Below are 72,089 nucleotides of genomic sequence, written 5' to 3'. Positions count from 1 at the left end.
AAGCAGCTATATGTATACATATAGGTCATCACAAAGCACTGTGCTATACAGCAGCTTCCCACTAGCTATCTATTTTACATTTTGTACTGTATATGTGTCAATGCTACTCTCTCACTACGTCCCAGCTTCCCATTCCCCCCCATGTCCTCAGGTCCATTCTCTATGTCTGCATCTTTATTCCTGCCCTGCCACTAGGTCCATCAGTACCATTTTTCTAGATTCCATATATATACATTAGCATACGGTATTTGTTTTTCTCTTTCTGACTTACTTCACTCTGTATGACAGACTCTAGGTCCACTCACCTCACTACAAGTAACTCAATTTCATTCTTTTTTATGGCTGAGTAATATTCCATTGTATATATGTGCCACATCTTTAACCATTCATCTGTTGATGGACATTTAGGTTGCTTCCATGTCCTGGCTATTGTAAACAGTGCTGCAATGAACATTGTGGTACATGTATCTTTTTGAATTATAGTTTTCTCAGGGTATATGTACAGTAGTGGTATTGCTGGGTCATATGGTAGTTCTATTTTTAGATTTTTAAGTAATCTCCATACTGTTCTCCATAGCAGCTCTATCAATTTGCATTCCCACCAACAATGCAGGAGAGTCCCCTTTTCTCCACGCCCACTCCAGTGTTTATTGTTTCTAGATTTTTTGATGATGGCCATTCTGACTGGTGTAAGGTGATACCTCACTGTGGTTTTGATTTGCATCTCTCTAATGATTAGCGATGTTGAGCATCTTTTCATGTGTTTGTTGGCAATCTGCATGTCTACTTTGGAGAAATGTCTATTTAGGTCTTCTAACGATTTTTGGATTAGGTTGTTTGGTTTTTTGATATTGAGCTGCATGAGCTGCTTGTATATTTTGGAGATTAATCCTTTGTCTATTGATTCATTTGCAAATATTTTCTCCCATTCTAAGGGCTGTCTTTTTGTCTTTTCTATGGTTTCCTTTGCTGTACAAAAGCTTTTAAGTTTCATTATGTCACATTTGTTTATTTTTGTTTTTATTTCCATTACGCTAGGAGGTGTGTCAAAAAGTATCTTTCCTATCTTTTTAGTTTAAAATCTTTCACTATTCATGACATGTGATGAGGAATTTTCCACTTTTTATCATTAACTCTCATTTTCAAAGCAACTCTTTATATTGATTTGTAATAGTTTCATGTCTCCATACCTTGCTTCCTCTAAAATTCCAAGTTCCATGAGTTCAGGGTGTATATCAGTTTTTTCCCTCCACAGCACATATTATGGTATATGTGAGGTATGTGAGACTGCAGTGTGAAGCCTGGGATGAAACAGGAGTATGTAATTAAGACTGAGAGATGATAGACTATCTAGTGGTGTAAGAGTTAGTAAACATTGATGGAAATCAAGGACAAGTTGGATGTGGGAAAAGATTCAGGAGGAGGTAACTGTGGATCCAAATTTGATAGAACTCAAATTGTCAACAAAACTTGTTCTCTTGGGCAACACAAATTTCTATCATATTAAAAAAATAATAATTCTTCCCTTTATTTGACATTAGTTCAGTAGATTGGAAATAGTGGAGTCCTCTTGTGGGATCTTAGTTAGGGGAGATGATTAAGCATAAAGACCGGTCTTGTAAAAAAAACCCTAACAACTGAACTTAATAAATGCCCAGGGAAGATTAGAAGACTGAGGACTCAGGTGGTAGCTTTATTTAAATGGCTACTTCTGAACTTAGCAGACAAAAGTAACCATAATTATTGTGCTTCCTCTAGGGTGGTCCCTAAAGGTGCATAAATCCCCAAGCCACACCTAGTACATCCCTACGGGTAATCAAAATCACAAGGTGTTTTCCTTCCCCCAAAAGATTCTCAAATAATTTTGTGAATGTCATACTAAGTTAAAAGGCAGAAGGGCCTACATCTGAACCTCCTATTATATGAGGTAATAAATTTCCTCATGATGATGAAAAAAAGGAAAGGGAGGGAGGGAGGGAGGAAGGAAGGGAAGAGAAAAGGAAAGAATCAAAGAAAGAAGGAAGAGAAAAGGGAAGGAAAGAAAAGAGACACAAAGAGGAAAAAGCAAATAGCTTAGAAATGAAAAGTCACATTCAATTACTTGACAGATGTGAAGGAGAGAAGCCTAGGGTCTGGGTTTCCTTGAGAAAAGTGCTCTGCCAGTTATAGGCTAATTGTAAAATGCTGTGGTTTTGACATGCAAAGATATCTGGAAGCCACCTAGTTCAACTCCTTGAATTTTTTTTTTAATGTTTTGTTTGTTTGTTTTCAATTTATTTATTTATTTATTTATTTTTGGTTGTGTTGGGTCTTCGTTTCTGTGTGAGGGCTTTCTCTAGTTGCGGCAAGCGGGGGCCACTCTTCATCGCGGTGTGCGGGCCTCTCACTATTGCGGCCTCTCATTGTGGAGCACAGGCTCCAGACGCGCAGGCTCAGTAGCTGTGGCTCATGGGCCTCGTTGCTCCGCGGCATGTGGGATCTTCCCAGACCAGGGCTCAAACCCGTGTCCCCTGCATTGGCAGGTAGATTCCCAACCACTGCACCACCAGGGAAGCCCAACTCCTTGAATTTTTAAAGAAAAAAATCAAATGCTCAAAGGTTAAATCACTTACTAAAGTTAGTACCAGAGTTGGAACTATAATTGAGATCTTCTGATTCATAAACTAATGGTATGTTCTTTACAATATGCTTCATTATACACTCCAACCTCAACAGCTAATGGGTAAGAGAGCACAAACTCAGATAAACAAAAATGTGTAGCTACATGTTAATGATTCTGCATGAGATGATCTCTCTGGATGAATTCCTGAGAATGTAATTAACATTTCCCAGGAGTACTAAAGTCATATTTTCAATTCCTTATGCACCTCACATGATCAAATTTTGCTAGGCCCTAGGAAGAAGATAAATCACTTATGGATGGCTCTGATAAATATATCCTTCTTTTTTATCCTTTTTTTTTTTTTTTTTTTTTTGGCCGTACCTCATGGCATGTGGGATCTTAGTTTCCCAACCAGGGATTGAACCTGTGCCCCAGCAGTGGAAGCATGGTGTCTTAACCACTGGACCGCCAGGGAAGTCTCAACAATTATTGAATCACTCATTATTTCTTAATTAAACTAGATCCCTCAAGTAATCAAATTCTCCATTGCCTTGACCTGGGCTTGATGAAAAGCTCTGAGTTACAAAATTAATTTATGGAATATATAACAGTTTGTTGTGAATGCTTTCATATTTTTAGTTATCAATGTTTTTGTAATTGAAGTTGTCTACCAAGAGCTCTCAGAATGGATAGACTTCAGTACTGTAGCCAGGAATAACATAAATACTGTATAGAAAAAACTCAGGATAGTGGTGATAGTTGTACATCGTTGTGGATGTACTTAATGACACTAAATTTTACACTTAAAATGGTATGTTTTTGTTATATATATTTTACCACATATATTTTTCTTTTACGTGTATAGAAAAAAGAAGAAATCAGAAAACATAATGGAAAAATCTTCTTTATAACAGTAAGAGAAACTAGACTATCTAAGAAGAAAATCATAAAACTGTTTAAAGAGGCATAAAAGAACACGAGGATAAATGGAGAGATTTACTATGTTCCTGGATTGGAGGACTCAATGTCAAAAAAACCAAGGAAGTTCTCCAGTTTACCTATGCATTCTATGTAATGCAAAGGAACACTTAATAGAATTTATATACACATATACTATAGATAGACAGACACACATACACATGTACAAACATTGATTCTATATTATCAATTATCTGGAATGAATAATTCAATGAGTAAGTATTGTGAAAAGTGACTAGCTGTCTGGAAAGTGATAGTTGAACTCCTACAACTTACCTTACACCAAAATTAATTCCAGGTGGATCAATAAAAACAAAGAAAATCTAGACCTTCCTTCTACAAATGTACTAAAATCTTAAACAGGCATCACATTGATGATGCTGAAATTTGGCCTCTGTACACAGGTATCAAATTGAATCTTGGAGACAGAGCTCTGGGTGAAGTAGAAAAGAATAGCTTTATTGCTTTGCCAGGCAAAGGGGGCCACAGCGGGCTAATGCCCTCAAGACTGTGTGTCCCATCTCAGGGAGTGGGGGTTGTGAGGAGTTTTATAGTCAGGGGGCAGGGTTGCTGATAAGGATCAGGGTGCATCCACGGCCTGCATTCTTTCATTCTAGAGATCTTCTGGCATCAGGTGGTCTGTGATCTGTGGTTCTTGAGGCTATTGAACTGTGACCTTCTCTCTGGAACATCTTCTATTTGGTGATGGTTTCAGTTCTGCAGAAAAACTCAAAGATATTCTTATGCATATACCTTGAGGAGAAACCAGGACCCTGCCCCAAGGCTGCACTATTGTTTCTTTTTTTTTTTTTTTTTTTTTTTTAAGGATTTTCTTATTTATTTATTTATTTATTATTTTTGTCTGTATTGGGTCTTCGGTTCGTGCGAGGGCTTTCTCCAGTTGCGGCAAGCGGGGGCCACTCTTCACCGCGGTGCGGGGACCGCTCTTCATCGCGGTGCGCGGGCCTTTCTCTATCGCGGCCCCTCCCATTGCGGGGCACAGGCTCCAGACGCGCAGGCTCAGCAACTGTGGCTCACGGGCCCAGCTGCTCCGTGGCATGTGGGATCTTCCCAGACCAGGGCTCGAACCCGTGTCCCCTGCATTAGCAGGCAGATTCTCAACCACTGCGCCACCAGGGAAGCCCTGCACTATTGTTTCTTGACTGCTCCTCCCTGTCTCTGCATCCCCTCCCTTCCCTGATTAGCAACTGTTTGAACCTACCCTTTGGAATTCAGAGAAGGGAACACAGAAGGACTTTTGTGCCCAGGAGCCCCACGGGTCCTGCCCAGTTTCAACATCAAACAGAAATTTCAGGAGGAGGTATAGAGTGGGAATTTGGGGTTAGCAGATGTAAGGGTTTATATATAGAATGGATAAACAACAAGGTCCTACTGTATAGCACAGAGAACTATATTCAATACCCTATGATAAACCATAATGGAAAAGAATACAGAAAAAAAGTATATATATCTGAATCACTTTGCTGTATAGCAGTAATTAACACAACATTGTAAATCAACTATACTTCAATAATAAATAAATAAAATAAACAGAAATTCTAAATAGAAAATAGGTAAAAATGCTAACAGTTCCCATAATAATCAGTAAAACTACAGTAAGTTATGTCTATATACCCACCAGAATGACATGAGTTTTAAAAGGTTGATAAAACCACATATTGGTGAGAAAGTCGGCAACAGGAAGCTTTATGCCCTGCTGTTGGGAGTGTAAACTGATATAACTTCTTTGAAAAACAGTTTGGCATTGAACATACCCAATGACTCCAAACTTCTACTCCTATCAATTCAAAAGAATATAATTTATTAATAAAAAAGAACATCTGGAGGAGTAGATTCACATAAATAACGTACTTTGAATAGAAGAATAAACATAAGGGATATGCTCGCACAGATATCAAAATATAAAGCTATTAAACATTGTCATATTAAAGCAGTTATAGAGAAATGAGTCATTGAAAAAGAAGAAAGCTCAGAAATAGACTCAAGGAGATATATAGATAGATAGGTAGATAGATATTTATCTAATCTATGTTTCAAAAATAAATAAATAAATAAATGAAAATAAACAGAAATTATATATATATATATATATATATATATAATAACCTAAATTTTCATTTCAAATCAGTGGGAAAAGATGAGCTATTCAATAAGTGGTGTTTGTTTTGATGAAAAAGATGCTTACATTACATCAAATAATAAATACTTTGGGTGGGGAAGATTTAAAAATTTAAACAAAGTTGTAAGGTTACCAAAAAAATATTTTAGGGAAATACCTTTATAATTTTGAAGTGATAAGTATGTGTGTGTGTGTGTGTGTGTGTGTGTGTGTGTATGAATAAATATATACCTTAAATATACATTATATACATATACATTTATGTATAAATATATGTAATATATACATACATTACATATACATATACATATGTAATATATAAATATATACATTTAAAGAAAAATTTTGCCAAACTTAGAGTTTGAGTGATAATAGCTTGATTTTTTAATGCATGACAGAACATTTACTAAGTCTGTTTGCTCTAACGTGACACTCTTGGGAAATACCATATATTTGACAACCATAAACAACTGATGTAGATGCAGAAAGCCTACTGTTCTGTAAGATGAGAAGTTTACTTGTAAACTTGGTAAGTTGTTAGGATGCTTGCCACCTGGTAGAGATGTTATTACCAAATGTGACAGGTCTTTATTGCTCTGAAAAAGTTAACCACTCATAACGAATTTAGCAATCTTATTTGGTGTTTCTTTCCCCTCTGACTATATAAGAATCTGTTCTTCAAATGCTTCTCAAATCAACTCTTTTCTTACCTGTTGGTTACTTTACAATGAAGCCAAATCAAGTCTCTGTACCCCGGCACCAAATTAAATCTCTGAGACAGAGTTTTGGATGAAGTAGAAAAGAATAGCTTTATTGCTCTGCCAGGCAAAGTGGGCCACAGCATGCTAATGCCCTCAAAACTGTGTGTCCCCACCTGGGGGGGTAGTGAGAAGTTTTATAGTAATGGTTCAAAGAGGGCGTGATCAGCTCATGGACATTCTTCTGATTGGTTGGTGGTGAGGTAAGTGAGAGTCAGCATCAACCTTCTTGTTCCAACAGGTCTGGGTTCTACATGTTTGTGGGCAGCATGCAGATAACTTCTTTCACCTGGTAGGGGTTTCAATATCTGCAAAACAGCTCAAAGATATTGCTATGTATATACCTTGAGGGGAACCAGGACTCTGCCCCAAGGCTGCACTATTGTTTCTTGACTGTTCCTCCCTTGTCTCCCCTCCCTTCCCTAATTAGCAATTGTTTGAACCTTCCCCTTGGAACTCAGGGGAAATGGAGGCTGAATGAAACCCTATTTCCTTAATCAAGAAATGGGGGACACAGAGGTATAGCCAGCTGGGGGAGAATCTCATCTCGTTGCCTTAAAGAAATGGGGGACACAGAAAGGCCCAGGAGCCCCACGGGGGCTCAGTTTCAATGATTCAATAAAACTTAGATGTGTACTAACAAATCTATCAAAGAATTTTGTCCTTTGATATAATTGTGTGTTCACAGAAAAGGCCCTGGAACGATATGGACAGAAGAAATTGGACAGCAATTATTTCTGAGGATGGAAGTTGGAAATAGAATTTTTATAACATTTCTGCATTACTTTTGCATTTAAAAAAAATTCTGACTGGGCTTCCCTGGTGACGCAGTGGTTAAGAATCCACCTGCCAATGCAGGAGACACGGGTTCGAGCCCTGGTCCGGGAAGATCCCACATGCCATGGAGCAACTAAGCCCATGCGCCACAACTACTGAGCCTGCGCTCTACAGCCTGTGAGCCACAACTACTGAGCCCTCATGCCACAACTACTGAAGCCTGCGTGCCTAGAGCCCGTGCTCTGCAACAAGAGAAGCCACCGCAATGAGAAGCCCACTCACTGCAGTGAAGAGTAGCTCACTGCAACTAGAGAAAAGTCCGCATGCAGCAATGAAGACCTAGTGCAGCCAAAAATAAATAAAATAAAATTAATTAATTAATAAAAAAAAATTCTGACTTAAAAACATATTATGTCTAAGTGAAAGTAAAGAAAGCAGAATGATCCATGAACTCTCTGTTCACCACTAGAGAAATGATTTAGCAAACTATGGTACCTCTATTCCTTGGAAAAATATTCCATCATTAAAATTATGATTTTGAAGATTATAACATGTAAAACTATTTTTTTGTGTGTGGCCGTACCACGTGGCTTGTGGGATCTTAGTTCCCCAACCAGGGACTGAACCTGGGCTCTCAGCAGTGAACGTGCAGAGTCCTAACCACTGGGTGGCCAGGGAATTCCCTGAAACTATTTTTTTAAGAAAACAAAAACTATGCATAGAAAAGAAAGCGTATGAGGAAAAACATCACATTGAAGAAAAATTAATGAGTTTCTCTATGGGAGAAATAGAGAATTTTATTCAAGCCAACATGAAGATTATAACCCAGGAGACAGATGGTCTTTCAGAAAACTCTGAGGACGGTTCCACTTGCTAGAAGTAGAAGTCACAATTATATACATTTTGGACACAAAGAATTGGCCATCAAAATGACACGCTGACATTTTACATAAAGGTCACCAAGGATACATAGTCTAGATCTACAGGTACCAAGAGTGCAACAGGTCACCATGACTCCTCACAGCATTAGGAAAAGAATGTTATCTTCTAAGGAGTTATGTTTCTGGAGTCAGAAGAAGGAAAAAAAAAAAATTGATCTTTATGGTTGAGCAGACATTCCCACCTTTGAGGAGGTCTGGTTAATGTATAACGCAGATGCACGTTGCACATTAGTGGTGGTCCAAGGCAGGTAGGGAATATGTTCTGCTTAAATTTTCTTATCCTGTCTTAAAACATGAATTTTATTCCATCAACCAGTATATTAATGATTATATTTGAGTAATAGGTTATTAATAATATTTTATTTTATTTTTCAGGATTTTCCTCATTGTCTAATGAGCATTTATTATTTTTTATAATGAGGAAAATGTTGGTACAAACAAAACACAGCATATTTCAGCATGCCCTGACTCTTCTTTTAAGATGTGTGATGCAATAGGTTGGCCTCTTGTGACTTTTACAAAAACTTGTAGTTTGTGTTCCTCCCCATACCTAAGAATTTTACCTCACATAATGAGTATTTGATAGTTGTGTTTTGTAAAGGAGGGCAAGTTAACACTTTAAACTGTGATTGAATTACATGGACAGTAGGTCTCTTGCAAGTTTTAACTAGGAAGACAACATTTCTGTACTGTGTTGTTAAGCAAAGCAACTTCTTCAGATGGTCTATTTGGAAAACAATCCATTTTAACTTAGTGAGAGGAAAAACCCTACCCTCTTAGGTTTATTGCCTGGAGGTGTGCTAATTAAACTAACAAAAGACAGATTAACAGGGGAAAAGGCACTCTTTTTTTGTTTGTTTTTTTAATGTGCATAAGAGTTCACAGAAAAGAAATGCAACTCAAAGAAGAAAAGCTTATATGCCCTTTCAACAAAAGAAAGGGGGTTTGGGCTTCAAGGGACAAAAATGGTAAGGAAGTGAAACTAATGGAACATAAGGGCTATTTCAGCAAGAATTTGTTTATGCAAATTGACACTTCCCTACCTGTTGGAGTGGGGGTGTGTGTGGAAGTGATTCTTAATGTCTCAGCTCAAAATAATCCTTCTGTTAATGTGGCATATTTGGAGGTGGCATACTCTGATCCCTTTCAAACTGGTGTCCTACAAAATAAAACAACCAGTTATTTTACCGGTATAATGGGTTTATTCAGGAATAGCAGAGGGATTGCAATTAGAGAAAAGAAAGCTGTAACAAAAACTATAGACAAGCCCAATTAGCAAAGGAGGGGAAAGTTACTTTCTAGAGAAAGAAGAGGAAGTTGGGAGGCATTTTTTAAAAAGATTTATTTATTATTTATTTATTTAACTTATTTTTGGCTGTATCGGGTCTTAGTTGTGGTACACAGGATCTTCGCTGAGGCTTTGAGGGATCTTTCGTTGCGGTGCGTGGACTCTTCGTTGTGGTGTGCGGGCTTCTCTCTAGTTGTGGCACATGGGTTCCAGGGCGTGTGGGCTCTGTAGTTTGCGGCTAGCAGGCTCTAGCTGAGGCACAAGAGCTCAGTGGTTGTGGTGGGTGGCCTTAGTTGCCCCGCGGCATGTGGGATCTTAGTTCCCTGACCAGGGATTGAACCTGTGTCCCCTGCATTGTAAGGTGGATTCTTTACCACTGGACCACCAGGGAAGTCCCGGGAGACGTCGTTTTGAACAAAAGTCCATTGGAGGAAAGTGAGAGTCAGGGTGGCCCAGCTTTTCCCATTGGCCGGGCTTGTTGCTGCGCAAAAGAAATCTTCCTGTTGAGGTCTGTAATTGATACTTCCTGTTGGGTTGTAACTGATGACAAGTGGTAGTGCATGAGGCCTCCCCATTCTGGCCTCTTAATTACATTTTAAATGAGGTTTCCTTTATTCTGTTTCAGAAAACAAAAATGAATAGTCAAAATACTTATGGGGTAAAAAAAATCACCATTCTGCACACAGAATTTATTGCTGTGCAGAGTTTATGCTCTTCGGGGAGGTAGGATGACCCAGCAGTTATGAGTAGAAACTCTCAATTGCCCAGCTTTTCGTATTCTAGTAGCGTGCTTTGGGCAAATTTATTAATCTCTTTGAGCTCAATTTGTTCACCTGGAAAATAGTATTGTAGTAAAGATCAAAAGAGATAAGGCACACTTAGCGAAATGTCTGGCACATAGCAAACAATGAATGCAGCAAATATAATTTTACGTTCCTCCTTAGAAGATGCTTTTTTCATAAGTGTACTGACTTCTTGTATCAAGCAGCGTTTGATAGGAGAGGCAGAAACACCATGAATAATTGAATAAGAAATTTATTATAGGCATTAGACCTTAGACAATTATGGTAGCTGATTGAGAAGTCTGTGCAAGGCTATTGGCTCTCTACTGTGTAGGGCCTTAAGTCATCCAGGCTGGTAATCAGGGAGGCTGGATGTAAAGTAAGGACAAGCAAGAACTAGAATCCATAAGGATAAACGAGAAACCACAAGGATAAACCATGATGTTGAGTGAACTACAGGAGAAGTTGGTGCCCTTCACCATGGAACTACCCATGCATATGGCCCAGGACTAGGAAAAGCTGAATGAGGAGATATGGGGTGTGCTTGGGGAACTATGGATTGGTACCACTGTACCCCCAGAAGGTGTATTAGCAGATCAGTAACAATATATGCTCATTATGACAATGCCTGACACCCTATACTGACTTTCAGTGTGAAAAAAATGAGAGCTGCTTCACTTAGGCCTTCCAAAAAATGTTCATACTTCCCCTGTGGCCAACTGTAACTCAGAATCATGCAGGAAAAGAAATTCTGGGAAAGTTAGTTTGAATTTAGCTATGCTGACATACTACAAAGACATCATACTACTTGTATTGTTTATGATCCTGTCTACTTTAGTCTGAAACTGAAAACTTGGAGGAAAAAATATACCATAGCATTCAGAATTCTTTTATTTTGAAATTTGGGGTCTTCTAATAGCAAAAAACAGTTATCTTCTCTGTTCTATTTAATGAATTTGTGGTGAAGAAAACAAATATTATTTACTTCAAAAAATGTAAGTTTTCTTTTTCTTTCTTTCTTTTTTTTTTTTTTTTGGTCATGCTGAGTGGCTTATGTGATGTCCCCTGACCAGGGATTGAACATGGCCCTGCCAGTGCAAGCCCAGAGTCCTAACCACTAAGCCACCAGGGAACTCCCTAAACATGTAATTTTTAATGACTTATGTATCACATCACATAATTTGTTTAGCAAAGGACTGTCAAACTCTTGTGCAGATTTGGCCTCTGGAAGAGGGTTGGATCCAAGCAAATCTGAGTGGGTTGTGTCAGCATGTCTAGCTTGATTGCCTCCTTGTTTGGTACTCAACTAGTTCCCGTCCACAGATGGCTTTAATTATGGACATTTAAAGGAGTTTCTAAGAAGTCAGAGTGAGGCAGGTAAATTCCCAAATAAGCCTATGACAGTTATGAGGTTTGCCTTCCATTGAATGAGGCAGAAAAGTGGTGGGGTCTAGAGTATTCCTGCAATGGATGAAATATGTGCAGGGAGAGAGGAGATGAGTTTTTAGGAAGTCAATCGAGAGACAGAAAAATGCTACGTATTTTCATCAAAAATAAGGTCTGAACAGCACCATGGACCATGAGGTTAAGTGCAGCTACTAAGGCTAAGTAACCAGCTGCTGCCATTGCACCCGAACAATGTAGATGGGCTTTTGCTATGGGGTCAAAATGAGGGGATATAATCAATGAGTCTCTGATTCCATTATGCTGTTGTTAAGACCCCTAGAGTCTGTCCTGATTTTTTAATACAAATAGAAAGAAACATTTATGATAATTATGGAGTCCAAGAGCAGTGAATCTATTCAGGGCAAGGATTCAGGTGTGTCAACTAGTTAAGATCATACAAAGGAGCAGCCAGTATAGAAAGTCAGGAATCCAATGTCTACAATATCCCATGAGTCAAGAACTCTTCTAAATTATGCTTTGGTTATTAGCCAGGTAAAGTTATGAAGAACTTCCACTCTCAGAAGGGAAAGAGACTTTCCATTTTGTATGATGATGTCATGACCAGCATAATGCACTTTGGTCTGAAAATTGGAGTTTATCCTTTGAAAAGTTATGTCCCTCATTTGCTAATACTGTCAGCAGGTGGAGGGAATCAATTCTTCAAGACTTTCTATCTGGAGAGCATAACAAAAGAAGTACACAGTATATTGGGTAGGAAAAACCCGAACAAACTTTTTGGCCAACCCATTATTAGCGTTTCCCCATCTCTGTGTCTCATAAAGAGATGAACTAACTGGTAGAGATCGGAGATTCCATACTATAAATTTCTAAGATGACTGTAAGTTCTTCAGTAAATTTCCCTCTTTCCTTAGGAGGATTCATAAAGTTCTTAACTACGTTATGCAAACCTGATCTTGACCAAAGTCTATGTACTTATTTATCAAAAAAAAATTTTTTTTTGGCCACACCTTGTGGCCTGCGGAATCTTAGTTCCCTGGCAAGGGATCCAAACTGCGCCCCCTGCAATGCAAGCAGGGAGTCAACCACTGGAGTGCCAGGGAACTCCTTGACCAAAGTTTAAAGGTATAAGGCCAGCAAGCTTGGTCATCATTTTTACCTATGTTATAAGACATTATGAAGGTACATTGTTTAGTGAAAGGGGTATGTTTAAGAAGGAGCAATGGAGAACAGGGAAGAGGATCTAGGGAAGGTACAGGAAGAAGAGGATGAACAGAATAAGGAGGAGGAGGAAGGTAAGGTACAGGGGTCAAGAAGGAAAGTCAATCTAGGATTGGATCAGGAGAGGGAGAAGAGATTTTAAGGTTGGATTTTAGATCCTCCACATTGTTATTAGCCTTTCCCGAGGCATCATTAATGGCAGGAACTTTAGAGTTTTCTTTTAGGGGGCTCTTCATGCTGTTGCCGGACTCAATGGGTCCGTCGGTTGGGGTGCATAGTCAACGAACATGCCAAGTACTTTTGATCAAAGCAGAAGCATTTATTACTTGTGACAAGTAAGGAGGCAGGGAGATAGATAGCTCTCAAAGCACTGTCTCTCTGAACAGCAAGATCGGGAAGTTTTAAGCTAAGGGCACATGCACATTCAGGAAAGGACGAGTGCAATCTTCTATGTAGAGGTGGAGTTCTAGATGCGCTTGCCAGTGCGACCACAGGCTCAGACGTTGCTGTTCAAAACATGGTGTCAATCCCCACCCTTAGGGTGGAGGTTTTAGCATTAAAATGAGGCAGAGGTTACTCTAGGTTGACAAAATCCAGGCACCTAATTGAGTGAAGTCAAGAGGGTCAGCAAAGGTCAGCATCATCAATTCTTAGGCTCCACTTAGTCTGGTGGTTGAGTGCTCCAGGGGGTTTGGATCCTGAAAAACAGCTCAAGAATGTGCTTTAGGCTGATCTTTACCTTTGAAACAGAACTGGGAGTCTTTATGACTGATTTATTACCTTTGCTATGGTTGCTTCTCTTTCTTGATAATAGTCGTTTGTTCCTACATTCTTTGTTCCTTTTGAAATCATTAATTTCTGAGACATATTCTTTGTTTCCACAGGAAGACCTAGGAAACCATAGTTTACCTTTCCCCCAATCATCAGTAAACAGAACATAGAGGGGTTCTGAAATAAACTTGTCCAGTGCATGTTACCATTTCTCTTATTGCCTGGTATTCTACTTCTGCAAGATATGATATAATCTGGTTTAACCCCATTCCCTTCCTTACTACTGTCTTACTAACAATGCCCATTTGAAAATGCAGGTGATTGAATTTTTGGAATCTTCCAACCATTTGTGTCTAAGGTGGCAAGCAAATGAATTATCTTATTCATATCCCAAGTTCCCCAGAATAACCACTGAAGATCTAAAGTGTCCTTGGTAAGATCCTACCAGAGCTTCCAACATTTAGTGCTATTCACCCCCACAACTTTGATCCCATTTTCAAATGACAAGAGCAGACAAGAATAAGTGGGCCAGGAAAGCGTCTTGGAACTACGAGCCCAGTTCATCTGTGAGAACCCGGAATAATGAAAACAAATCAAGTGGCTTGCACCACAGACAATAAAAAGAATAAATGTTTAGGTGGCTCTTCAACACAGAGAGCAGGTCAGGAGCAGGGCTCACTGAAGCAACCAGTCCTTGCAATTTGAGGGGACATGAAAAGGGGTCTCGGGCATGTTCTGTTCTCCTTGATGTGGCTGGGGGCTGAGCAGCAGAGGGTCCAGTCCTGATTGGAATTTATTGGAGAAGGCTGGGTATGAGCAGTCTAACCTGTGAAACGATGGCATTTTAGCAGGAGGGGTCTGTTGAAGTGTGGCCAATTTGGGGAATAGATGGCCGAAGAGGGTTCCTTGGGAAATAGAGGAATAATTCTTGTGGATTGGTAGCCATTGTTTGGTCAAGAGGAATAGGTAAGGGCTATGGTCATGTGCAAGAAGGGGTGAGGAGGAACCTCTGTGGAGACAAGGACATCAGAGGACCACTCATGTCCTTCAGTCTCTCACAACCTTCAATATCACCTTGGATATCCCACTGAGAATGAACAGACCTGACACAACTGGGCAGTCTTTAAAAGCCAGTTGAATTCATCCCCCTTAACCATGAATCTGAAAAGAATAGTAGCTTCAACAAAGAATGATTGATTAGCAGCACCCCTCCCCAAAACTCAAAGCTTTTAGCACCTGAATTGCTGAGCTATTTTCCTTTTTGATTGCTGAACCCTGTGGCTACCTTCTCACTTTTTGTTCTTTGTTTTCCAAATTGACCTTGAATTTTGTTTTCCAGTTGGTAATTCAACGCACCAGATCTTTTTGACTGTTCAAATAATCACAACAATGAGATCACTTTACATAGACTGAGAAGTTAATACCCATTGTCAATGATAGAGAAAGAATAACTTTCTTGGCATTACTGAAAATAGTTATAGCCTTAAAAGGATGTAATCTGGCAATATCTGTTATGTTGAAATTACAGTTCAGCCTAGCAATTTTCCTCCTGGGAATCCTTCCAATACTTATGGATTGTTCACAAGTGGCAAAAATTGGAAATGAAGCGAGTTTCATTAGGTAATGATGAATTTTAGGTAATTATTAAAAATGACTTAGAGCTATTACTGTAACTTGGAGGGACTGCTATGGCTTGTTGAATAAAGTAAGAATCAGAGAAGTGTGAACAATATTCTATTTAATAAAATGGTGAGTAAGATCTCTCTATACGTATATTAATATATGGTTAAATGAGCATGGAGAAAAGTACTGAAGTACACATGGATTAGGGGGAATTAGTGGTTTATCCTTATACCAATATCACACTTCTTGATTATTATATAGTACATCTTTTTTTTTTTTAATTAATTTATTTATTTCTGGCTGTGTTGGGTCTTCGTTTCTGTGCGACGGCTTTCTCTAGTTGCGGCAAGCGGGGGCCACTCTTCATGGCGGTGCGCGGGCCTCTCACCATCGCGGCCTCTCTTGTTGCGGAGCACAGGCTCCAGACGCGCAGGCTCAGTAATTGTGGCTCACGGGGCCAGTTGCTCCGTGGCATGTGGGATCTTCCCAGACCAGGGCTCGAACCCATGTCCCCTGCATTAGCAGGCAGATTCTCAACCACTGCGCCACCAGGGAAGCCCCTATATAGTACATCTTTAAATCAGGTTGTGAAAGTCCTTTTTAATTTTTTATTTTTATTTTTATTTATTTATTTATGGCTGTGTTGGGTCTTCGTTTCTGTGCGAGGGCTTTCTCTAGCTGTGGCAAGTGGGGGCCACTCTTCATTGCGGTGCGCGGGCCTCTCACTATCGCGGCCTCTACTTCTTGTGGAGCACAGGCTCCAGACGCGCAGGCTCAGTAGTTGTGGCTCACGGGCCTAGTTGCTCCGCGGCATGTGGGATCTTCCCAGACCAGGGCTCGAACCCGTGTCCCCTGCATTAGCAGGCAGATTCTCAACCACTGCGCCACCAGGGAAGCCCGTGAAAGTCCTTTTTAACTGTTCTTCTTCAGGATTGTTTTCATTGTCCTCGGTCTGAACCTGCATTTCCAGGTTCCGGTCTCCAATTATTCCCCTTCTTGTCAAATCCAAAGGGTATTTTCCAGTTTATTCTTACCTGGTCTTTAACAGGACTGAAGGTTTTTTACTCACGTGAACTGCTCTCTTTCTCTGCCTCTGTGATATCATTCTCCTAGTTTTTCTTCTGTCTTTCTGGCTAATCCCATGTCTCTTTAAGGCGTATCTTCCTCCCTTGCCATTGAACATTGGAGATTTTCAAGACTTGGTCTGGATCTTTCCTCATTCTACACTTCACATAAATGAGTACTGTTTCATAACCAGAGCTTTAATCAACTTATAAAAGATAGAACTTTACTTCTCTCTCAGTAATAGTCTAGGTGGTCCCTGCTGGTGGAGAGCTCTTCTTTACAGAACTTTCAGGACCCGGTTTACTTCTGTTTTGTTCCTTAAACATTCCCTTGGGCAGAGGTTATAACCTGGAGTCCATTATATTGGTTTTCTGTTGCTGACACAACAAATTACTACAAACTGAGCTGCTTGAACAACACCTCCTTATTATCTCACAGAGTTTCGTTTTCAAGCTCATTCAGGTTGTTGGCATAATTTATTTCCTTCTCATGCTTTCCATGTGGCCGTCTCTATATTTAAGCCAGCGACAGTTGAGTCCTTCTCATGCTTTCATTCTCAGACTATCCCCTGTGCCACATCTCTCTGGCTTCCTCTCCTATCTTCATCTTCTGGGTTTTAAGGTTCATATGATTATGCTGGGCCCACCAAGACCCAGATAATTCAGGCTAAATTGCCTATTTTAAGGTCAGCTGATTAGTGATCTTAGTTATATCTGCAAAGTCCCTTTTGTATGTAAGTAACATAACCATGGAGTAACACCCGGAGGTGAAGGTCACAGGGGCCAAACTTATGCTTACCATATCCATGGATAGAATTCAGGAATATCATGAATTCGGATGGCAAAACAATTAACTCTATTTTCACTAACATTTTATTGAAATGTACCATTTCCTTCAATTATAAATGTTGGCAACAAAGACACAGAAATATAGCAGTATTAACAATAAATGTTTCACCATAAAAATCACAGGTAAGGTATTCTTTTTTTTTTTTTTTTTTTTTTAAAGGGATTTTTATTTATTTATTTTTTATTTTTTTTTTTTTAAAGGATTTTCTTATTTATTTATTTATTTATTTATTTATTTTTGGCTGTGTTGGGTCTTCGGTTCGTGCGAGGGCTTTCTCCAGTTGCGGCAAGCGGGGGCCACTCTTCATCGCGGTGCGGGGACCGCTCTTCATCGCGGTGCGCGGGCCCCTCCCCATCGCGGCCCCTCCCGTCACGGGGCACAGGCTCCAGACGCGCAGGCTCAGCAATTGTGGCTCACGGGCCCAGCCGCTCCGCGGCACGTGGGATCCTCCCAGACCAGGGCCCGAACCCGTGTCCCCTGCATTAGCAGGCAGACTCCCAACCACTGCGCCACCAGGGAAGCCCCAAGGTATTCTTATATTATGCAGATAATCTTGAAATGTCATTTAGGTCCATCACTTCCAAAATCACAGTTGTTATTAGATCTGCTACTAGATCTTATTTATTTTGTTAATAAAGAAACACATATTATCATACCACACATTTGTTTTTTTAAATATTTTTATAACTTTCATACTGAATTAATTTCCTTTGTAATCTTATATATTTTATTTTAAGCATTCCAAAGCATTATTCTAAGAAGGGGTCTATGGGCTCCACCAAACTGCCAAAGAGATTTAAAGCACCAGAAAAAAAAAAGAATTCCTGCCTTCAGGAATAGTTTTCCTTTCTAAGATTGAAATTAGGCTACTGCCATTTCTATATTCCAATATAAACAAATAGAGAAAGAGGAATTTCAGGGTAAGACATTCCTTTAGGCAGAAGTTGCATACAACATTTTTGCTCATATGTCATTGTAGGAATGTGGCAATACTTAGCTGCAAGGGAGACTTGGGGAATGCATTCTCCAGTTAAGTGACCTTGTACCTAGCAGGAAGGAGAAACAGAATATAGGGGACAACCAAGAAAAGAAAAAGAAAACCAATGACCTCATTTACCTCTTAAATGAATAATGGGCATCTTTTGTACAAATTTCTTACTATAGACATGCTAATGATGTCATGCACTTTTCTAAAACATGTTTTATAAGTTTAGGAGTTAACAAGCCTGAGGCTAAGCATTATGCTCTTGAAAGATTGAGATAGCATCTATAGTCAAAGTAATTTGACTAAAGAGAGACTTTCTTTTGAATATTGTGAAACAGAGGGAGAGGATTTGTAATTTATGATAGGGGACATAGCATAGAACAATCTAATCTTTTGGGGAATCTTTCCGCAGCCTGACCAGTCGGATAACAAGTTTCTTTGTTTAGCATACTGAATTATAAATACCTTAAAGAGAAGGCAACTTAAAGTCCAGCCCCTGATTAAACAACTTTCAGGTTCTAGAGATTGTGTCCTCCCCTTGCAAGTCTCCTTGCTGGTGACCCTTCAGGCCTGCTATATTGACAAATGTCAGTTGTACTTTAGGAGTGGTGGAAAGACCACACTTTTGGAAAATCAGACAAGCTTTATTCATCTAAAGGAGACAGGAGAAAGTCAGCACAAACAGGGGCAAGGATACACAGCAGAGAGATCAGCTGCTTCATTTCAGAATGAGTTGTAGCTTCCCAGGCATTAAATCTTGCTGGGCATTAAGCCTTCCTTAGGCTGTATAGGAGTGGGGTCCATGTCAGACTTTCTTGCAACAAAACTCCCTGTTTCTTGGGTTCACTTCTGTTTGCTGACCTGTGTGGCTTAGGCTCTGGAAAACCCCTTATCTGAGCCAAGGACACCACCCCATGTTCTGGGAGCTGCTTTTAGTTATGTATTAGTTCATGTAACTATCTCAACGATCCTATGAGGTAAGTGTTAGTGTTATTTTCAATTTACAGATGAGAAAACTGAGCAGAGACAGGTTAAGTGATTTCCCCAAAGTTGTATGTCTAGTGAGTGCAGAGCCATGATCTACACCTCAAGAGGGCAAAGGACTACGCTGCCCTACATATTACAAGAACTAACCAACTCTGCCCTTTCTCATTCTTATTCACTCAGATTGGATTCCTTTGTTTACTTTGTTGACTTTAAAAATAAAAGTTATTTTACCAGCAAAAATGGGTTTATTCCGGAATAGCAGAGGAATTGTAACAGAGAAGAACAAACCTGATACCTTTAGCTCTAACCTTTGTGCTTTGTTGCCCCGTAGCCTGTGCTTAGTCATGCTGGTTCTGCACCTTTGTCCAAAAAAATGTTGCCTAGAGCCTGAAATGTACTTTATAGCGCATTCTCAAGGCTCTGCCTTCCAGGCTTGACCTTTAAAGGTATAAGACTTTTCATTTACATAGAGATAAACAGTTGCAGAACAAAGAATAACATTTGTCTTGTTGGAGGTTTACAGGAACATGGTGACCAGACCTTTGTGGACAGCTACAAGAACAAAGGATTCTCACATCCCCTCCAGGGTCTGGCCTGCACCAAGAAGTCTGCAACAACCAACCACACCCCTTCCCCCTTTAGTATTAAAAGAAGCCTGAATTCTAGCTCCGGTAAGATGTTTCTTTGGGACACTGGTCTGCCATCTTCTCCGACTGCTGCCTTTCTGAATAAAGTCGCTATTCCTTGTCCCAACACCTGGTCTCTCGATTTATTGGCCTGTCATGGGGCAAGCGGTATCAGTTTGCACTTGGTGACCGAATTGCAATTTGGGTCAAGCAAGCTATAGCAAAAGCCATAGGCAAGTCCAACAAACAAAGGAAAGTTACTTTATAGAGAAAAAGGAGGAATTTGGGAGGGGTTCTTTTGAAGGAAAGTGCATGGTGAAAAGTGAGGGTGATGACAGTTTCTCATTGGCTGAGTTGCTGGGGTAGTCTATTTCTTGTATGAACTGCAATGTACATCTTTGCTCTTTGGGGCCTGTAATTGACAATTCTTTCTGTAATTGACTGGGAGTGGTACTGTACTGCATGAGAGCTCCCCCTTCTGGCCTCCCAACTCTATTTTGGTGAGGTTTCCCTTTATTAATTTTCACAACTTTCTCCTGTAGAAATCCCCCCAGCAAAAAGAGTCTATTTCCTTTTCTTTGAGAAGGTTTCTCTGCGTTAATGGATGGTCCCACTTGTTAGAAATTTTCAGCCTGGAGTTAGACTTACTGAATTGGCAGTTTTGCAGGTGGTGCTTTTCAGTCCCTTTTTAACAAATCCTTCGAAAGAATCTGATGCAAGTTAAAGGCGGAGAGCCACTGCTGGAGTTTTCTTCCTCAGATACGTAAACTAGCTTTGCAAGTTTGGGAGATGACTGGGGGGCGGGGCTGGCCCCGGACGCTACTTCATCTGATCGGCACTAGGACCCCGGCGCCGGAGACCGGGTCTCGCAGCGGCCGTTGCGCCCGGGGCGGGGTTGTGCCGTTCTGGGAGCGGGGCCTCCAACTCGACCCGCCCCTGGAGGCGGACCCGAGTTGACTTAAACTCTGGGGCAGCGAGGCGCTGCGTTTTCCCCGCTCACCTTGGCTGGGTTGCGTTCCCGTTGGTAAGTGGCGGGGGCGGGGGGCCTGGTTCCCGGCGGGCACTCGCACGTCTTCACTGGTCTTGGCGGGGCTGGGAGCACCGGGAGTCCAGGTGTCTGCGGGCGGGGGCTGGGCGTGTGGCTGCGAGCGCTTTTGTTCTGCGGAGGGGACAGAGTGGCGGCTGCGGGGGCTCCGGGGGCTCGGGCCTCGGGCCCCGGGCCCGCGGTGAGCGCGCCCCGCTGGCCGCCGCCCAGAGCTGGGCGGGCCCGCCGGGCTCGGCTCGCTGCCCTCCCGCGGCGCGGGGCTGGCCCGGAGGAGCCGCGGACTCAGAGCCTGACCCAGAGGGCGGCGCCTCGCCGGGTGTTTTCTGTGGATCGTCTTACTCTTCACGGTAGAGGTCGCGGGTGCCGACTACGAGGACGCATTTTGTTAAACTCCAAGGCGATTGGTTAGGCTGGATGTGAGAGTGGCTTATGTTTTTATTGATTTCCTGTCGCTGGCTTGAAAAAAAGATATTTGTTTTGCATTTATTTTTCTAGTGTTTTCTTCCTCCCCACCCCCATTATGCAGAACCTCCCGAAACAATTGCTTCGCTTGCATCTCCAAGTGGCCCGCGAACGAGCTTGTGCCGGAGACGCTTTCTGTTCCTCTGCAATAGTTAGTCCCTCGAGGCATTTTTAAATGCACAAATGCGTACCGATTTTAGATGTTCTCGAGGGACGCGAATTCCCTAAGCAGATGACCTTAGGATCCAAGCTTACGGAGAATCGTTTCACTGAAAACAATTTGTAATACTTCTAGTGCCTGTATTCAAAATAAAGAGAACAGCAAGGGATGGGGATGAGCTTGGGTGCATTTAAATAGGCGGGTCGCAGAGCTTGTTTGGGGATTTTTCTGATTAATGCGTTAGCTGTAAACCACATTTAAGTTTTATTTAGTGTTATTATGCATGAGTTAAGGTTTTACTTAATTTTTTTACTGTACAGTTGGCTTCTCGTTTACTAATCCAATAAAGAATTAAAGTGTTGCTTAGCGTGATAAAATAATAGTGGCCCAGGAGGAGCGCACGTGAATTATCACTTAAAAAGTGAATGGTATTTTAAGGCAGACCCAGTTTCTGTTTGTTACTTTGCCTTCTTAATAAGAATTCAGTAAACTTAGTTTGCTTTTGGTGCAACCTTAAGGAACAGTTTGCACAGCAATGTCATGTCAAGTAAACAGATTAGTGTGTATTTTTATTATAAATTTAATATGAACTTTATAAATTCAACTATAAATTTTGTATTAAATTATATATTATATATTTAAGTTTTATATTAAGTTATTATCAGTTATAAAATGTTTCTTGCTGTTCCTAGGACCAAAGAAGTAAACACACACTGTGGAGTGGTACTGACACGGGGAAATGGGAACATATACAGTAATGAATGAGTAATATCATATTTAAAGGTAAGCGTGTCATCTCTAAGTAGTCTACTCTAATTTATCTGTTGTGGAACAAAATTATTAAGTTGAATCAGCATTGGTTAAATATTAAATTATAGGATGCTGTGGATTTCACGTCAAAGCTTGAGAAATATGGTTGGCATAGCATGGAGAATTCAGTTGTTCATCTTTGCAAGAAAAGGAATAGGAGATGATGGTGAGGTGACTGTGGTCTAAGTTACTGAGGAAGAGGTCTACTTAACATTATTCTCTACATGGTCTGTCTCTTATTTTATTTTTTAAATTCATCATATGTGGCACATGGGGTTGGAGGAAGGCAGCACAGAGCAGAACTCTGGGAGAACCATTCCCTGAAATATCAACCTATAAAGCCAAAGAGGTCATTTCAGGGCTTCCATCCTGTAAACTCCAAGTAGTGTTAGGAAATCATCTGTAATGATTAAGACCATGGTCCCTGCAGTCAGACTGCTGAGCTTCAGATTTTGGCTCTACCACTTGCCATCTCTGCAACCTTGGGAGAATTATTTAACTTCTCTGCCTCAGTTTTCTCATCTTCTGTGAAATGGGGGTAACAGTAGTACCTAGCTCGCAGGATTGTTGTGATAAGTTAATGAGTTTGGTAGATAGAACACACTTGGAAGAGCTCCTGGTAAATGGTAAGTGCTTAATAAATCTTAGCTGTTGTCATGAGAAGAAATATATTTTATGGCCTAAGAAAATTAACACTGTCTTACAGGAGATTCAGTTTGCTCATCTGAGCTCTAAATCAGTTTATCAAGTTTGTGTTGATTAGACCCTTCACTGTAGATCATGTTGGAGGTTCTGTTTTTGTAGGGAAGTACCAGACAACTCTGGTTTTTACCTGCAGCCGTGTTTTTTTTTTAATTAATTAATTAATTAATTTTTGGCTGCGTTGGGTCTTCGTTGCTGCGCGCAGGCAGTCTCTAGTTGCGGCTACGGCTTCTCATTGCGCTGGCTTCTCTTGTTGTGGAGCACAGGCTCTAGGCTCGCGGACTTCAATAGTTATAGCACGCGGGCTCAGTAGTTGTGGCTCGTGGGCTCTAGAGCGCATGCTCAGTAGTTGTGGCGCACGGGCTTAGTTGCTCCGCGGCATGTGGGATCTTCTTGGACCAGGGCTCGAAGCCATGTCCCCTGCATTGGCAGGCGGACTCTTAACCACTGCACCACCAGGGAAGCCCTAAAGGCGTAATCTTAAAAAAAAAAAATGTAATCTTGTGGACCTTTGAAGAACTCTAAGTGCTTTGTTGACAGACAGCTATGTAGTGTGTCTATGCTTGCTATGCTAAGTGTGCTTGTAAATTGAAGGGCAGTGTTAGAGGCTAGCCTGTTGACGTAAATGTCTCAAGTGATTGCAGAGATTTAATGACAGTCACTAAGATTGTCTTGAGATGTGTTAAATTACAAGACTTCATTTGTAAATAAAATCTTAACTTGTGGTTAAAATTGTGGTTAAAGAAATTATATTGTCCACTTAGGTTTCAAGAAACAAAAAATCATAAGCAAATTTTTTTAAGCCCCCAAAGAGAATTTTTTGGATCATATAACTTAAGAGTTAATGTGAGAAGATATACAGATTGCCAACAAACACATGAAAGGATGCTCAACATCACTAATCATTAGAGAAATGCAAATGTAGGTGATACCTACAATGAGGTATCACCTCACACCAGTCAGAATGGCCATCAAAAAATGTACAAACAATGCTGGAGAGGGTGTGGAGAAAAGGGAACCCTCTTGCACTGTTGGTGGGAATGTAAATTGATACAGCCACTATGGAGAACAGTATGGAGGTTCCTTAATCCACCCAGCAATCCCACTACTGGGCATTTACCCTGAGAAAACCATAATTCAGAAAGAGTCATGTACCACAATGTTCATTGCAGCACTATTTACAATAGCCAGGACATGGAAGCAACCTAAGTGTCCATCAACAGATGAATGGATAAAGAAGATGTGGCACATATATACAATGGAATATTACTCAGCCATAAAAAGAAACGAAGTTGAGTTATTTGTAGTGAGGTGGATGGACCTAGAGTCTGTCATACAGAGCGAAATAAGTCAAAGAGAAAAACAAACACCATATGCTAACACATATATTGAATCTAAAAAAAAAAGAATGGTTCTGAAGAACCTAAGGGCAGGACAGGAATAAAGACACAGACGTAGAGAATGGAATTGACGACACAGGGAGGGGGAAGGGTAAGCTGGGACGAAGTGAGAGAGTGGCACTGACATATATACACTACCAAATGTAAAATAGATAGCAAGTGGGAAGCAGCCGCATAGCACAGGGAGACCAGCGAAGTGCTTTGTGACCACCTAGAGGGGTGGGATAGGGAGGATGGGAGGGAGACGCCAAGAGGGAAGAGATATGGGGATATATGTATATGTATAGCTGATTCACTTTGTTATAAAGCAGAAACTAACACACCATTGTAAAGCAATTATACTCCAATAAAGGTGTTAAAAAAAAAAGTTCATGTGGCTTGACTTTCAGGTTTGGCTGGATCCAACATTTGAATCTGAAAGAAAGTATTAAAGACTTGAGACACTGTCTTTGAGTTCTGCTGTCCTCTTTGGCATTGACTTCATTCTCAGGCACAGCTCCCCCTTCATTGGGTAGCCCTAACATCTCCAGGTATATAGCCAGTCAGCTTCAACTTGCACAGAGCATGTCTTTTGTCTGGTTGCTCTGCCAGGTCTATAATTACATTAGTGCTCATCGTGTCATGTGCCCATGTCTGTGCTAACAACTGGGAAATGTTTTGTTTTTTTAAACTGTAGTTTAGAGATATAATTCATATATCATATTCATATAATTCAGTTTATTCACTTACAGTGTACAGTGGTTTTGCATATATTCACATAGTGTGCAACCATTACCACAATCACTTTTAGAACATATTCTTGCCCCCAAAAAGAATCTCTACTCATTATACTCTCCATATATTCTCTATACTCTCCATTCTCCCCCAACCCATGCATCTCCAGGCAACCGTTAATCTAGTTTGTCTCTAGATTTGTGTATTCTGAACATTTCTTATAGATGATGTCATATGTGATCTTTTACGACTCTTTTCTCACCTAGCGTGATGTTTTCAAGATTGATTCATGATAAACATGTATGTATTTCATTCCTTTTTATTAGCAAGTAATAATTCCATTGTATGGTTATGCCACATTTTGTTTTCCTTTCATCAATTAACACACATTTGGATTGTTTCCACTTTTTGGCTATTCTGAATAATGTTGCTGTGACCATTCATGTACAAGTGTTTGTATGGACATACATTTTCAATTCGCATATTATGTATATATCTAGGAGTGGAATTGCTCTGTCATATCATATGGTAACTATATTTGACCTTTTGAGAAATTGCCAGACTGTTCTTGATGAACCATATACATTCTCAGTAGTAACAGCAATGCATAGGAGGAGTTCCAGTTTGTCCACATCCTTACCAACACTTGTCTTTTTGATTGTAGCTATCATAGTGAGCATTAAGTGGCATCCTGTGATTTTATTGCTTTCCTGTGGTAGTTAATGATGTTGAGCATCTTTTTGTGCATATTGCCTATTTGTATATCTTTGGAAAAAGTGTCTATTCAAAATCTCTGTTAAATTCAAGTTGTTTTTATGTTGTCGAGGTATAAAAGTTCTTTATATATTCTGGATTCTAGTTTCTTCCTAGTGATCATATATATGAGGGTTTGTTTTTGGATTCTATTCCATTGATCAATGTCTATCCTAGTTCAGTCCCACATGACTTTGTTTACTCTATTTTTTTTTCTTTTTTTTTTTAGCCTTTGGTATTAGTTATTATAATTAGTTGTTGCATAATTACCCCAAATATTAGTGGCTTAAAACAGCAAATAGTTATCTCATATAGTTACTATGGGTCAGGAATCAGGGAATGGCTTAGCTGAGTGGTTCTGGCTCAGGGCTTTTCATGAGGCTGCTGTCAAGATATTGGCAGGAGCTGCACACAGTTTTTGAAGGCTTGACTGAGGCTCAGGGATTTGCTTCCAAGATGGCTCACTCACATAGCTGTTGGAAGGAGGCTTTAGTTTTTTGCCATGTGAGTATCTCCATATTTTGCCTGAGTGTCCCGATGACGTGACTGCTGGCTCTTCCCCTTCTCATCAGGTCCTTTCAGATGGGCAGCAACATCACTGGAAACCACAGAGGTTCAAGGTACAGGGAAGGCTTGCAAGATCATCAGTACCATTAGAGTGCAAAACTAAAAAGGCTTCCAGTGTGATGTGCACCCTTGCTCAATGGTAGCTCTTCTTACTAATTTGCAGTTACTATTTTAAGATCTGCTGGTAGTGCAGGGTCTCCTGCAGAGGTGGGGGGGGGGTGCTGTGGCTCACGGGGACAAGGACACTGGCAGCAGCAGTTCTGGGAAATACCCATTGGCGTAAGGCCCCACCAAAGAGCCTGTAGCGGTTTACTCTAGTTTTGTAGTTTAAAGTTTTGAAATTGGGAAGTGTGAGTCCTTCAACTTTATACTCTTTTTCAAAATGAATTTTAGGGTCAGGTTCTCAATTTCTGCAAAGAAGACATCTGGGACTTTAGTAAGGGTTGTAATGACTCTGTAGACCAATTTGAGGAGTAGTGCCGCCTTGAGAGTATCAAATCTTCCAGTCCATGAATGTGGGATGTGTTTCCATTTATTTAAGTCTTTAATTTCTTTTGGCAATGTTTTGTAATATTCAGAGTGTACAATTTTTACTTTTCGTTAAATTTATTCCAAAGTATTTCATTCTTTTTGCTGTTACTGTAAATGGAATTGTTTTCTAGATTGTTGTATAGAAATAAATTTGGTTTTTGTATACTGAGCTTGTACTAGGCGACCTAGTCAAACTAGTTCTATTAGTTTTTAGTGGATTCCTTACAACTTCCTATGTACAAGATGATGCCATCTGTAAGTAGAGGTAGTTTTATTTCTTAATTTCCAATCTGGATGTCTTTTATTTCTTTTTTCTTTTTGCCAAGTGCCATGGCTAGAACCCCTCCTACAATGTTGAATAGAAGTGGCAAGAGCAGATATCCTTGTCTTGTTCCTGATCTTGTAAAGGGAAAAACATTCAGGCTTTAAAGCTGTGGCTTTTTTTGTAGATGCCTTTTATCCAGTTGAGGAAGTTCCCCTTTGTTTCTAGTTTTAGTGTTTTTATCTGAAAGGGTGTTGGATTTTAGGATGCATTTAATTTCAGTCGTAGTAGATGCTTTTTCTACATGTGCTTGAGATGATCATGTGGTTTGTGTCCTTTATTCTACTGATGTGTTATATGACATTGGTTCAACATAAAAAGTAAAAAAATCAATCTTGCATTTCTGGGAAAGTACCAGTTGGTCATGGTGTATACTTATTTTTATATGCTGTTATATTTGGTTCGCTAGTATTTTGTTGAAGATTTTTGCATCTATATTCATAACAGATTGGTCTGTAGTTTTATTGTGATTTTATGTATTTATTTATTTCCTGATTTTAGTATTGGCCTCAAAATTGATTTGGGAAGTATTCCCTCTTTTATGTTTTAGAAGAGTTTGTAGAGTGGGTTTTAAATGTTTAAATTTTTGGCATGAATCACCAGAAAGTCATCTGGGCCTAACCATTTCTTTTTGGGTTGTTTTTTGGTTATTAATTCAATTTCTTTATGGGTCTGTTCTGATTTCCTGTATCTTCTTGAGTCAGTTTTGGTCAGTGTGTCTTTTGGGATTCTGCACCCAATTCCAAAGTGTGTGTGGGGTGGGGGTTCCCCACCATACCACCAACAACCAATTCTCTGGGAATATCAGTTGGGTGTCCTACAATTCAACTTGTTACCAAGTCCAAGCTCCCTCTACTTGCTGCACGACAGGCCAGTAAATCAGGAGACAAGGTGTTGAGGCAAGGAATATGACTTTATTCTGAAAGCCGGCAGACAGAAAAGATGGCAGACTAGTGTCTCAAAAGAACCATCTTATTGGGGTTTGGATGCCAGTTTCTTTTATAGAACAGAGAGGGGGAGGAGGTGAGGAAGTGAAGTAAAAAGGCCATAAGTTTTGCAAATATCCCCTGGAATGGCCAGCCTCAGGGAGGAGGGGATGTGTTGATTTCTTCTTTCTTGCAGCCATCCACAGGTGGACAGGGTCCGGACACTTCCCTGAACAAAGGCACTTTGGTTTAACATTCAGGGACAGGGTTCCCTGAGTCAGGCCATTATGTATAGACAGTATCCTTTTAGTGAACAAAAGCAGCGGAAAGCAAAGGTTAAAGTAAAAGAACCAGATCCAACATGTAGTTAGATTTGGCTCTTCCCTGTTACAAACTCAATTCTGACACTATCTACCCGGAAATGCCATCAGATTCCACAGGTCGAAGCCTCAGTCCCACAAGCTGCCTCACCCCCCACTTCAGATGCACAAGCCCACATTGTCACCTGTGCTTCTGACTGGATACAGATTGGAGGTTTCCAGGACCGACCCTCTCCTTGAACTTCATACACCAGTCTCAAGTCCAGGTTGATACCTGTATTTCTGATCGATTGGTAAGAGGTTTCTAAGACCCCCCCTCCTCTGTTTCTGATCGATTGGTAAGAGGTTTCTAAGGCCCCCCCTCCTCTGTTTCTGATCGATTGGTAAGAGGTTTCTAAGACCCCCCTCCTCTGTTCAATTAATTTGCTAGAGAGACTCACAGAACTCAGAGAAACATTTTACTTACTAGATTACTGGTTTATTGCAAAGGATATTAAAGGATATTGTTACACAATACTCAACTGAGTAAATTTGAGGATCTAATTGGCTTTTTTCAACAATTCATGAATTGAGAGTAAATTGGAGCTCTGAGGAGCTGTACAGAATGGAAGCCTTTTATAGAAACCCGGGCCGAGAAGGAGGTTATTAGCAAAAGAAAAGAAAGTATTGTTTCAGGCAAGGTTACCTCACTAGTGCTGACCAGGAAATTCCAGAAATTTAAGTCCTGGGAGATTTTGAAACTGCAATTAAATCTTAGTTTGCTGTCCTGGGGGCAAGTGGCTCCAACCTAGGACCTGTTGTTTTTTGTTTTTTTTTTTAACAATAGGAGTCATCAACCAGATGGAAGAGTGGAAGAGATGTGTAGGGTGAAGTACATGGGAGGAAGGGATGTGGAGCTTCCATGCCACTTCTCCCCAGATCATGTGTTCATCAACCCCGAAGCTCCCCAACCCTGCCCGTTGGGGTTTTTATGGAGACCTCTTTACACAGTCATGATTGATTAAATCACTGGCCATTGGTGACTGATTCAACCTCCAGCTCCTCTCCCCTCCTGGAGCTGTGGGGTTGGGGAGGGAGGTGCGGGGCTGGGGGTGAGGGGTGGGACTGAAAGTTCAACCCTCTAATTGTTAACGCAAACACAGTGAGACCAAACAAACTGAAATGTCAGAGTTTGCAGCAGAGAAAGGTTTATTGCAAGGCCATGAAAGGAGATGAGGTGGCTCATGCCCTGAAAAGCCTTGAGCTCCCTGAAGGGTTTCAGCAAAGCATTTTCAAAGGCCAGGTGATTGGGGCGGGGCTCTCAGGGTACGTGATCAGCTTGCGCACAGTTCTCTGATTGGCTGATGGTGAGGCAGCAGGGTGGTGTCACAGGGGTTAACCTCATCATGTAGTTTGTCCAACAACTCAGGAAATTTGCATCAAATACTATTACCTAGGTACTTCAGAGAGGAGCTAAAGCAGAGGATATGGGGGAAGGCCTGTCCCAGGAAGGCCCCATAGGGTCCTGCTGTGTTACAAAATCATCTGGTTGGTTCTCCTGGCAACCAGCCTCCATCCTTAGGTGCAGTCAGAAAGTCACCTCAGTGACATAACAAAAGACACCTTTATCACTCTCACTAAGGAAAATCCGAGGGTTTTAGGAGCTTTGTGCCAGAAATGGGGATGAAGACCTAATAATGTACTTCTTATTATAAATTACAATATCACAGGGGTTTGTCCTTTTCACCCAAATGATCTGAATATATTGGCATACAGTTGTTCATAGTATCTCTTTTTAAATGTAAGGTTGGTAGTAATGTCCTTATTCCTGAGTTTAGTAATCTGAGTCTTTTTTCTTGCTCAGTCTGGCTAAAGGTTTATCAATTTTGTTGATCTTTTCAGAGACCCAACTTGTGGTTTTGTTAGTTTTCTTGCTTTTTGTATTCTTGTGGCTAAAGTTTATGACAGCAAAGGATACAATATAGGACCAATGGGAAAAAGATGTGCATAGGCAAAGTCCATAGAAGTCAGATGTGTGCTTCCAGATTCTCCCTCCATTGAGAGCTGCATGGACATGCTTTCTCTGCAGCTGGAGACTGCAGGAACACATGGTCTCAGGAAGCAATTATATACAGTAAAAATTCTTAAAGACCCTAAAGAACATTTGTTTATGTAGGTTACATCAATGTTTACTGCATTAAAAACTGAAACAGGAATTTTTAAAAACTATTTTATTTAAAAATAACAGTAGGACTTGCCTGGTGGTGCAGTGGTTAAGAATCCGCCTGCCAATGCAGGGGACCACGGGTTCGAGCCCTGGTCCGGGAGGATGCCACATGCTGCGGAGCAACTAAGCCCATGTGCCACAACTACTGAGTCTGCGCTCTAGAGCCCGTGAGCCACAACTACTGAGCCCATGTGCCACAACTACTGAAGCCCGCGCGCCTAGAGCCCGTGCTCCGCAACAAGAGAAGCCACCACAATGAGAAGCCCATGCACCACAACGAAGAGTAGCTCCCCACTTGCCACAACTAGAGAAAGCCCGCGCTCAGCAACAAAGACCTAACGCAGCCAAAAATAAATAAATGAATAATAATTTAAAAAACCACAGTTAATCCTTACATGTTAATATAAATGTTTTCCAAAACAACACAAAACACCAGTGAAAAGAGTGGCATTGTTTTGTATTTTTGCAAATCTCTTTAATGTCTGGCTAATAGTTGGATTCTTATATCTGCTTCTGCATTCAGTTTCTTGCTACATGTTACTTTAGTTGAAGTAGTTGAAGGATGTTTATTGGATGACAGAAATTCATCTTCAGTAGGTCACTGTTTCATTATGCCCCTAAAGATTCACTGCCACAATTTCTATCAGTTTTTACATTTTCCTTCTATATGATCATGTCATTGGGCAAAGTGTTGTGGCTAGGGTGGCTTAGAGCATGGGATTATTCACTTTACAACTGAGTGCCATTCCTTCTCATCCAGCAAAATTTGAATGGCTCCTCTATGCTGGTGGGGAAGGAAGACAGTACTGATCATGGGGGTAGGGGGCACTTAGAAACCATTAATCTAATTTACTCCAGACTGTTGCCACCATCTCCAGTATAACTACAGGCCAATGGAAGATCTTAATCTAAGGACACTTAGAAACTCAGCAGCTGCTGACTTTGGGAGTGGATGTCCTTGGAGCTGTGTCCTTGGGCAAAGGCCTGAATACCTCATCCTATTAGTCATGATTTCTCATGGTTTCCTGATTAGAACCCTCTTGTGTACATTTTCTAGACTGTAGTTATGGCTCTGAATTTAACTGCTTGCTGGATCTGTCATCCTTTACCTGACCCTGCTGACAAGAAGGTAGATTCTGTCCTGTATGTTTCTTCTGGTACTTGAGGTCTCTTTGCATCATTAATCTTAACCTCCAGTTTTATAGAATCTGAATCTTAACCCCATGACAACAAAATGCCTCTGTTGTAGTTCTTGGAATCCTGTCAACAACCTGGGACTACCAGAGCAAACACTAATGTGCCGATTATGACAGTGGTAACCAACAGGGAGGAAAAGATTTTTATCAGATTTCTCTTCAGAGGCATTTCGGCATACTTTATGGGAATTGTTCACTTCTACTCAGGGAGTTTGTCTACCTCAAGAGGCACAGAATCGCCTCATTCCTATTGTAATAAGTGATGCTTATCTCCTAATGCAGTTTGTACCCCAGTAGAATATTGTTAAGTAGCTTATACTTGCCTACCAAATATTAATCATCTATACTTGAGGCAGTTGTCAGGGATTTCCAGATACTTGAGGCCACTACCCCTCTAATGGGTCGTGTTTCCTTGAGGTGGGAACCTAGAGGGCCCAAATGAGTTGCTAGGCAGAACTCCAAGGAAGGATAACTGACTTCTTCCTGTGTGCTCTGTGATCTTTAGTTCCCACTTTAGGGAATAATACGCCTAGAAAAGGTGGTCCGAAATTTGTCTGACCTCTACTATAAAGATGCAACAAAAAAAAAAAGACGCAACAAACTAGTGTAAACTTTCTAGCCCCAGTGATCATCACATTGCTCTGAATTTCCTGCTGCCATCATGATGAGTGCCAACACCTCATGCTGTACTGAGATTAATCAGTCAGGGAAAGGAGAGCAATTTATTCCCGCTTCTCCTTTCTCCCAGGAGGAAGCCATGTGGCTCTGACTGGTGAACCTTGATGGCATCTGGGACATATGGGGAGCCTGGTTGTGGCCTGATCATCCTGCTGAGAGTCACTGTCTAGTCACTCTTACCCAGTGTTACCTAAGAGGAAGTATAATTAAGTAGGGTGTCTGATTGTGTTGGCCTGTGCTTCTGAATTGAATTTGGAGCTAGGTACCTGAAAGATTGGAGAGTAGACATGTAGGTGAACAGCTTCACCGTGGGGCTCTGATGACCCTTCTTTTCCTTTAAAAGCCTCACAGGCAAAGTTTAGCTTAATCTCAGTCTGACCCACACCTTGGCAGGACACCCCACAGGTCCTCCTGGCAGCCTCCTGAGAAATGCCACAATGTGGTTTCTCTTCCTCCCTAGTTCCACTTGCACTCAAGACTTGACAGCCTCCCTTCCCTTGGGGTATAACTGCAGGCTATGAGATGACTGCGGTTTACAGTTCTCATCTGCCTTGGTACTACCTTGTGGGACTAGGGATACTGAAGTTGGTTTTGCTGTTTGAGTGGGTAAAAAACTACATAAGAATCCATTCAGTCTTGCCTCCTTTCTGTCTGCAGCAGTGTAGAGAGCCGACCTAACAGCTGGGACAGTGGCCCTGCCAGCCGCGGTGCTCCTGCTTAGGACTGCTTGGCTTCATGCATTTGTTGTGACCATTAGATGTATTTAGTATTCAATACAGTTCTTTTTTTTTTTTTTTTATAAATTTATTTATTTATTTATTTATATTATTTTTGGCTGTGTTGGGTGTTTGTTGCTGTGTGTGGGGTTTCTCTAGTTGCAGCGAGCCGGGGCTACTCTTTGTTGCAGTGCGCGGGCTTCCCATTGTCGTGGCTTCTCTTGTTGCGGAGCACGGACTCTAGGCACGCAGGCTTCAGTAGCTGTGGCACGTGGGCTCAGTAGTTGTGGCTTGCGGGCTCTAGAGCGCAGGCTCAGTAGTTGTGGCACATGGGCTTAGCTGGTCCGCAGCATGTGGGATCTTCCCAGGCCACGGCTCGAACCCATGTCCCTTGCATTGGCAGGCGGATTCCTAACCACTGCACCACCAGGGAAGCCCCTCAATACAGTTCTTGACATAAATTTTCAAGTGTTAGCTGTTACTATTTATAAGTTGTGTTATAAAGGTAAAATTTAGGGTAGTCTATTCTTGAAAGCCTAATTCAAGGACTGATAAAAGCCTTATTTCTCTTAGGACTAAGGACACAAGAAGTCAAAGCTGGAATAGGTTGAGTAAATCTTGATACTTTTGGAATTCCTCAGAAGTGGGTTTTACCACTTATGTGTTGGTATTTCTGGTTTTGTTGATTTTAAAGAAGAATCTATAGCTTTTTCCATTGGAGATGAGTTTTGCAATGAAAAATACTGGTTTTTCCTCAATTTAATCACATCAGTGGACTCTCCAAATAAACACGTTAGAAGTGGAACTAAAGACATAAGGGAAGGTTCCAATTTAAAATACCAGAAGAGATATATGTTTTTTTCAGGTATGAGAAGAGTACTATATTTTCTAAGAAATCCTGTATTTTTGAGGTACTGAAATGCTTACAGATGAAATCATGTAATGTTTATGGTTGACACAGATGCGAAGGGAGGGGTGGAGATTTTTTCCCATTTGCAGATTTAAATAGGGACTTCTCTTTAACTTGGTGTTCAACAATTATAGATAACATTTATTCATTTGACCAACATTTATTGAAGCCTGCTAGACAACTGTCTAGATATGCATCTTTTTTTTTTTTTTTTAATTTCTGGGCCACGCCACACGGCATACTAGTTCCCTGACCAGGGATGGAACCCGTGCCCCCTGCAGTGGACATGCAGAGTCTTAACCACTGTTTTGCCAGGGAAGTCCCTAGATACGCATCTTTTGCTTTTCCCTGAGACAGTCTTTTTAAAAGCCCAGCACTCTTGGCTTTGAATAGCATTATCTTTCACTATAATAATGTTCCAGTTTCTTTGATAAATTAATGGTTACCCTTGCATATAAAAAATTCTTGATGTGGCTTAATTTGCCCTTTCATGTTCTGTTTCTTACTACTTTTTCTGGCCTAAAGTAAGCCTGGCCATGGTAAACCATAATATGATAGGTCCATTTCAGTAGAGTTTTTTCTGTTGGTGGTTGTAAATGCTTGTGCATTTGTGTTGAAGATAGATATTAATATGATTATTCTTCAAAGGTATGATTTTTAGGTTATTTTTTGGTTTGTAATTTTCTGTAATAAGTCTGACTTCAAATAAAGGAGGCTTTCCAGTTAAACCATATTTGCATTGTATAGATATAGAATATTTTAAAATAAAAAAAATTCACAAGCCTTTTCTTAACGTTAGTAAGGTCTTTATGAAGATTTTATGTGAAAATCCGCATGCATTGTTACATTTATAGCCTACTGCAGCCACTCACTTCCCTTTTTTTCCAGCTTCACTAATTCATCTTAATTTCGCAGTTTACAACTTGCTATTCACAACTTCCTATGCCATGGATTTTAGTGACTTGCTTTCGTCCCACTTTTCTCACAGGAAGTAATAGTAATAATATATATAAGATTTCAATCCAGAGACTGTCAGACCTAAAGATAGACTTTAGGGTTTTTTTTAATTAAAAATTTTAAAAGACTGTTTTTGTGATGACACACAGGAAGCCTCCATGGATTCTCTCTTTGGAATAGGAGTATATGAATTATGACTCTAAATCCCCCCAGTGTAGACCATAGCACTTTATCAATGTCAACACACCCGGGCTGCTTGCCTCCCTTCCCAGTGAGGGCCACCACAGTTTATCAGCATCAACATATTAGTATTGCTTGTTCTCCAAACCGTAAAACCTACAGCCAGATGGGTGGGTTAGTAGAGCCAAACTTTGTGCGGCTATATCAAGGATCATTATTTACGGTTTGCTAATTTACCTATACCTATTCATAGTTAGGAAGATTCCCCACAACAGAATATAAAAATCTAGTGCTTTCATAGCTTGCTGGCACATGCACCTGTCACTGGGCTGCTTGCTGACCCTTTTGCCACTTGACAAGAGTACATGAACTATTGGATCCAATCCATAGTAACTGCCAGAGAGGAGAGAACCTTAAAACTACAAAGCAACCAATGGACAATTGTGCACTAACCTGCAACCTAAAGTACTCTAGTTTTTTGAAATTTTTTTTTTTTTAATCTGCACTGGAAGCTAGAAATGTGGGTGTATACAATATGTTGAAAACTCCTATTTCCTTGTTGATTTTTTTTTTTCCCCCTGCCAATTCTGTTCACTATTGAAAGTGGGGAATTGAAGTCTTTGACTCTTGGTGAATTGGCTATTTTTCACTTTGTGTTTTGCTTCTTGTATTTTTTTTATATAAATTTATTCATTTTTTAAAAAAATTATTTTTGGCTGCATTGGGTCTTCGTTGCTACATGGGCTTTCTCTAGTTGCAGAGAGCGGGGGCTACTCTTCGTTATGGTGCGCGGCATTCTTATTGTGGTGGCTTCTCTTGTTGCAGAGCATGGGTTCTAGGTGTGTGGGCTTCAGTAGTTGTGGCTCGTGAGCTCTAGAGCGCAGGCTCAGTAGTTGTGGCGCATGGGCTTAGTTGCTCCGCAGCATTTGGGATCTTCCCGGATCAGGGCTGGAACCCGTGTTCCCTGCATTGGCAGGTGGATTCTTAACTGCTGCGCCACCAGGGAAGTCCCTACTTCTTGTATTTTAATGCTCTCTCTCTTTTTTAAAATTTAATTTTATTTATTTATTTTATTTTTGGCTGCATTGGGTCTTCACGGTTGCACGCGGGCTTTCTCTAGTTGTGGTGAGAGGGGGTTACTCTTCGTTGCAGTGCGCGGGCTTCTCATTGTAGTCGCCTCTCCTGTTATGGAGCACCGGCTTTAGGCGCGTGGGCTTCAGTAGTTGTAGCACACAGGCTCAGTAGTTGTGGCTCCCGGCCTCTAGAGTGCAGGCTCAGCAGTTGTGGTGCACGGGCCCAGTCGCTCTGAGGCATGTGGGATCTTCCCGGACCAGGACTTGAACCCGTGTCCCTTGCATTGGCAGGTGGATTCTTAACCACTGCGCCACCAGGGAAGCCCTTAATGCTCTCATAAGTGTGTATATGTTTATAGTTGTTATATGTTGCTTGGTGGACTGACCCTTTTATGGTTATAAAAAGTCTCTCTTTAGTAACATTTTTTGTTTTAGTGTATTTTTTCTGATAATTAGTATAGTCATTCTCCCTTTATTGTGGCTGTTATATGCCTAATATCTTTTTTTTATCCCTTTTTAAAAATTTTTATTTATTTATTTATTTGGCTGTGCCGGGTGTTAGTTGCAGCACGAGGGATCTTTGTTGTGGCATGTGGGATCTTTAGTTGCAACACACGGGATCTTTTAGTTGTGGCATGTGGGATCTAGTTCTCTGACCAGACCTGGGTCCCTTGCATTAGGAGTGCAGAGTCTTAACTGCTGGACCACCAGGGAAGTCCCTCTTTTTTTATCCTTTTATTTCCAGTCTGTTTTTATCTTTGACTCAAAGGTATGCCTATTGGAGACAGCATATAGTTAGCTAGCCATTTTTTAAAAATATAATCTGACATTCTGTCGTATGGATTGTTTAATCCACTCACTTTTAATGTTATTATGATATAGTTGGATTTACATCTCCTGTTTGTACTTTTTATTTTCTGTCTCATATCTTTTTGTCCCTCACTGTTTTTGCATTAAGTATTTTGTAATGTAGCATTTTAGCTTCTTTAACAATTTTTTCAGTATTTTTTTTGTTATTTTATGGAATCACAAATTACTTTTATTTTTTATTTATTTATTTAATTTATTTTTGGCTGCATTGGGTCTTTGTTGCTGCACACAGACTTTCTCTAGTTGTGGCGAGTGGGGGCTACTCTTTGTTGCGGTGCACGGGCTTCTCATTGCGGTGGCTTCTCTTGTTGCGGAGCATGGCTCTAGGCGTGCGGGCTTCAGTAGTGGTGGCTTATGGGCTCTAGAGCACAGGCTCAGTAGTTGTGGCGCGTGGGCTTAGTTGCTCCACGGCATGTGGGATCTTCCTGGACCAGGGATTGAACCCTTGTCCCCTGCATTGGCAGGTGGATTCTTAACCACTGAGCCACCAGGGAAGTCCCACCTTTATTTTTTTTTTAATATTTGTTTATTTAATTTTGGCTGTGCCGGGTCTTAGTTGTGGCATGCAGGATCTTTAGTTGTGGCATGTGGACTTCTTAGCTGTGGCATGCATGTGGGATCTAGTTCCCCAATCAGGGATTGAACCCCCGCCCCCTGCATTGAGAGCACGTTGGAGTCTTACCCACTGGACCACCAGGGAAGTCCCACAATTACTTTTAAAAAAATCATATTTGTTTCTACCTTTAAAGGTCTTAAGCATTTAAAATCTGATTTGTTATATTTGTGATTTTTAGCCAAGTTAAAAGACTGTCACTGGTGTGTGTGTGGGGGGGTGGGGAGTAGAGAGCTGAACAATGTAGGGCCCAGTGAGGTTATTTGTTGTGTTTTTTGAGTACCAGTAATCCTGGCGTATGTGCGTGTGTGTGTGTGCCTGTGTATGTGTAACTGACTTAATCCAGTAGAGACAGGTTGATACTGGGAATACAGGGAAAGGGAGTAGGATTTTATCTCTCTCTCTCTCTGTTTTTTTGTTTTTTGTTTTTTGTTTTTTGGCTGTGCTGCGTGGCTTGCAGGATCTTAGTTCACTGACCAGGCATCGAACCCGGGCCCATAGCAGTCAAAGCACTTAGTTGTAACCACTGGACCACCAGGGAATTCCTGGGAGCAGGATTTTAAATGTAGAGATTTGATACTGTAAGTACAGACTGCATTTACAAGGCTGTGTCTTATAGATTTGGTGACAGGAGAATGATGGATAGTGCTATTTTTTTCTCTCTGAAATATAAGCAGCGGAGTAGGGGGAGCATGTGTATGGGTTGGGGTGGCAGGGGACCAGGGAGGAGAGAAGAATGGAAAAATTAAATTACTTTAATATAAATAAAATTTCAACAAAATGAAGTAGAATTGTCAGGCACTGTTTATATGTGCAATGTGTGAACTCATTTTGTTGGCTTGTGTGTTTTTTCCCCAGAAAACTTTGGCTACTCCTGTGCAGAGAGGTTCTTAAGTTCAGCCGTAGCTGGAATTTGTTAGGTAAATGCCATGGCTGTCACAGGTGAGGGGAGATAAGAGGGCAGGGTGCCAATTTGGGGGCAAAAGAGTTTATTTTTCCAAGAAAAATTTAAATGATAGACATGGAAATCCTGTCTCTGGTTATCTCCATTAAAATATATCTTCAGGGGCTTCCCTGGTGGCGCAGTGGTTGAGAATCTGCCTGCCAATGCAGGGGACACGGGTTCGAGCCCTGGTCTGGGAAGATCCCACATGCCGCGGAGCGACTAGACCCGTGAGCCACAACTACTGAGCCTGCGTGTCTGGAACCTGTACTCCGCAACAAGAGAGGCCGCGATAGTGAGAGGCCCGCGCACCGCGATGAAGAGTGGCCCCCGTTCGCCGCAACTAGAGAAAGCCCTCGCACAGAAACGAAGACCCAACACAGCCATAAATAAATACATAAATAAAATTTAAAAAAAAAAATATATATATCTTCAGAAGGTCTAAGAATACACTGTATCCAAAAGTAGAGGCTGCAGTCAGGAAAAAAGTCTTTTTTGTTTTGTTCTGTTTTTGTTTTTGTCTGCGGCAAGTGGCATGTGGGATCTTCGTTCCCCAACCAGGGATGAAACCAGCGCCCCCTGCAGTGGAAGTGTGGAGTCTTAACCACTGGACTGCCACAGAGGTCCCTTAACTCTCTCCTTTTAATTTCGGTAGTTCAAGGTTGGTTTTCCAGGCTTCAGTTTTTTTCTATGCCAGCAAAGGAGAGAGAGGGGGTAAAAACCCAACAACCCCAAATTATTTGTAAGGAGCATTTCTCTTCCTACCCATAGGCTCTGTGTTAGTCTGCAGGGCTGCCCTAACAAAATAACCACAGCTTGGGTAGCTTAAACAATAAATTTCTGCAGGTCTAGAGTCTGGAAGTCTGAGATCAATGTGTTTGGTTTCTCCTGAGGTCTCTCTCATTGGCTTGCACACAGCTACCTTCTCTGTGTCTCCTCAGATGGTCTTTCCTGTGTGTGTATACACCTGGGTGTCTCTCTTATAAGGACACTAATCCTGTTGGGTTAAGGCCCCACCCTTAAGACCTCATTTAACCTTAATTGCCTCACTCAAGGCCCTATCTCCAAATATAGTGAACTGGACTTAAACATATAAACTTTGAGGGAACAGAATTCAGTCTGTAACAGCCTCCCACCCCCAAGCTCACATAAGAAATAGGGCAAATTATTGGGAATTTATCATTAACTCTTTTGTTAGTACTGCTACTTGGTAGTACTGCTTTTTACTTTGTATTATACTTCTCCCTAATCAGTTGTCTTATTAAGGAGCTTTCCTGGGAGAAAGCATGTGAGGAATATACAGATCTTTCTCCTTGGGACCTGTTTTTAAACCAAAATGTGCATGCTCTCATGTTGGACAAGGGTGATCTGGCTCCCCGACAAATTAAACTCTCAAGAGAGGGAGGTTTCTTTACTACCTTAATCAAATGACAGGTCAGGACAAACATAGAGTTCACCAATGACTTTGACTTTCACATAAGTGAGAAGAAGCAAGCAGAGAAATAGAAAGCAAAAATGTATGTAAAAATGCAGAATGAAAGTTAAAACCACTGGAGCACGAAGTGCTTGTAACAAACCAAGTCCATGCATCCATAATAGAAAAGTCCAGTTGGTCCAAGACACTAGTCTCCTCAACGAGGCACTCAAGCAGGTCTGGATTACTGCTGGGTCACAAGTGATGAGGTGAAAACTGTCCATTTGGGCAAAGCCTCTGGTGGCCAGTGCCTTGGTGAATGGATCCTCGACAAGAGATGAAGTTACAGCAACACTTGTCTCAAATGCAAACAGTCCCAGCTCACCTAAGTTTATAGTCCCAGGAGCACGTTATCTCCAAGATCAGATGTTCAGTTTGGGAGGGGGAGAGTTTCTAATGCCACCTGTGTCACCTTAGGTCACCTTGGCAGGAGATCCCCAAAATGTCTGCCTCTTCCTTCCAGCATGCACAGATCAATCTTGGCTCAGGTACAGCAATGACAAAAAATGAAACCTCTGAAGTCATGGAGTCAGTTTCTAGTCAACGGCTTTATTTCATGCTCGACACCAGGCCTCAAAAGGTTCCCTTCTATGTATTATTTATGAACAAATACATAAATAAACATACATATCAAGAAATTAAACACATGGTAACATGTGCCTTCTTCAATCTAGTTTGAGTACACTATGACCCATCATGTAATAGATCTAAAAGATCTACAGATTGTTTTGGATTTTCTACATAACGTCTATTAATAGCTTTATATTTTCCTTCACAATTCTTATACTTTCTAGGATCTCCAGTGCAACAATGAATAGAAGTGGGTGATAGTGGCATCTTTATTTAAGTTATCTATTATTATTAATAATAATATTACTGTTGTTGGTCTGAATTTTTGAAAACTTCTTTCTAGTCTTGGTTTTATACAATTGTTCTTTTAATGAATTTTAATTGAATTTTATCAAAAGTTCTTGCATCTGTTGAAATGATCATGTGATTTTAAAAATAATTATAATGTAATTACTTTGATTAATTTTCAATGACAAACTTTATATTCCTGAAATAAACTCAGTTTGATCATGATGTTATCCTTTTCATGTATCACCCCATTTGGTTTGCTAACATTTTGCTCAGGACTTTTGTGTTTGTTTCTGAGAGATTGGCTTCTTAATTGTCTTTCTTTTCAGCTTTGGTATGATAGGCTCAGTAAATAAGCTATGAAGTGTTCCCTCTTTTAACCTTTTAAAGAGGTTATATTGGATTATCTTTTCCGTAATTGGTAGAACACTCCAGTACAGCCACATGGCCCTGCTGTTTTCTTTGTGAAGATATTTAATTATAGATGTTAGGATATGTTTTTTCAAGGAATTTCTCCATTCCACCTAAATTTTAAATGTTTGGAAATACTCAAGATAAATACATTACCGTTTTAATGTCTGTAAGATCTAGTGATAGCCTCTTTTCCCAATACAGTGGATTTTTTTTTTATGATGATCAGTGTTGTCAGAGGCTTATTGATTTTTATTTGTTACCAACTTGTGACTTATTGAATCTCTGTTCTCATTTTATTTCACTCTGTCTTTTCCTTGGATTAACTTGTTATTTTTAACTTTGTATGATAAATACAGAGATTGCTTCCCAGTCTTCTTTTAAATAAGTCTATTTAATGTTATAAATTATCCTCAAGTCATATGTTAACATGGGGTTGGGAGCCCATTATGGACTGAACTGTGTGTCTTGTCCCCCACCCCCCCACCAAATGTGTATGTTGAAGCTCTGACCTCCAGTGTGACTATTTTTAGAGATGGGGCCTTTAGGGAGATAATTAAGGTAAATGAGGTCATAAGGGTGGGATCTGATTCAATAGGTCTGGTATCCTATTGGATAATTAGAGGAAGAGACACCAGAGCTCACTGCATTCTTTATTTCTTAATTATTTTGCAGTTTCCTAGGTCCTTTTTCTACAATTTCTAGATTAATTCCACTGTGAATTAATCTGAATTATTGTAATCCTTCAAAAATGAGATTTGCTTATGGCCTAGCCATATGGTCAGTACCGGTAAAAATTCCATGTGCATTGGAAAGAATGTGTGTTCTGCAGTTGTTTGGTATACTATTAATACGTTTAAGTCAACTTTGTTTGCCCTATCATTTGTTACAGATTTGTCCGTTTTTAGATATGTCCCATGTCCCTGTACTGTTGGTGAGAGTATAAATTATTTCAGTCTTTTTGGAAGGCAGTTTGTCACTGCTTATGAAAATGATTTTAGTGTCTTTTGACATATTGATTTCACTTGTAGGAATTGGCAGAAACAGCACAAATATAAAAGCATAAATACAAGAATTCTTAGTATAGGATAGTTTATAAGTGCAAAAACTTAAGAAAACCAAATGTCCATCAATAGAGAAATGGTTAAAAGGTGATATACACAGAAAGTGGAATGTTATGCAGACAGTGAGATAGATATGTGTGTAGTTGAAATGATAAGATATCCTAGGTATAGTAATGAAAATGAGGCTAACTGTAGACAGCATGTTTGGTAGGACTCCATTTGTCTTAAAAGATGAGGTTTTATCTATGTATTGGTGTTTTTTTATATATAGAAATTTTCTGAAAGAAAGGTAACAGTAGATACCGCTAGGGAGTTAGACATTGGAGATGGACAGTAGTAAGGGCTTCTTAGTATATGCTTGATTTTTTAAAAAATTTATTTTTTACAGTGATCATGCGTTACTTAGAATAAAGAGCTAGTTAAAATAAATAAATGCAGAAAGTAATTGTCTCTTAAGTGTAACAAACAAAATACTAACGATATTGGGTAGAATGAATTTCTGTTGAACACGCCAGAAAATTTTATTGACATTTGCCATATTTATTATTACATCTTCCTTTGCTGTTCCTCTTATCCAAATCAAAGATGAAGCTTTCTCTAGTCTGAGGTTTCAGGAATTTTGCTAGACATAGTCAGCATTGGTGATAAGGTAAACTAAGAAAATTAACTTAGAAATTCTGACCTGGCAAAACAGCTTTTTAATAAAAGATCTTTATTTCCTACAGATTCCTGACATTCAAAACAGCTGGCTTTTAATACACTGCTACTGCATCAAATCGACAATGAACTGGAATGCAAAATCAGAGAGTGTCACCTTACCACCACAGTATCCTAAAAAACAGGCATCTTTTTTGGAGCAAGCTTTAGTAAACACACTTACCACAGCATCTCAAAGTTCTTTAAACCATCCTGGAAGTAACCAAGAACCATGCCTATTTCTCAGTAATTTAAATCCAGTTTCACAGCCACTGCTCAACATCAGAAATTATAAAACTCCTCAACAAATCCCTATTTCTGATATGCATAGTGGGACCATTGTGACCTCACAAACTTCAGTAGAAAGAATAACATATGCAAATGTTAAAGGACCCAAACAACCAAATCACGATTTGCAAATGTCTTCAGGAGTTACACAGGATGTATGGTTGAACTCACCAATGAGGAATTCTATGCTTTCTCATACAGGGACAACTGTATCTCATCAGACTGGTTTTGGAACGAATACACCCAATGTACGTGCACTACAGAATCAATTTCTAACATCAGATACCTATTCTATGCAACTACAAATGATCCCTTCTAATTCCAGAAGAGTTCCTATAACTTATCAAGGAAACCCGAGACTTAACCTACCTTTATCAGAGCAACAGGTTGATTGGGCACAGCAGCGTGCATCCAGTGGATTGACTTACCCAGATTACAGACCACTTCCAAAGCAATATAGTTATTCATCACAAAGCTTTTTGCAGGATCCTACTCTTCAGAAACAAACCCCTATGTCATCTGTATCATTACAAGTTAAAAATAGTCAATCTCCAAATCCTGCCCTGACTTTACAGTCAAAGCAGATTGCAACTGTACCGTCATATCAATATGCAGTTACTCAAACTGACAAAAGACCTCCTCCTCCTCCTTATGACTGTAGGTATGCAAGCCAGCCTCTGCAAAGTACTCAGCATGTTGTTAAACACACTTCTATGGAAGTTCCTCAGAGTCAAGAAATGCACTTACCTGAAACGAGAAAAGACTTTTGTAGAGGCTTTCAGCAGCAGTGGCAAAACCTTAATGAAAATTTCAACACAATGGGAAATTCCTGTAACTTGAGAGTAAATACCAATGTCAATAAGCCTTTTAATGAACCTATTAGATCTTCTGTGGATGGTGTTCAGGCTCTTACTCAAAATAATCAAGAGAAAAGAGTGGATTCTCGAAATCTAACTTCAAATCAAGTACTGGACACAAGTGCCACAAAAGAAAAGTTAGTGAGGGATATTAAAACATTAGTAGAAATAAAAAAGAAGTTTTCGGACCTTGCAAGGAAAATTAAAATTAATAAAAATCTTTTGATGGCAGCAGGTTGTATTAAAACAACTAATAACTCTTACAGTGAATCAGCTCAAAATTGTGGGTTGTCTCTGAAACAAACTGCCAAAATCCAGTCTGGACCACAGGTAACCCTAGGCCCTCCAGATGCTGTGGAGGATAAACCACCAACGATAATGGAATCTGCAGAAGAAACAAATAGAACACACAATACATTGAATTCCAACCTTCAGGACAGAAATTTTAACCAAGTCAGTTCTGTTTTACTAAATTCTGGCTGTTCACAAGTTGTGAGTTCTTTAAAGACATCAACTGTTGAGATTACCCAGGCAATATTAAATAACACCCAGTTTTCATCAGGAAATTTAGTCAACGTTGCACAAAATGTGCCAACAAATTCTGAAGCAACTTCTCTTCCTCAGTCTACATCCTTTGAGGAATATGTTTCAAAATATCCAAATAAAAATAGGCTAATTCTCAGTTTACTTGCATCTGGAAATAAAACTCAGAAGAAATTATTAAAAGATACTAATGAACATATTCATGATTCTAAACTGCATAGTTTTGAAATGAATCCAAATATCCAGAACACTGGTAACCAAGTGAATTTGAAACCCATGGAAACTCCAGGTACTCCAAGTACTTGTAATATAAATGCCAAGATTTCAAACAACTCTTACATTGAGCATAAATCCTTCAATGGAATGTCTTCTAAAAGTGACTCTCACTTTTCCATGGAATTGCTAGCAACGTGTCTTTCTTTGTGGAAAAAGCAACCTTCAGAACCTACGGAAGAAAAACAGTGTAATGAGTCAAAAACAAACACAACAGCAGTTGGAATTTCAAAGCCTGTGGACATCTGTGACAAGAGTCCATTTTCAACTGTGGGAAATTCTCAGAATAAAATTGCAAACAGCTCACAAGAAACAGTTTTATCAATGGTAGCACAGAATTATGAGTCTTCAGGAGCAACTACTACAAAGGGGATTGCTGTAGTATCACCCTTAATTCTTTCAGATGTCAAAACATTGTCTGTCAAAGGTATAACACCTGAAGCTTTACCTGAAACAATGTATCCAGTTATTAAAGAAGGCAGTGTTTGTAGCTTACAAAACAAATCAACAGAAAATACTGCTGCTTTGAATGTTAATGAACCAGTGACAAGTACCACAAGCACCAAGATTTTCCCACTAATTCAGAAGGATAAGCAAAGTGAATCAACTAATACTAATTCAGAAGTCACACCTAATACCAATCAAGGAAAGCATAACAAATCAGAACCAGATATCCAGTGTCCTGTGAGTGATCAGCAAACCACATATATATCAAAGGACAGTGATATCGTGGGCAGAGATGTATTACAGATTGGCAGTATTTGTTCTCTTGTTGAAGGTGATACCGCTTATAATTCCCAAATAGCAAAGATATTCAACTTGCCCTCTTTGCAAAAGGTTGAGCCACAGAAACCTCTACCCAATCACCAAGTAATGAATAATAGACAAAATGAACAATTTGACAGTATCACTGGAAATAAAGACTTTGTCTTTCAAAAAGAGAATTTTGTACAGTGCACAGATGTTTCACATAAAATAACTGATCAGTCAGAGTCACTGCAACCTCCAGAACCATCGACTTTGAAGTACATTGGAGCAAAGAGTGGAATTCTTGAGCAAGGCAGTTTAGAGCATATCACTGAAAATGAAAGCATGGCTAATGATATGTGTTCACCAGCTGCTATTCAGCACAATAGTTACCCTCAGGAAGCAGCTCAGGATCCTACAACAAATGAGAATCTCAAAGATAAGACATCAATCTTATACCTACATGATCAGCTGTCAGAACTTTTAGAAGAGTTTCCCTATGGTATTGAACCTGTGAACATGCATGAAGGTTTTGTGGTCCAACCAATGGCACACCGAATCTCAAAAGCTCAAACTTGTGATAAAACCAGTTGTGACTCCAAAGACTCAACAGACCAGATACAAATTACAATATTAAATTCAGAGCAAATGAAAGAATTATTTCCTGAACAGGACGATCAACCCAATGAGGTAGACAAACTGACAGAGCCTCAGAAAGAAAAGCCTGTCACAAAAGAAGGGAACCAGTGTGACCCACAAGCACATACAGTTGAAGAAACCTGTGATTCTGTAATACTGGATTCAGAAAAAGATGATGTCCGTTGCTGTGCATTGGGGTGGCTGTCTATGGTTTATGAAGGAGTACCTCAATGCCAGTGTAATTCCACTAAGAACTCAACTTCAAAGGAAGAAAAAGGGAAAGATCCACGTTCTCCTTTGGAGACCAATGGTTATAAACAAGGAGAGAGAACTTCTGACAGAGATGTTCCTATTGCATTTAACAGTCCTCCAAATAATCAGCCGAAGATTCCTCTGACTTGTCCAGTTGAGAAAAAACCTTTTCCTGAAACAGAGCAAGGCAGGAATATAAAAGATAAATCCAAATCAGAACATAACAGCTCATTAAGGACAGAACAAGAATTATCTGGTCACTTTTTATCTAAAGGTGATAAAAAACCAGATTCTTTGCAGAGTCACAAAAGAAAAAGAAAACTGCAATTTCATGAGATAACTTTTCATTCCACTAACAAAATTGCAAAATTTTCTCAAGAGAGCCTGCAGAGGAAGCTCATGGCACAAAACTTACGACCACTAAAACCAAAGATGGGTTTTTTGACAAGTAAAAATAAAGATTTGCATGTGAAGAATGGTTCTTTGGTACAGTCAGTATCACCGGAAAAGAGAAAATTGAAAGCAGGTGGCTCTAAAAAAGTTTTGGAAAAGAAGTTAGATGAAGGGAGCATACTTGATTCAGAGATAAAGAGGAAGAGGTATGATAAACAAGAGCAGAATAAGAATGTGGGAGGTGGTGCATTTAAATTCTGTAACCCTTTCTCAACCACAGGTGAAAGAGCCAGGATTAAAGAAAAGACAGTGTCAAATGTTAAGTCCTCAGGCTCTATGGATAGCTCATCTAAAATTAATAGAGTTCTATCACCAAAGGAGTATTTATCAAGGCAGAAGCATAAAGAAGCATTAAAGAAAAACTATCTGAAAAATGTACCATGTGATTCTCAGTATATGAGGTCCAATAAACTTTCTACGCGAGTGGGAAGTTGTGGGAGATCAAATGAGAGACACAATGGCAGTGTACAGACCTCTAAGGAATCATTAAATATTGGTACAAGCCATGGTAAAAACCTCAAAGCCCATCATTCCAAGGAGTCTAAAACATACGTTTCAAGGAATATTAAAGGAACGGTTGGTGGAAAGCAACCTGATAAAATGTGGATTGATAAAACCAAATTAGACAAAAATTTAAGTAATGTAAATAGTGACGTTGAATTCAGCCAAATGGCTTCCCAAGCAAAGGATCAAAGGAAACTGTATCTGAACAGAGTTGCATTTAAATGCACTGAACGTGAGCGCATTTGTCTCACAAAATTAGACAGTTCACCCAGGAAGCTTAATAAAGAAAAGAGACCAGAAAGTAAACCTAAGACCCTTTTACCTGTAAAAGATACCACAGAGAAACTAAGCATGCTGGAGTTTAAATTATGTCCAGATGGACTATTTAAGAATACAAACCCTGTTGAAGACCAGAAGGATCTGCCATTTACTCCTAGGAAGGAGCAAGCTCCTGTGCAAGGTCCAGTATGATTTTTTTGATGGTGTCTGCAACATTGTAATACTGTAGTTCAGCAAGTGACAGAGCATCTCTCCTGACTTCCCTGTAACTAGGAGAGACTTAAATGCATTTTGCCTTTACTTAATATTTAGTCTTCTCAGTAAGTTGATGGTTCATTGGGCAATATTTGTTTTAAGTTTGTGTCCCACTTATTTTAAATTATACTACATTCACATTAAAGACAAGAGGTATATAAAATTGTAAGGTTTGCCAAATACAAAGATTTCCTTTTGTGCCAAGAAGTGAAAAACATTCTTTGTGCTAAGTCAGAAAAGCATCAAGTGTACATTATTTCAGGTCTTGCCTTTGTTCATTCTCTTTTGGGGCTTGCAGTTTCAAAGCCCTGTGAATTTGAAATTTTGGTCTAAATGTTAGGAGATATGTAATGTTAATGAAATCTTTTTGTACATACGGAAGTGGTTTGACTTACTGTCATCTTTGAAGCAGTTGGTGATTGTGTTATCACTAAAGTTAAAGTGGTACCTTGTAGTCTACTCATGAAATACGCAATGAGAGGATCTTGGAAGCAGTGTTGTCCATTGTTGAGTTACCAAACCCGAATGGAAATCATGACTGTTGGTTAGTTGAAGGATAGAATTCTCAATGTAGTGCAAGATGGAAGGAGAAAATAGAGGACTCATTATTTGTGGTAGAAGGAAACATTTATGGGTTGTGGATAGTATATGTAAAACATTGTGTTGAGAAACCCAGATTGGAAAACTAAAGGATTTGAATGGAAATCGTAGTTTCTCCTGTACTGTGTTCAGACAGTATCTGTTTGGGTGCATAAAATTACAATGTAAATAAGGTACTTTTTCTTGGAAGGTGGTAGGGATATATGAGTATATAGAGTATAAAATTCATCTTGTGAAGTACTGGTGATTACACTTGGTTCTTAAAACTAGATCCTTAGAATCTGAGGGCCTGATTGGAAGTGGGTGCAGCAGCAGTGTGAGGTACATTCTGTCTCATGTGCCCTTAAGTACCTTGAGATGTGTTGGTGTTCAGCCCAAGTGGGAGAAACATAATTACATAATGAAGGTAAACTTTTAAATTGTGAGATTTAGGCATGTCATATGGGAGAAAGCATTTTTCCAGGCCCTTTTTAGTTATGTGTGAATATATCTGATGCCTTCTAAAATCTAATTTAGGCTTACATGGTTTTCCTTCATTATAGTACTAAAAGAGATGAATAGCAATATCTAGAGATCTGAAAATGAATATTTAAATAGTTTCAGGAATAAAAAGTACAAAAGAAGACTGGTTAAAATGTGTGACTGAGGAGAAAAGGATGCCGGAAGCCAACCAAGAAATAGGTAAAGCCGTCTGTTTAAGTTTTTATTTTACTTACCTGGCACTCTGTCATATATAAGCTGGATTACAGTTATGAAACTATTGTGAAGTTTGGTTTTTATCCATATTCTTTTAAAAGGCAGTTCAGTGTCTGTATGAGTGGTAGGAAGACATTCTCTTATTTTTTCTCTCATGCTGTGGACAGAGAAGTAGTGATCTATTTCCTTTTAACAAGAGAATTCTAATCACAGTGACTTAAGACAAGGGGTTGGCATACTTCTGCTGTGTAGATAGGTTTTGCAAATCATAATGTCTCTCCTAAATACTCTAACATTGCAGTGAGAAATGGCTGTAGAATAATGAATGAGCATGGGCTATGTTCCGATTAAACTTTACCAAAACTTGCTAGAGGCTGGGCTTGGCCCACAGGCATACCCTGTTAGCCAACCCCTAGATTAGATTATTTGCAAGTTAGTTAATTAAATTCTCAAAACCAGGGAGACAAAGATGTTCCCATTTATCAATGAGAGGTTAGATCATTTGGCTGAAGTTACATAGCCAGTAACTCAATAGGGACTTGAACCACATCCCTCTCTTCAAAGTTTATTAACTGTGGAATTTGAGTTATTTTGATGACAAGACTGATGCTCCTAGTTTTTTGTTTTGGTTTTGGGTTTTGTTTTTTTTTTTTTTTTTGCTGGGAAGGGTTTTGGGCTGAGGGCCAACCAGAAAACCAGAATTTTTAGTATCTGATTTTTAATTAGTGGAATGAATGTATTTTGTGTTTTAGGGTTTTGCATTGAGAACTGGAACCTAGGGTTCAGGAATTTTATTTTAGTTTTGGTTAATTAAATACACAAAGAAGAGTTCATAAGAGTCTTTTGAAAATTGGGAGAAGCAGAATTTTGCCAGGAGCAACAATAAAGACAAGCAAGAGAAGAAGTGTGACAAAGGTTGAGAAGAGCTTATAAAGAATATATGTAAGCAGGCATGTAGAAATGGAGTCATACGTTGAAGATACATAAAGGGAAAAAGAAACCTGAATGAAAGAATTGAAGGAAGAAGAAATGTACACTCTTAATTAGAACAGGAAGACAACTGAAAGAGGGGAAAATGAATTAGTGAGAGAGTAGAAAACACACCCCTACAGTTGGAACACAGGAAGTGAAATATGAGAAAGATGGAAATGGGTGTGGAGATTGCAGCAAGAAAGTACCTTGGAAAAAGGGAGGGCCATAAGGCCATAAGTTTTGCCTCAGAGAGAGTTGAGAGGCATAACTTGAATCTGAATCTGAAAATACTCAGAAGACAGATATATGCACAGGTTGACCAGAGGCTCAGGGAGCAGCATGAGCTAAACAACAGACATGAAGATACCTGCAGACAGGATGAGCAATAAACACTGAAGGTGGGACATCAGTACTCAGGATCACTATGAAAATGACCCAAAGCAGGGCCCAGGTGCAATGAGAGATGCAGCAGGGTGAGAGAAAAGCTAAGAAACAAGTCCAGAGCTCTGTCAAAAGTCTTACGAGACTCAGGGAAATCATGAAAGACAGAACATACCAAGAGGAAGAGGCTGGAGAACTGGAACTCCCAGAGAGCTATAAAAAACACACTTTAGATAAGCGACACCTAAATTTGGTGGCAAAGGTTGGAGCGTAGATGGAGCAAGCCGTGAAACTGTCAGGGTGAGGTAGAAGAAGAAGAGGTGACAGAATCCAGCGGAAAGCAGCTTAGAGCTGCACCTCAGGTATCAGCATTCATAACAGAAAGCTGATGTGCACGGAGAGGAATTTGAAACATAAAGAATTAAGAGTAACCGTCCTCTGTTACCAGAAAAATAAAGAAAGAAGAGGACAGAGTGCTTGACCCACCCAGGCAGAAAAAGGTAAAAGAAAACTTATTCAGAAAGGAGTGGCTAGAGCAGGAATGTAAAGTACGGGAATTCAGAATTGGAACAGCTTCTGAGATACAGAGGCACATCTAGAAATACACGGAAAGAGGAAAAGCTGGCTGGGCCCATCAAAAAAGGGATAGTGAGGCTAATGACAGCACTGAAATAGTCTAAAGAAATAGAAAAATACAGATATTTCTTAGAATACCTAGTGCATAGCAAGACCACAATATGCAAGCTGTACTTTCCATTTACTCTTTGGAACTGGCTTGCGTTTGTGCTTTTTATATTGCTAGTTTAGATGGCTGTTAAGAAAGTCACGTTCATAATAGTGTGCAAATAATAAGAGTTTTTATTGGGCAAGGGTACAGGTAGAGGAGAATAGCCCTGGGCAGTGAAGATGGGGATGAGGTTAGAAAACAGCCCCCAAAGGAGAGGCAAGATGTCCTGTGTATCTACTTTATAATTCTGTAGGTAAAGGGCCATAATTTGTCACATTTAACTCTTTCCATTTTTTATCCCAGAGAACAACGCATGTTTTCCGTCTCAATTTATACTGATTGTATACTAGTCACTAACATTAAGAGTAATAAAGTAAATAAAATTTTTGTTTCCTTAGATGATAATGTTTTGGCTAATTCAAGACTCTCCAAGAGAAGTTTCAGTGCAGATGGATTTGAGACACTACAAAACCCAGTAAAAGATTCAAAAGCAATGTTTCAAACCTACAAAAAGATGTACATGGAGAAGAGAAGCAGAAGTCTTGGTAGCAGTCCTTTAGAATAATTTTGAGACTTTAACTCTTCTGATGGTTCTCTAATTGCCACAAGAAAATTTCTGTCACTTTCTGTTCGAATTATTTTTCCGGAAATACTCAGATTGCCATGATAAAATTTCTCAGAGAGTTTGGTTACCATTTTAGGTTATGTATATCATTGAAGTTACTTAATTAAATTGGCTTGAGAACCTTATTTGTGGGTAGCAGACATAAGAAATAGATGGTATTTGTCAGGGAAACCATAGGTATTGAATTCTGACATTATTGAACCAGTTTACCATTATTTTAAAAGGAATTATTATATTATCCATCCTAAGGGAGACCTGTTCATTACTTAAGGACTTGTTTATTTCCCCTGGGACTGTATTTTTGTTTCTAAAACTTATTAGCAAAATTTATTTTTCAGAAATCCTCACTGTGAATGTCAAAGTATATTCTTAAGTATTTTATACGGAATTGTAAACTTTTTGTCGGAGTCTTGTTTTATACTTGTTAAACTGAACATAATTTTTGGATAATGTTTAAACATTACTTTTCATACTTGAAATAAACACCTATTTTTAAAAACGTATATCCAAAACAGTTTGATTTGTGTTTGATTTCCTGCCCTCACAACAGCACATTTTAGAAAGGTGTTTTTAAAAGGAGAAATGCTAATTAAGCTGTCACAAGTAAATATTTTCAGGTTCATTCATTAGAAGAGCAAAAATTTACTAGGTTCAGGAAATTGCAAGGAAGGCAAAATATAACTCTTCAGATGTTTCTGGGCTTTATTTTATGACTACTAGAAGTAGAAATGTGTTGTTTTCATAAAATATTAATGCCACATAGTTCACACATACTAAAACTACATTTCTGGGAGTAGAGAGAAATGGAGAGTTTTTTAGTTGGATGTATAGTTTCAGTTTTGCTAGTGCGAATATTCTTACCGCTATTGAACTGTGCACTTAAAAGTGCATGAGATGGTAAACTCATATGTATATTTTATCACAAGTTTTAAAAATACATTCTGAAGACTTCAGAAGACTGAGCTTCTCAAAATATTAAATAGCATGCTTCCATAGGAAAAGCTATTGTGCTCATCCTGAGCAATGTCAATAGAAGGATCAGTTAGAAAAGCAATGATTGGTAGAACTGGCACCATAGCACCAGTCAAGGCAATGCAGTGGTTCCGAACTATGAATATTAGTGGTCATTATATTGGTCATTGTATTCTTTTATTTTTAAATGTTTATTTTACATTGGAGTATAGTTGATTAACAGTGTTGTATAGTTTCAGGTGTACAGTGAACTGATTCAGTTATACATGTATCTATACTTCTTCAAATTCTTTTCCCATTTAGGTTTTTAAATAATATTGAGCAGAGTTCCCTGTGCTATACAGTAGGTCCTTGGTTATCCATATTTTTATTGGGGTATAGTTGCTTTACAATGTTGTGTTTGGTTATCCATTTTAAATATAGCAGTGTGTACATGCCAATCCCAAACTCCCTAACTATCCCTTCTCCCCTGGCAACCACAAGTTCATTCCCTAAGTCTGTTAGTCTGTTTCTGTTTTGTAAATAAGTTCATTTGTATCAGTTCTTTTTAGATTCCACATATAAGCGATAACATACGATATTTCTCTTACTTTACTCAGTCTGACTTAATTTCACTCAGCATAACAATCTCTAGGTCCATCCATGTTGCTGCAAATGGCATTATTTCATTGTTTTTAATGACTGAGTAATATTCCATTGTATATATATATACCACATTTCCCTTTATCCATTCCTCTGTCGATGGACATTCAGGTTGCTTCCATATCTTGGCTATTGTAAACAATGCTGCAATGAACATTGGCGTGCATGTATCCCTTCTGACCATGTGTTTCTCCAGGTATATGCCCCAGCATGGGATTGCAGGATCATACAGTAGCTCTATTTTTAGATTTTTAAGGAACCTCCATACTGTTCTCCATAATGGCTTCACCAATTCACATTCCCACCAACAGTGCAAGAGGGTTCCCTTCTCTCTACACCCTCTCCAGCATTTATTGTTTGTAGATTTTTTGATGATAGCCATTTTGACTGGTGTGAGGTGATGTCTCATTGTAGTTTTGATCTGCATTTCTCTAATAATTAGTGATGTTGAACATCTTTTCATGTGCCTCTTGGCCATCTGTATGTCTTCTTTGGAGAAATGTCTATTTAGGTCTTCTGTCCATTTTTTGATTGGGTTGTTTTGATGATATTAAGCCACATGAGCTGCTTGTAAATTTTGGAGACTAATCCCTTGTTGGTCACTTCATTTGCAAATATTTTTGTCCATTCTGTAGGTTGTCTTTTCGTTTTGTTTATGGTTTCCTTTGCTCTGCAGAAGCTTTTAATTAGTTCCCATTTGTTTATTTTTATTTTCATTACTCTAGGAGGTGGATCAAAGAAGATATTGCTGCAATTTATGTCAAAGATTGTTCTGCCTATGTTTTCCTCTAATAAGAGTTTTATAGTGTCCGGTCTTACATTTAGGTCTTTGATCTAGTTTAAGTTTATTTTTGTGTATGGTGATAAATAATGTTTTAATTTCATTTTTTTACATGTAGTCCTGTTTTCCCAGCACCATTTCCACCATTGTATAATCTTGTTTCCTTTGTCATAGATTGACCGTAGGTGCCTGGGTTTATTTCTGGACTTTCTAACCTCTTTCTATCAATGGACCCATTGATCTATATTTCTGTTTTTGTGCCAATACCATACTGTTTTGATGACTATAGCTTTGTGGTATAGCGTGAAGTCAGGGAACCTGATTCCTCCAGCTCCGTTTTTCTATCTCAAGATCGCTTTGGCTATTTGGGGTCTTCTGTGTCTCCATACAAATTTTAAGATTTTTTGTTCTAGTTTGGTGAAAAATGCCACTGGTAATTTGATAGCGATTGCATTGAATCTGTAGATTGACTTGTGTAGTATAGTCATTTTCACATTATTGATTCTTCCAATCCAACATGATATATCTTTCCATCTGTTTGTGTCATCTTCGATTTCTTTCATCGGTGTCTTATACTTTTCAGAGTACAAGTCTTTTGTCTCCTTAGGTAGGGTTTTCCTAGGTATCAATATTCTGTTTGATGCAGTGGTAAACGGGTTGTTGTTAGTGTATAAAAATGCAACAGGTTTCTGTGTATTAATTTTGAAACCGGCAACTTTACCAAATTCATTGATGAGCCCTAGTAGTTTTCTGGTAGTATCTTTAGGATTCTCTGTAGTATCATGTCACGTGCAAACAGTGACAGTTTTACTACTTCTTTTACAATTTGGATTCCTTTTATTTCTTTTTCTTCTCTGATTGCCGTCACTAGGACTTCCAAAACTATGTTGAATAAAAGTGGCGAGAGTGTACATCCTTGTCTTGTTCCTGATCTTAGAGGAAATGCTTTCAGCTTTTCACTGTTGAGTATGGTGTTAGCTGTAGGTTTGTCTTATATGGACTTTACTATGTTGAGGTAGGTTCCTCTCCCTCACTTTCTGGAGAGTTTTTATCATAAATGGGTGCTGAATTTTTCCAAAAGCTTTTTCTGCATCTATCAAGATGATCGTATGGATTTTATTCTTCAATTTGTTGGTGTGGTGTATCACACTGATTGATTTGTGGATATTGAAAAATCCTTGCATCCCTGGGATAAATCCCACTTGATCATAGTGTATGATCTTTTTAATGTATTGTTGGATTTGGACTGCTAGTATTTTGTTGAGGATTTTTGCATCTATGTTCATCAGTGATAATTGGCCTGTAATTTTCTTTTTTTGTGTTTTCTCTCTGGTTTTGGTATCAGGGTGATGGTGACCTCATAGAATGAGTTTGGGAGTGTTCCTTCCTCTGCAATTTTTTGGAACAGTTTCAGAAGGATATGTGTTAGCTCTTCTCTAAATGTTTGATAGAATTCGCCTGTGAAGCCCTCAGGTCCTTGACTTGTTTATTGGGTGCTTTTTAATCACAGTCTCAATTCCAGTGCTTGTGATTGGTCTGTTCATATTTTCTATTTCTTCCTGGTTCAGTCTTGGGAGATTGTACCTTTCAAAGAATTTGGCCATTTCTTCCAGGTTGTCCATTTTATTGGCACCTTTCAAAGAATTTGGCCATTTCTACCAGGTTGTCCATTTTATTGGCATACAGTTGCTTGTATTAGTCTCTTATGATTCTTTGTATTTCTATGGTGTCAGTTGTAATTTTTCCTTTTTCTTGATTTGAGTCCTCTCCCTTTTTTTTCTTGAGTCTGGCTAAAGGTTTATCCATTTGTTTATCTTTTCAAAGAACCAGTTTTATTTATTTAGTTAGTTTAAAAAATTTATTTGGCTGTGTCGGGTCATACTTGTGGCATGCAGGATCTTGGCATGTGCAGGATTTTTGTTGCTGCATGCAGGCTCATTAGTTGTGGCATGCAAACTCTTAGTTGCGGCATGTGGGATCTAGTTCCCTGACCAGGGATCGAACCCGGGCTGCCTGCATTGTGAGCGTCGAGTCTTAGCCATTGGACCATCAGGGAAGTCCCAGAACCAGCTTTTTAGTTTAATTGAAATTTGCTGTTGTTTTCTTTGTCTCTATTTCATTTATTTCTCCTCTGATCTTTATGATTTCTTTCCTTCTAGTAACCAGATTTTGTTTGTTTTTCTTTCTCTTGTTGCTTTAGATGTAAGGTTAGGTTGTTTATTTGAGATTTTTCTTGTTTCCTGAGGTAAGATTGTACTGCTATAAACTTTCCTCTTAGAACTGCTTTTGCTGCATCCAATAGGTTTTGGGTCATTGTGCTTTTATTTTCATTTGTCTTTAGGTATTTTTTGATTTTTTTCAGTGATCCATGGGTTGTTTAGTAGCCTATTGTTTAGCCTCCACGTGTTTGTGTTTCTTATAGTTTTTTTCCTGTAGTTTATTTCTAATCTCATAGCGTTGTGGTCAGAAAAGATGCTTGATATGATTTCAATTTTCTTAAATTTACCAAGGCTTGCTTTGTGGCCCAGCATGTGGTCAATCCTGGAGAATGTTCCATGTGCACTTAAGAAGAATGTGTATTCTGCTGCTTTTGGATGGAATGCTCTATAAATATCAATTAAGTCCATCTGATCTAGTGTGTCATTTAAGGCCTGTGTTTCCTTATTGATTTTCTGTCCGGATTGTCTGTCCATTGGTGTAAGTGGGATGTTAAATTCCCCTAATATTATTGTGTTACTGTTTCCCTTTATGGCTGTTAGTATTTGCCTTATGTATTGAAGTGCTCCTATTGGGTACATACGTATTTACAATTGTTGTATCATCTTCTTGGATTGATCCCTTTATCATTATGTAGTGTCCTTGTTTGTCTCTTATAACAGTCTTTATTTTAATGTCTATTTTGTCTGATATGAGTATTGCTACTCCCGCTTTCTTTTGATTTCCATTTGCATGGAATACCTTCTCATCCCCTCTCTTTCAGTCTGTATGTGTCAGTAAGTCTGAAGTGGGCCTCTTGTAGACAGCATATATATGGGTCTTGTTTTTGTATCCATTCAGCTAGTCTGTGTCTTTTGGTTGGCGCATTTAATCCATTTACATTTAAGGTAATTTTTTTTTTTTTTTTTTTTTTTTTTTTTTAATGAGGATCTTGAATCAGATGCGTATGTTTGATTGATTGATTGATTGATTGATTTTGGCTGTGTTGGGTCTTCGTTTCTGTGCGAGGGCTTTCTCCAGTTGTGGCAAGCGGGGGCCACTCTTCATCGCGATGCGCGGGCCTCTCTCGTTGCGGAGCACAGGCTCCAGACGCGCAGGCTCAGCAGTTGTGGCTCACGGGCCCAGCCGCTCTGCGGCATGTGGGATCTTCCCAGGCCAGGGCTCGAACCCGTGTCCCCTGCATTAGCAGGCAGATTCTCAACCACTGCGCCACCAGGGAAGCCCTAAGGTAATTATTGATATGTATGTTCCTATTGTCATTTTCTTAATTGTTTTGGGTTTGTTTTTATAGGTCTTTTTTCTTCCCTTTGTCTTTTGTTCTCTTCTGTGGTTTGATGACCGTCTTTAGTGTTGTCTTTGGGTTGCTTGTGTGTGTGTGTGTGTATGTGTGTGTGTTTGTGTGTGTGTGTGTGTATCTATTGTAGTTCTTAGGTTTGCTATTCCCATGTGGTTTTGATATAGCACTCTCTTTATGTTCAGGTTGTTTTAAGTTGCTGGTCTCTTTCTTTCTCACCTAGAGGAGTTCCTTTAGCATTTGTTGCAAAGCTGGTCTTGTGGTGCTGAATTCTCTTTAGCTTTTGCTTGTCTGTAAAGCTTTTGATTTCTCCATCATATCTGAATGAGAGCCTTGCTGGGTAGAGTATTCTTGGTTGTAGGTTCTTCCCTTTCATCACTTAAAATATATCGTGCCACTCCCTTCTTTCTGGCCTGCAGAGTCTGTGCTGAGAAGTCAGCTGATAACTTTATGGGAGTTCCCTTGTATGTTATTTGTCGTTTATCCCTTGTTGCTTTTAATACGTTTTCATTTTCTTTAATTTTTGTAAATTTGATTAGTATGTGTCTCAGCGTTTTCCTCCTTGGATTTATCCTGGCTGGGACTCTCTGCTCTTCCTGGACTAGGGTGACTGTTTCCTTTCCCACGTTAAGGAAATTTTCAGCTATTATCTCTTCAAATATTTTCTCATGTTCTTTCTCTCTTCTCCTTCTGGGACCCCTATAATGTGAATGTTGGTGCATTTTTAAAAAATATTTATTCATTTATTTTGGTTGCGCCGGGTCTTAGTTGCAGCACGTGGGATCTTTAGTTGTGGCATGTAGACTTCATATTTATGGCATGCAGACTTCTTAGTTGTGGCACGCAAAATCTTAGTTGCGTGGCATGCATGCGGGATCTAGTTCCCTGACCATGGATCAAACCCAGGGCCCCTGCATTGTGAGTGCAGAGTCTTACCCACTGGACCACCAGGGAAGTCCCTGTTGGTGCGTTTAATGTTGTCCCATAGTGCTCTTAGACTGTTTATATTTCTTTTCATTCTTATTTCTTTATTCTGTTCCATGGCAGTGATTTCCCCCATTCTGTCTTCCAAGTCACTTATCCATTCTGCTGTCTCAGTTTTTCTGCTTTTGATTCCTTCTAGTGTATTTTTCATTTCAGTTATTGTATTGTTCCTCTCTGTTTGTTCTTTAGTTCTTCTAGGTCTTTGTTAAACATTTCTTGCATCTTCTCGATCTTTGCCTCCATTCTTTTCCGTGGTCCTGGATCATCTTCACTATCATTATTCTGAATTCTTTTTCCAGAAGATTGCCTATCTCCAGTTCACTTAGTTGTTTTTCTGGGATTTTATCTTGTTCCTTCATTTGGGATGTAAACCTCTACCATTTCATTTTGTCAAACTTTCTGTGATTGTGGTTTTCATTCCGCAGGCTGTAGGACTGTAGTTCTTGCTTCTTCTGTCTGCCCTCTGGTGAATGAGGCTATCTAAGGGACTTGTGCAAGATTCCTGATGGGAGGGACTGATGGTGGATAGAGCTGGGTCTTGTCCCTCTGGACCGGGCAGTGCTCAGTAAAACTTTAATCTGCTTGTCTGCTGATGGGTGGAGCTGTGTTCCCTCCCATTTGGTTGTTAGGTCTGAGCAACCCAGCATTGGAGCCTTCAGGCTGTTTGGTGGGACTAATGGTGGCCTCTGGGAGGGCTCACACAGTTAGTACTTCCCAGAAATGGTGCTGCCAGTGTCTTTGTCCCCTCAGTGAGCCACAGCTGCCCCCCACCTCTGCAGGAGACCTTCCAATACTAGCAGGTAGGTCTGGCACTGCTTTTTCTCCCCTGGATCCTGATGTGTGCAGGACTTTGTGTGTGCCCTTTAAGAGTGGAGTTTCTGTTTCCCCTAGTCCTGTGGAAGTCCTGCAGTCAAATCCCAGTGGCCTTCAAAGCCAGATTATCTGGGTACCCCTCCTCCTGTTGCAGGACCCTGAGGCTGGGAAGCCTGACTTGGGGCTTAAAACTTTCACTCTAGTGGGAGATCTTCTGTGGTATAATTGTTTTCCAGTTTGTGGGTCGCCCACCTGGTGTGTATGGGATTTGCTTTTATCGTGATTGCACCCCTCCTACCCTCGTTGTGGCTTCTCCGTTGTCTTTGGATGTAGGGTATCTTTTTTTGGTAGGTTCCAGCTTTTTTTTGTTGATGGTTGTTCAGCAGTTAGTTGTGATGCTTATAAGAAGGGGTGAGGACACATCCTTCTACTCCGCCACCTTAGAAGAACGGTCACTGTGTTCTTTAGTGCTGGAATCTTTCAATTAAAAAAAAAAGTCTCCCTTAAGAATGTCTTTGATAAAGTGGTGAAAGTTGTTTATGTTGTTAAATCTCAACCCCTGAATATACATCTTTTAAATATCCTAAGTGATGAACTAGCAAGTACACATAAAGAAATGTATGCATTCCCAAATGATTTGAACCAAGAGAGATACAGAAGCAATGGTGGTGTGATGGTCATTGAGAAGAAGTAGTCCCATGGAACATCATATTTACTTGAAGGAATCATGGACACGTGTGTCTCGAACTTTGTCATCCTGATATTTCAAGGGGAATAAAAATACTTGTTGCCAATGATAATTTGAGCTTTTGAAGAGAAATTAGGATTTTGGAAATTTTGTATCCAAGATGCTGAGCTTGATAGCATCCCATTACCTGGATCTCTAGTCAACTCAATGAGAATATTAATGAACTCAATTATTTTTGATGTTGTGTGGTAAGAAGTGTCAATATTTGGAAGATCTGTATACCTTAGTGAACCAATATTTCTGATGACCAGTGCGAAGAGATAAGAGATCCTTTCAAAATGCCACGTAGACCAATGGATTTTAATGAAACTGAAAATTTCTTTGTGGTGACAGCTTCTACATTGCAACTAAATCTTCAGGAAACAATGGCTTGTCAACTTTTGGCACAGTATCGAAGAATAATGCATGATTATCTGAAAAGGCTATGAACACACTCTTTGTCCACATAAAAAGCTATGCCTGTATGTGAGATCGGATTTTTTTGACATATTTCAAGACAACATAGCTCAACAGCAGAAGGCACAAGTAAGAATTCAGCTCAGTGCTTTGTGATGACCTAGAGGGGTAGGATAGGGAGGGTAGGCTCAAGAGGGAGGGGATATGGGGATATATGTATACATATAGCTGATTCACATTGTTGTACAGCATAAACTAACACAGAATTGTAAGGCAATTATACTCCAATAAATATGTAAAGAAGAAAAGAATTCAGTGGTCCACCATAAACTTAGATATTAGAAATTTGCAAAAATGTAAAACAATGGTAGACTTTTGTCATGTTTTGATAATTATTTTTCATTAAAAATAATTTTTTTTTTGGCCACACCACATGGCATGTGTGATCTTAATTCCCTGACCAGGGATGGAATGGGTTTAATAATTTAATAATAATAATAAATCCAGGGAATAATGGGTTTAATTTTAAATGAAAAATGCTTTAAAAATGTGTTTCAGTTTCTCATGGAATAAATTTTGATAAGTATCTTTTGAGTTTCCTCAGTTTTTAAGATTGTAAAAAAAAAATCTCAGTGGTTAAAGTGGTGATTCAAGCACTTTAACCACTGAGGCACAAGCACAATTAGGTGGATATGTTCAGTCTTGCCTCATTACCAAAAAGTCAACATTAAATTTCAAATACTTAAATCGGATAAGACATTTAGAGCTGCACATGTGTATTTAACAATGTTGAATTGGCTGCTATCATTATTCTTTAATTTTTTCCATAGTTAATGTTTTCACTTTAGGCATGGTGTTTACATGTTGAGGCTTGCACCTTACAGGTACCAATGAAGATTTTATAACATCTAATTTCAGTGGTTAATTTCAGCAGAGAATGAAAGAAGACTGCTCTGACTTAAAATTAGTAAAAAGAAATTCGACCTTTTAAGTGTTTGAGGCTCAGGGCAATTGTGTGCAGAATATTCCTTTATGCATAATATGAAGAAAGACAAACAAACCCTCAATGAAAGAAAGGATCAAAGAAGAGGTCCTTCAGGAAGAAGGGAATAAAAAATAGAAAGTGAGATGCAAGAGTGAAAGATCAAACAAATCAGTAGACATCCATGTAAAGAACTGACCACAGAAAGAAAGTGATAATAAGACTAATTTTAGAGGAGAAATATAGAGTGAAAATATCCATCTGAACGGTGACATTGTTCTGGAGGGAGAGCTAATAGGGCTTGATGGTGGATTGGATAAGGGAGAAGAAGAGAGAGGAATCTTGTTTCTGGATTGTGCCACGGTGTGGGTGCCACTGAGTGGCCTTGCCTGTGTGGGAACAGGTGTCTTGGGACTGAGGATTGATTGCATTAAGCATGTGGCCTGTTTCAGTGGAGCTTTTGCAATGGCCATCTCCTTTTCTTGCAGGCCATGATGGAAGGCAACAATCTTAAATGAGTTAACCCTAACCTCTTAGTGGTTGAGTCACCCAGTATAGATTCTAGAAAGGAATGGAGTCAAATGGAGTCATGAACTTGTACCCAGGGTACCATCTTCCCAGCAGCATTATTTTCATAGATGGTATTTCAGGATAAATTTTAATGGAAGGAATGTCTGTGGTTTAATATGAGATTTTTATAATTTATCCTAACTTTTGCTTTGCCTAATTAGAATCGATTTGTCTATGAGATAATAGAATTAAAAAAAAAAAAATAGCCAGAAGCCTGGACTATTGACCTGAATGGAAAGAGTTAGAAGGGAAGGAAAGGAAATTTAGCCTTTCCTTTTCTAAGTCCTTTTAGTTGCTTTCCTCCTGTCTTTTATTCTCTGATCTCTCTGTTGATCAACTCCAAGTTGATGATTTGCTTGAGATTCTAGGCTGTTGAAATTGTGGGGACCCAGTGATCAGGGAACTGCTGCCATCACAGCTGCATTTTACGTATGTTACATTCCATTGGTCACTGGGAATTTGCATGCTCTGATTGCTTTGAACTACATATCCAAAATGTGGCTCCTACCTTGTAATACTATAATTTCTTGGGGTCCAAACTCTATTTTTAAGACATCAAAACATCAAATGTAAATCCTACACTTACTCATGGTTGCATGGCCTGAGCAAAATATCAAGTTAGGCTTGGTGAGAATTATCTTAACTCTGTTCCTTTTAGATGCTTCAGAGGATCTTGTAGGAAACAAAATGTGTGGATAGTTAATTTTTCTCTTCAGATTCAAGTACACCCTTTATTAATTAACCCTTACTCATTTCCTCTCATTAATGATAAGTTAATATTCACAGTAAACCAGGAAGTTACATTGTCCTTGTTTTATACATATGAGAACATTGAGCTACAGAAAATTAACTTAAGGTCAAACAGCTTTTAAGCTTACCTAAGAATTAATATAATCATCAAACAACTTATAATTTGACCCCAAATACTAAAATCAACAATTACAGTCCAGTTACCAAGGAGCATTTCTATTACATGATGCATATCAACACCTACCCTTTCTCCATGAATAGAAGTACTGGAATAATTGGCCAGAATATGTGTTCTAAGTAATCCCAGCATAGGACTCACACAGACTGTCCTTCAGCTTCCACCTGTATTTGGCTTTGCACTTAAAATTTCTCGTGGGCTTGTGCTTTTTCTGTCGTGACTTCTTCCTGTGTCAGTGTGGCCTTAACTTTGCTTACTGCCTCCCTTTTCTTCATTTCTGACTTAGTACCACCTACTAACTTCTTATATTTGGAATATACTATCATCATGTGCTTCTCCTTTTGCAGAATGAAGCTCATTGTTATATCCCCGTATCCGTTATTGTCATAGTTTAGGGCTTGAAGCAACAAGCATTTACTATGTCACAGTTCCTGTGGGTCAGAAGTCTGATGTGACTTAACTGGGTGCTCCTCCTCAAGATCTGTCATAAGGCTGCAGTCAAGGTGTTGGCTGGGATCGTGTTCTCATCTGAAGGCTTGACTTGGAAGGATCCACTTCCAAGTTCACTCATGTGATTCTTGGCAGGATTCAGGCTTTTCAAACTGTTAGACTGAGGGCCTCAGTTCCTTACAGTCATTGGCCTGGAGCCTCTTTCAATTCTTTGCTGTGCAGATCTCTTCATAAGGCAGCTGACTTTCCCTAAAGCAGTAGAACATGAGTGTGAGAAAGAGGCAGGATGAAAGTCACAATCTTTTTGTAACGATCTCAGAAATGACATCCTATCATTTGTGCTATATTCTGTTTGTTAGCAGTGAGTCACAAAGATCCAGCCTGCACTCAAGGTGAGGGGGTAATCCGAGGGTATAAATACGAAGGGGTAGGGATCACTAGGGACCATCCTAGAAGCTGCCTAACAGTCTTTTCCTAAATTAAACCCTAAATTGTTCCTTCTTCATACGGGAATGGAAGGCCTGAATGGACATGTGAACTTTCTGTTTGATTCGAGTAGCTCTATGCTTATTCTAGGGAAGCCTGGAAGTCAGGCTCCATGGCCAAGATAAGGATAGACAGTGATACATCTGGTTAACCAGTTGCCTAGACAGGTTTTAGCTACCTGGTGCGGAGTATAAAAGACCCCTGGGTAGACATGTGCCTCGGCATCCCTGAGATTGCAGTATCTCACTCCTGTCTTGGTGGTTCATAGCCCAAAGACTAAGAAAGGACCCTGGGAGCTGTGTCCAGAAGCCTCAGATTTCTCTATGGCTGTCTGTGCTTTTTTCTTATGCTGTACTACATACTTTTATTTTTAAATTACTTAAGTATATCCTGTGAAGTCACAGGAACCCTTTCAATGATCCAGTCGCATGGAATTGCTGCAGTTGGGCAGTACTATTACCACACTGTGTGCACTTCAGATATAACCACTGTGTCTAAATTCCACTGGTATTGAAGGGGCTTTGGAAACTCTGCTAGCATCAGTCAAATCATCCGTGGGGCTGCAAAGAACCTCATTAAATGCCTTTCCCTAAAGTCAGTTATTCTTTTAGGGTTAGACCTCTTTCTGCACTGCTTTCCATGCCATTCTCTCCCATTGCTTCTTTCTTTGTACAGTACCAGCTTGCTGAGTTTTCTACTGCTGTAGGAGTGCTTATTGTATTACATTACAATTACTCTCAGTTCCTGGAGAAATTAGGAGCTCCTTGAGTGCAGGGACCCTGAATTAGTTATATTTGTATTATAGTGCCTATTGTCTAGCACAGTGCTGTCCAATAGAAATGAAATGTGAGCCACATATGTAATGTTAAATTTTCTAGTTGTTGGGACTTCCCTGGTGGTGCAGTGGTTAAGAATCCACCTGCCAGTGCTGGGGACACAGGTTCGATCCATGGTCCGGGAATATCCCACATGCCATGGAACAACAAAGCCCATGCACCACAACTACTCAGCCTGCACTCTAGAGCCCACGAGCCACCACTGCTGAGCCTGCATGCCACAACGACTGAAGCCCCTGCCCTGAGAGCCTGTGCTCCGCAACAAGACAAGCCACTGCAATGAGAAGCCCACACACTGCAATGAAGAGTAGCCCCCGCTCTCCACAACTAGAGAAAGCCTGCACACAGCAACGAAGACCTAACGCAGCCAAAAGTAAAAAATATAAATAAATAAATAAATAAATGATAAATTAAAATTTTTTTTTCTAGTTGTCACATTAAAAAGAGTAAAAAGAAACTGGTGAAATTAATTTTAATAATATATTTTATCTAAGTCAATATATTTAAAATGTATTGTCAGGGGACTTCCCTGGTGGTCCAGTGGTTAAGACTCCATACTTCCAATGCAGAGGGCATGGGTTTGATCCCTGGTCAGGGAACTAAGATCCCACATGCTACATGGTGTAGCCAAAAAAAAAAAAAAAAAGTATTGTCATCATGTATTGATATAAAAATTATTAATGAGATATTTTACATCTTTTTCTTTCTTTTCTTGGTACTGAGATTTTGAATTCTGGTGTGTATTTTACATGTACAGGGCATCCTATTTTAGATTAGCATTTCAGATTTTTTTTTTTTGGCTGTGTTGGGTCTTTGTTGCTGTGCATGGGCTTTCTCTGGTTGTGAAGAGCAGGGGCTACTCTTCGTTGTGGTGCATGGGCTTCTCATTGCAGTGGCTTCTCTTGTTGCAGAGCACAGGCTCTAGGCACGCGGGCTTCAGTAGTTGTGGCACGTGGGCTCAGTAGTTGTGGCACGCGAGCTCTAGAGCACAGGCTCAGTAGTTGTGGTGCACAGGCTTAGTTGCTCCGCGGCATGTGGGGTCTTCCTGGGCCAGGGCTCAAACCCATGTCCCCTGCATTGGCAGGTGGATTCTTAACCACTGCGCCACCAGGGAAGCTGCATTTCAGATTCTTAATAGCCACTTGTGGCCACTAATTGGACAGCACAGGCCAGCACATAAAAGGTGCTCAAGTATCTGTAGGTACATAAGAGGTCCTCACTTTCTGAGGATTTGTTAAGTGCTCTGCCAATCTATTGCTCATATTATCTTAATTAATACACACACCACCTTGAGATGCAGGTATCATTATCCCCAGTGTGAAACAGGAAAACACTTGTTTTCTTCATCATTGTGTACCCAATTCCTAGCTTATTTTCTTTTTAAATTTATTTTTATTTTTGGCTGCCTTGGGTCTTCGTTGCTGCACACGGGCTTTCTCTAGTTGCAGCAAGTGGGGGCTACTCTTTGTTGCATTGCATGGGCTTCTCATTGCAGTGGCTTCTCTTGTTGCAGAGCATGGGCTCTAGGTGCACAGGCTTCAGTAGTTGTGGCACACAGATTCAGTAGTTGTGGCTCGCGGATTCTAGAGCACAGGCTCAGTAGTTGTGACACATGGGCTTAGTTGCTCTGCAGCATGTGGGATCTTCCTGGACCAGGGCTTGAACCTGTGTCCCCTGCATTGGCAGGCAGATTCTTAACCACTGCTTCACCAGGGAAATCCCTATTTTCTTAATAATTATTTGTTTTATGACTAAGTAAATGACTATTGAAGAGTGAACATTTGGGCTTAAAAAGGTTAGATAACTTGTGTTAAGTGAGTAATAGAACCAGGATTCAAACCCAGCTCAGACTTGACTCCAGAGCTCTTCACTGTCCTCTGTGCTTCCTCTACAGACAGATGAAAGAACTGATATGTTAATTAATAACTAGCACATTAATAAGGACATGAAATACAACCACAAATATAAGAATCCATTATGTAGCACTTATGTGAAGTGCTTGTTGAATCAGAAATGTTTAAGCGTCAGAACATGTTTAAAAGTGAGGTTATTCAAAAATAAATATTAAGAGGCACTTGTGATATGGCATGTGACTAGTAAAAACTGAATTCTTATTGCAACCAACCTCATTATATCCTACCACTAGAAAGAGAATAACTCTTAAATAGCCTTTGAGTTAATAATAGTGCAAAACCCCACGGCGCTTTTATGAGCAAAATAAATTCTTGAGTGTAATTAAATATGAAGCAGAGAGAGAGAGGACTGGTTCATTCACCTGTGTAGCAGCTACAAACAGGCATAATCTGGACAGCCAAAACCAAGACTAAGTGACCAGCAGAACCTGTGTAGGGATTGCCTATCTGCTTTGATAGGCCTTTTTTTAGTTTAACTTTCTCAAAACATAATTTTATTGGAATATAGCTGATTTACAATGTTGTGTTAGTTTTAGGTATACAGCAAAGAGATTGAGTTATACATATACATATATCCATTCTTTTCCAGTTTCTTTTCCCATACAGATTATTTCAGAATGTTGAGTAGAGTTCCCTGTGCTCTACAGTAGGTCCTTTTTGATTATCCATTTTATATATAGTAGTGTGTATATGTTAATCCCAAACTCCTACTTTATCCCTCCCCCCCACGTTTCCCCTTTGGTAACCATAAGTTTGTTTTCAAAATCTGTGTGTGTTACTGTTTTATAAATAAGTTCATTGTTATTATTTTTTTAAATTAGATTCCACGTATGAGTGATATCATATGATATTTGTCTTTCTTTGTCTGACTTACTTCACTCAGTGTGATAATCTCTAGTTCCATCCATGTGACTGCAAATGGCATTATTTCATTCTTTTTTTTTTTTAATTGGCGTATAGTTGTTTTACAATGTTGTGTTCGTTTCTACTGTACAGCAAAGTGGAGTTCCCTGTGCTATACAGCAGGTTCTCATTAGTTATCTATTTTATACATATTAATGTATATATGTCAATCCAATCTCCCAATTCATCCCACCCCACCCCTTTCCCCCTTGGTGTCCATACGTTTGTTTTCTACATCTTTGTCTCTATTTCTGCCTTGCAAACCAGCTCATCTGTACCATTTTTCTAGATTCCATATGTATGCGTTAATATATGATATTTGTTTTTCTTCTTCTGACTTACTTCACTCTGTACGACGATAGTCTCTAGGTCCACCCATGTCTCTGTAAATGACCCAGTTTTGTTCCTTTTTATAGCTGAGTAATATTCCTTTGTGTATATGTACCACATCTTCTTTATCCACTCATCTGTCAATGGTCATTTAGGTTGGTTCCATGACCGAGCTATTGTAAATAGTGCTGCAGTGAACATTGGGGTGCATGTGTCTTTTTTTTTTTTTTTTTTTAATGAAATGGCTTTTCTGTTTTTTGGTTGTTTTTTTTTTAAATTTTATTTATTTATTTATTTATTTATGGCTGTGTTGGGTCTTTGTTTCGGTGCAAGGGCTTTCTCTAGTTGTGGCAAGCGGGGGCCACTCTTCATTGCGGTGCACGGGCCTCTCACTATCGCGACCTCTCTTGTTGCGGAGCACAGGCTCCAGACGCGCAGGCTCAGTAATTGTGGCTCATGGGCCTAGTTGCTCCGCGGCATGTGGGATCTTCCCAGACCAGGGCTCGAACCCGTGTCCCCTGCATTGGCAGGCAGACTCTGAACCACTGTGCCACCAGGGAAGCCCCATGTGTGTTTTGAATTATGGTTTTCTCTGGGTATATGCCCAGTAGTGAGATTGCTGGGTCATATGGTAATTCTATTTTTAGCTTTTTAAGGAACCTCCATACTGTTCTCCATAGTGGCTTGGGGGAATTTACATTCCCACCAACAGTGCAAGAGGGTTCCCTTTTCTCCACACCCTGTCAAGCGTTTATTGTTTGTAGATTTTCTGATGATGCCCATTCTAACTGGTGTGAGGTGATACCTCATTGTGGGTTTGATTTGCATTTCTCTAATAATTAGTGATGTTGAGCATCTTTTCATGTGCCTCTTGGCCATCTGTATGTCTTCTTTGGTGAAATGTCTAGGTCTTCTGCCCATTTTTGGATTGGGTTGTTTGTTTTTTTGATATTGAGCTGCATGTGCTGTTTGTATATTCTGGAGGTTAATCCTTTGTCCATTGATTCTTTTGCAAATATTTTCTCCCTTTCTGAGGGTTGTCTTTTTGTCTTGTTTATGCTTTCCTTTGCTGTGCAAAAGCTTTTAAGTTTCATTAGGGCCCATTTGTTTATTTTTGTCTTTATTTTATTTACTCTGGGAGGTGGGTCAATAAATATCTTGCTGTGATTTATGTCAAAGAGTGTTCTTCCTGTTTTCCCCTAAGAGTTTTATAGTGTCCAGTCTTACATTTAGGTCTTTAATCCATTTGGAGTTTTGTGTATGGTGTTAGGAAGTGTTCTGATTTCACTCTTTTACATGTAGCTGTCCAGTTTTCCCAGCACCACTTATTGAAGAGACTGTCTTTTCTCCACTGTATATTCTTGACTCCTTTGTCATAGATTAGTTGACCATAGGTGCATAGGTTTATCTCTGGGCTTTCTATCCTGTTCCATTGATCTATATTTCTGTTTTTGTGCCAGTACCATATTATCTTGATTACTGTAGCTTTGTAGTATAGTCTGAAGTCAGGGAGTCTGATTCCTCCAGCTCCAGTTTTGTTTTGTTTTGTTTTTTTTTCTCAAGATTGCTTTGGCTATTCAGGGTCTTTTGTGTCTCCATACAAATTTTAAGATTTTTTGTTCTAGTTCAGTGAAAAATGCCATTGGTAATTTGATAGGGATTGCATTGAATCTGTAGGTTGCCTTGTGTAGTATAGTCATTTTCACATCATTGATTCTTCCAATCCAGCAACATGATATATCTTTCCATCTGCTGGTGTCATCTTTGATATCTTTCATCAGTGTCTTATAGTTTTCTGAGTACAGGTCTTTTACCTCCTTAGGTAGATTTATTCCAAGGTATTTTATTCTTTTTGTTGCAGTGGTGAATGGGATTGTTTTCTTAATTTCTTTTTCTGATCTTTTGCTGTTAGTGTATAGGAATGCAAGAGATTTCTGTGCATTAATTTTGTATCCTGCAACCTTACCAAATTCATTGATTAGTTCTAGTAGTTTTCTGGTGGCATCTTTAGGATTTTCTATGTATAGTATCATGTCGTCTGCAAACAGTGACAGTTTTACTTCTTCTTTTCCAATTTGGATTCCTTTTATTTCTTTTTCTTCTCTGATTGCTGTGGCTAGGACTTCCAAAACTATGTTGAATAACAGTGGCGAGAGTGGACATCCTTGTTTTGCTCCTGATCTTAGAGGAAATGCTTTCAGTTTTCACCATTGAGAATAATGTTTGTTGTGGGTTTGTCGTATATGGCTTTTATTATGTTGAGGTATATTCCCTCTATGTCCACTTTCTGGAGAGTTTTTGTCGTAAATAGGTGTTGAATTTTGTCAGAAGCTTTTTCTGCATCTATTGAGATGTTCATATGGTTTTTATTCTTCAATTTGTTAATATGGTGTATCACATTGATTGATTTGCATATATTGAAAAATCCTTGTATCCTTGGGATAAATCCTACTTGATCATGGTGTATGATCCTTTCAATGTGTTGTTGGATTCTGTTTGGTAGTTTTTGTTGAGGATTTTTGCGTCTATGTTCATCAGTGATATTGGTCTGTAATTTTCTATTTTTGGAATATCTTTGTTTGGTTTTGGTACCAGGGTGATGGTGGCCTCATAGAACAAGTTTGGGAGTGTTCCTTCTTCTGCAATTTTTTGGAAGAGTTCTTTTTTATGGCTGAGTAATATTCTATTGTGTATATGTACCACATTTTCTTTATCTGTTCCTCTGTCAATGGACATTTAGGTTGCTTCCATGTCTTGGCTATTGTAAATAATGCTGCAGTGAACATTGGGGTGCATTTATCTTTTTGTGTAATATTTATTTATTTATTTATTTATTTTGGCTGAACTGGGTCTTAGTTGTGGCATGCAGGATCTTTAGTTGCAGCACATGGGATCTTTTTTTAGTTGCAGTATGCATGTGGGATCTGGTTCCCCAACCACAGATCATACCTGTGCCCCTGCATTGGGAGCACAGAGTCTTATTCACTGGACCACCAGGGAAGTCCCAGGGGTGCATGTATCTTCTTGAATTATGGTTTTCTCTGGATGTATGCCCAGGAGTGGGATTGCTGAGTCATATGGTAGTTCTGTTTTTAGTGTTTCAAGGACTCGCCTTACTGTTCTCCATAGTGGTTGTACCAGTTTACATTCCCGCCAACAGTGTAGGAAGGTTCCCTTTTCTTCACACCCTCTGCAGCATTTATTGTTTGTAGACTTTTTGATGATGGCCATTCTGACTGGTGTGAGGTGATACCTCACTGTAGTTTTGATTTGCATTTCTCTGATAATTACTGATATTGAGTATCTTTTCATGTGCTTTTTGGCAATCTGTATGTCTTCTTTGGAGCAATGTCTATTTAGATCTTCTGCCTTTTGCTTTTTTTTTTTTTTTTTGACAAA

At 39.5% G+C, this 72,089-nt stretch overlaps 1 protein-coding gene across 10 annotated transcripts; it reads left to right on the top strand.

The window, feature by feature from the left end:
• The first annotated feature begins 20,685 nt into the window (after positions 1–20,685).
• Positions 20,686–52,941, top strand: RESF1 (retroelement silencing factor 1). 10 transcript variants are annotated; one of them, XM_057556635.1, is made up of 7 exons: positions 21,031–21,258; positions 22,157–22,247; positions 38,369–38,489; positions 38,767–38,850; positions 43,384–48,370; positions 49,642–49,725; positions 52,219–52,941. In XM_057556635.1, the coding sequence occupies exons 4-7, from the start codon at positions 38,833–38,835 to the stop codon at positions 52,383–52,385; spliced, it is 5,256 nt and encodes a 1,751-aa protein (XP_057412618.1). In that variant the 5' UTR covers positions 21,031–21,258; positions 22,157–22,247; positions 38,369–38,489; positions 38,767–38,832; the 3' UTR covers positions 52,386–52,941. The 10 variants fall into 10 exon arrangements, 9 of the variants coding, with proteins under 9 accessions (XP_007175733.2, XP_007175736.2, XP_007175735.2 ...); XM_007175671.2 differs by lacking the exons at positions 21,031–21,258; positions 38,369–38,489 and adding an exon at positions 20,686–20,821; XM_007175674.2 differs by lacking the exons at positions 21,031–21,258; positions 38,369–38,489; positions 38,767–38,850 and adding exons at positions 20,686–20,821; positions 28,621–28,802.
• Positions 52,942–72,089: the final 19,148 nt, after the last annotated feature.

This window comes from Balaenoptera acutorostrata, chromosome 11 (assembly GCF_949987535.1).
Source record: "Balaenoptera acutorostrata chromosome 11, mBalAcu1.1, whole genome shotgun sequence".
Lineage (NCBI taxonomy): Eukaryota > Metazoa > Chordata > Mammalia > Artiodactyla > Balaenopteridae > Balaenoptera > Balaenoptera acutorostrata.
The sequence above is the reverse complement of the archived record's forward strand: the minus strand, read 5'-3'. Positions and strand labels throughout refer to the sequence as shown.

What these genes read in the sequence shown, in the direction of transcription:
- RESF1 (XM_007175671.2), top strand. An exon ending in GGAGCAAGCTCCTGTGCAAG is followed by an intron (nt 48,371 to 49,641) that starts GTCCAGTATGAT and finishes ATATTTAAATAG; the next exon opens with TTTCAGGAATAAAAAGTACA. An exon ending in GGAAGCCAACCAAGAAATAG is followed by an intron (nt 49,726 to 52,218) that starts GTAAAGCCGTCT and finishes TTGTTTCCTTAG; the next exon opens with ATGATAATGTTTTGGCTAAT.